This window comes from Dromiciops gliroides, chromosome 1 (assembly GCF_019393635.1).
Source record: "Dromiciops gliroides isolate mDroGli1 chromosome 1, mDroGli1.pri, whole genome shotgun sequence".
Classification (NCBI taxonomy): Eukaryota; Metazoa; Chordata; class Mammalia; order Microbiotheria; family Microbiotheriidae; genus Dromiciops; species Dromiciops gliroides.
The window spans coordinates 453,507,640-453,579,728 of NC_057861.1; the positions used below are offsets into that span (position 1 = coordinate 453,507,640).

Here is a 72,089-nt window from a genome sequence, read left to right on the forward strand (position 1 = left end):
AGGGAATGAACACTGTACTCTTTGGACTTCATCTGAAAACTGAATTCAGGTTCCAGCTATGCTACTTACTAATTGTGTATGCTCAGGCAATTCCCTTATCTTCTCTAAACCTCAATTTCCTCATTTATAAAATAGAAATAATAATATCTGAACTACCTTTCCATCTTGTCTGCTAGAATCCCTGTTCTGTTACTAACAAACTCTCCTTTAAACTGTGTTCTTCCTTGGATAGTTTTATACACACATATGCTTATATGCATATGTATATACATGTTTGCATATATGTGTATGTGTACACAGACATACATATATGCACACACACATATTTGTTGTATTCTATTTTTCTTTGTACATGTTCTTCTCAATAAAATGTAAGCTCTTTAAGGATAGGGACTGTTTTTGTTAAATCCACAATCATTTATTAAGAACCTACTATGAGGGGGGCAGCTAGGTAGCACAGTGGCTAAAGCATCAGCCCTGGATTCAGGAGGACCTGAGTTCAAATCCAGCCTCAGACACTTGACACTTACTAGCTGTGTGACCCTGGGCAAGTCACTTAACCCTCATTGCCCCACCAAAACAACAACAACAACAAAAGAACCTGCTATGTACTAGGCAATGTGCAAAGCCTTGTTCACAATCTAATGAAGGAGATAATATTCAAGCTACTATGTATGAATGAGATATACATGGGATAAATAGGGGGAAATATTACAAGAATGCCACTAGCATTGAGAAGGAATAAGAAAGACTTTTTGCATAAGAGGAGATTTTAGCTGGAATTTGAAGGAAGTCAGGGAGGTGAGGAGGTAGAGATCAAAAAGCAAAGCATTCCAGGTAGTAGAATCCAAAGCCATTGAAAATACATGTAGCCTAGAGGTGGAAGGAACAGTGAGGAGGCCCATATGGCTAGATCTTTGAGTAGATTGAGAGAAGTAAAGTCTAAGAAGACTAGGAAGATAGGAAGGAATCAAGTTTTTGTCTTTGTATGTATAATATCTCCCACAGTGCCTTCCCTATAGTAGAACTTAATATATATATATATTAATTGAATTGAATTGAATTGAATATTGATCTTACAGAATTGTTTTGAGAAAAGTGTTGGTAAAATACAAAAACATCATATGAATCTAAGATAGTATTATTTTAAGCTGGACTAGAGTTGAACATTTGTAAGTACTGTGATCATCTTGACAAATTAGAGTTCTAAATGTCTCGAAAATAAGTACATTGGCAGTTAGGTGGCACAGTGGGTAGTGAGCTGAGCTTGCAGCCAGGAACAGCTGAGTTAAAATGTATCCTCACATACTTCCTAGCTGTGTGGCCCTGGGTAAATCACTTAACCACCCTGTGTCTCAATTTCCTCAACTATAAAATGGAGAAAATAATAGCACCTACCTTGCAGAGTTGTTGTGAGGATAAAATTTGCATAGTACCTGACACATAATAAGTACTAAATAAATGCTAGCAGTTATTGTTATTAGTAGTAGTGGTAGTAATGGTGGAGGTGGTAGTAGTAGTAGTAATAATAGCATCAGCAGCAGCAATAGCAAATTTTTGAGATTTACAAATCTGGAGATTCTACCCCAACTGTTCACATGAACTCTTTGTACCTGCCTTGTGGCAGAGCATACCAAGCTCATATTGGTCTGATCAGTCACAGTTAGGCACATTATAACATGACTCTAACGTAGTGATGCCATTTTGGTCCTTTTTGAGAATGAAGGACAACAATCAGGAGCAGCAGCAGCAGCAGCAGCAGGTGGTCTTTGAAGAAAACAAAATGAAATCAGAGAGTTTGGGTAGCTTCGGTCCATTTGAAATTGAAGCTGTCAAGACATGTGACCAGCAAGATATTAAATTAGTCACACTACAAAATTCCCCAACTCTCCAAAGTCCAAACAGAGGAATTATGCAACTGATGAAAGTATTTGAGGCGAAATTCTTTAGATGGTAAGAGAAAGCAGGTAGAAATCTTATTAATTGCCACTGGAGAAATGTAAAATTCTTAAAGAACTCACTCAGTAGCCCCACCCTTTCCCTCAGGAGAGATTTTGTGGAGCCTAGAGAGGAATTCCCCCACTTATTTCAATGACCCTGCCCCCAAATTCCCATCCTTCCCCAAACCCAAGTGCCAGAAAGAAGGGGACCTGGGAGAGGAATAGCTAAAAATACTAGTACTTGTGGCTGCTCGGCCTGAGGGAAAGGCAACTGGAACCAGTCCACCAGCCTGGAGGTTATTATGACTTGTCTTCAGTGACTTTGCCTAAACATTCTTCTCTCTCCCCCCACCTTTCAAGAAGCAGCAGATGTTGACTCTGGCCAGCCACAAGTAGAACAAAAGGGAAAATCCAGTGTCTTAAAGACAGGCCTGGAAGACCATTTGGAACCAGTCCTGAAACTCAGTCCTGCATCAGGTCAGAGCACCTAAATTCTCTATCTAAAGAGGCTGAAGTAGCACCACATCCTTTCCAGCTTTGGAGGCCAGATGAACTAATTAAGACAGAAGGGGCAGAAAGTGAACATGTAGGGCTGGGTAGGGGACAAGATGTTGGGGAGAGAAGACTGAGACACCAAAGACACCAAGAAAAAAGTCCCAATTAGATCCCAGATAAACCAACAAAGAAATGAACAAAACTTCCCCAAAACCTGAAATACAATCATTACAACTTGAAGGGAAATGAAACAATAATGCTTGACAAAATACAGAATCCCATTGACCCTAAACAGAATCCTTTTAACCCTAAAAATTATGGAACAGCAAAAACCAAACAAAACATCAGAATAACTTAAAAGATAAATAAAACTAAAAAAAATAAATTAGAGATAAATTTAGGTAAGAAATTATATTTCTCAATACAGAAAATAGAGTATATAATTTTTGGAAAAACTGAATAAGGAAAAAATTCATGATGGAAAATCTAAAGGAGTGAGAGTCTTGAACAGATTTGGAACTCATACTGAAATGGAGGAAAATTTGTTAGAAGAGAAACAAAAGGCAACAATGTTAAAATGATACATCAATTCTACACACATCAAAGGTACTTTGATGACAGGCTACATAAAAGTAATTTCAGTATGATGGCACTCCCAAGAACATGACAAATAAAATACTATAACATAGGAAATAATTTCTAAAGACAGCCAACAAATCAATGATAGAGAAAATCCACAAATTGCCACCCAAAATGATGCTTTTGGTACTTTTAGGAGACAATAGATTTTTTTTCTTTTCCCTTTTCTGAAGTCAGCAAATTCCAGATGCTAATAATTTGGTTACTTTCTCTAAAAGTTTCTCATAGAAGAAAAAACTTATTTTTTGTTTTTGTTCTCTCTCTCTCTCTCTCTCTCACATACACACACACACACACACACACACACACACACACACACGCACGCACGCACACATACTCCTCTAGACATTTGAATGCAAAATACACAATGGATCGTTTGGTGACCTTATCTTAGATGATACTGAATAATATTCCTTTACTAGACAATTAGCTAAATGAATTCAGGTTCCTGATTTCATTTAGCTAATTGTCTAGTAAAGGAATATTATATCTATACAAAATAATACATGATAAATTCATATATAATACAAAACAGCAATTTCTGAGGCCTCAAGAGAAGTCCTTGTAATCATCATCATCATCATAGGTGGTATTTATATAGCACTTTAAGGTTCACAAAGTGCTTTACAAATAATACCCCATTTTATCTTCCCCAAATCCTGGTAGCTAGGTGTTATTATGACTCCTGTTTTACAGATGAAGAAACTGAGGCAGATAGAGGATTGTGACTTGTCCAGGATCACAAAGCTACTGTCTGAGGTACAATCTGAACTCACATCTTCCTGACTATAAGAGTAGGGCCAGCATTCTATCCCTTTTACCACCTAACTACCCCTGTCATTACTGACAGAAGGTAAGATGGCATTTGAGTTAGAACATGTGGCAGTAATTGACAGGTAGGAAGACAATAAGTGAAGGGGGAAGGAGGAAGACATCCCAGGAATTGAAAATAATTTGAGAAAGGGCTCAAAGCTAGGAAGTAAAGGGTATATTAGAGGGTTTATTAGTAGTTCAGTTTGGCTGTAGTACAGACTTTGTGAAGGAAAGCAACATGAAAGAAATGTGAAAACACAGGGTAGCTTCAAACTGTTTGGCCTTAAACCACAAGAAAAGGAATTTGAACTATATAGACAATAGGGAGCTACTCAAGATTTTTTTTTCTAAAGGAAGAGTACAGTGATTTTAAGTTGTCTAACATTTCTAAATACCCTTTCCCCTCTCTACTGTTTTCTGACTCTGCATATCAGTTGCTGTGTTCAGTTCCTAGGAAAGTGAGTCTCTCTAAAAAGAAGGGTTAGGTTCCTTTACTCATACTCAGGCCCCACACACATAACCCTTAACATTCCCAGGGGCAAAAATTGCTTAAAGCAAAGCTTAGATTTTTCTCATATCTAAGGCCTCCACAAAGGGAGAAATAGAAAGATATTAAATGTATAATGGGCATCAAGTATGGGACAGCTATTTATTTCCTACAAACACACACACACACACACACACACACACACACACACACACACACACACTGCTTACCACACACAAAACCTACCAGCAGACATTGACAGAAAGGTTTAAAACAAGTATCAGTAAAAAATACTATGCTACTCTCCTGAGAGGTTGAGGCTTAAAGATCAAATCTGGGGGACTGCTAGATAGGTATTTTACATTTCTCCTGATTCTGAATTGTTCCCCTCAAGGTGCACATCTTCTGGCTAGGCAAGTTAAGAATTAAACATGCCCTCTTGTCATCTCTGATACAGCAACTCCCCCTGCCACCAGTCAGTTGCAGTCAAGAGAACCAGGTTCTAGAACCTCTTTAACTCACAAGTTTGTCTCCAAGACTAGCTGCATCCATCTCAGAATGCCATTTAGTCATCTATATTCAGGAAAGGAAACACAAAGTAGACAAAACAACCAGGGCAAGGCCATAAGGCAATTGTGTGCTTGCTTAAGCTGCTCCTTAGACAGCAGTAAAATATTTCTATTGGAGTTGGGTGAGGGAGAAGGGCTGCTCTTTCTCCCATTCCTGGTAGGATAGATTCAAATAGAACAGACACAATCTGCATCCTGGAAGAGAAAAGACAGACTTAAGCGAGAGTGGGGTGGGGAGGGAGAGGGGAATTATTCCCTTTTTAAAAAAAAAATCATGGGACAGCTAGGTGATGCAGTGGATAGAGCACCGGCCCTGGAGTCAGGAGTACCTGAGTTCAAATTCTGCCTCAGACACTTAACACTTACTAGCTGTGTGACCCTGGGCAAGTCACTTAACCCCAATTGCCTCACTTAAAAAAAATCATTAAGTGTATATGATTATGATAGAATACTATTTTGCTGTAAGAAATGGCAAAAGGGATAGTTTCATAAAAACCTAGGAAGACATATATGAACTGATACAAAGTGAAATGAGAAGAACAAGGAGAGTACTGTATACCAACAACAGCAATATTGTTATTTTTTTTCTTTTAAAAAAAATTTGGGGTGAGGCCTCACCCAAGGTAAAAAAAAGGAGTAAAGTAAAAAAAAAAATTTTTTTGCAGGGCAATGAGGGTTAAGTGACTTGCCCAGGGTCACACAGCTAGTAAGTGTCAAGTGTCTGAGGCCGGATTTGAGCTCAGGTCCTCCTGAATCCAGGGCCGGTGCTTTATCCACTGTGCCACCTAGCTGTCCCTGCAACAGCAATATTGTAATGACGATCAACTGGGAAATACTTAGCTATTCTGATCAATATAGTGATCTTCAGCAACTCCAAAGGACTAATCATGAAAAATACTATTCACCTCCAGAGAGAGAATTGATGAACTTTGAATGAAGATTAAAGCATACTTTTTACACTTGATTTAAAAAAAAATTGGGTGGTAACTAATAGGGAAATATGTTTTGCATGACCTCATATGTATAATGGGTATTACATTGCTTATCTTTGTAATGAGTGTAGGTGGGGCTGGGGGAAAGGATTTGGAACTCAAAATTTAAAAAAAAATTAATGTTAAGAATTAGTAAATTAACATTAAAAAAAACCCACTAAGTCTCATTGGCCAAGTCCTCAAAGTACAAGCACATGTATCCCCATAGTCCCCACCAATTTCCAGAAGAGTCTTGTTGCATGCCCTTGGAATGTCCCCAAATGCCCATTCAAATCTACATACACATCCTTTCTGAGGTGTAACTTCCAATTCAATCTGAACTATAGCTGCATATGCACAATTATTTTGGGTGGGTGTGGAAAGAGTTAAGGTGAGGGTAATCTATTCCCATTTTTTGGAAATTGTTCCAGCAGGAAGTGTGTTGTATCCATGAGGATAGAAAGATAGGCAAGGATTCCTCTTGTATTGTGGTAGTAGAATTGGTTAAGTTGTCAAGCCAAATTTTTTCAAATGCAAAGAATGTGGGAGATTCTAATCACCAATTTATCTTCCGCTCATCTTTGCCCTATTTCTCATTTAGAAAGTTACAGCCAAAAGAGCATTAGAAAGCATTGAGTCCAAGGCATCTTTTCCCTCTCCTAATTTTAAAGAAGAGGAATTTGAAGTTCAGAAAAGTAAATTGCTGAATATCACAGAGCAAGTTAGCTGTAGATAGGTTACTCTTTGGGACATGCTGTAAAACTGAGTGGAACATTTTGTACTTGTGTGTTTTGCATGTTAGCCTAGTGAAAAGCACATGACTTTCTCCAGGGGTTAATTTACTCTAATTGAATCAACTAGCTACAAAATGATATAACACATGTGTTCAAAGTGTTTCCATTAAAATATGCTATTTGTCTTACCATGCTATCCTTCTTTAAAATCTCTACAATCAATTTCCTTTCTACTATCTACATATTAGTGGAAAAGAAATTGTATCCACTTCCAGATTACAAGTATTCCATTATAGAAAAACGATGTATCATTTTCCACACATACCAAATACAGGCACAAAGCACGTGGCTCAGAGGTACCAATCTCCTTGAGCACGAGAATGGCAGGTACTTTTATAGAGAACTGATGGGGGTGTACCATCTGCCTGTGGAAGGTTCCTTTAGTGAGGGAGGACCATCCCCCACTGGCAGTGACTGGAGGAATTGGGTAAGGGGTGGCTATGAATCACTCTTCAGGACACAAAGGCCGTAGCCACACCCAAAAATCGCCCCAGGTGTGAAGGGAGACCAGAATGAAGGATGGAGGTTGAAGCTAGCTCAGTCTGATTTGGTTCCACTTATCTCTCTAGGCATTTCTGTCCTCTGGTTTAGTCTCTCAAGGACAGAGAAATTCTGGGGTGCTCTGTACTCCATGACAGATGATTTGCAATAAAACATTCTTTCCATAAATTTAGGGCACACTTTCCCATGAATACATGCACCTTCAACGGGGAGAGTGAGCATGCTTAGGACTCATGCATGAAGGGTATATATATGAAGAACACATGTGTCCAGGGCACATAAATGAAAGGGCATCATTCATTTGATAGTACAGGATAACTAATGTTTCCACTGCTCTCACTGGGTCTGCTCGATTCTGGTCTTGCCAATGGTCTTATCTGGTAGCTGCTGAGTCGCCGATTGGCACTGTTTCCTCCTACTAACTTCTGGGTTCTCTCTTCAGGGTCACCTAAGCCATTGTTGTTGTTCAGTTGTGTGTCCAACTCTTGTTATTATTATTATTATTATTATTATTATTATTATTATTATTGTAAGGCAATTGGGGTTAAGTGACTTGCCCAGGGTCACACAAGTAGTAAGTGTCGAGTGTCTGAGGCTAGATTTGAACTCAGGTCCTCCTGAATCCAGGGCCAGTGTTTTATCCACTGTGTCCAACTCTTAGTGACCCCATTTGGGGTTTGCTTGGCAAAGATGCTGGAGTGGTTTGTCATTTCCTTCTCCAGCTCACTTTACAGATGAGGACACTGAGGCAAGCAGAGTTAAGTGACTTGCCATGAGTCACACAACTAGTAAGCATCCGAAGTCAGAGATGAAGTTAGGAAGATGAGTCTTCCTGACTGAAGGCCCAGGCAGACACTCTATGCATTGTACTATAAGACTGCATTGCACATAGATCTTTAGTCATAGTTGCCTATCACTCAGGTAACAAAAGCCAGGGAGAGTGCCCCTCAGGCTAAGATTAAATATCTTCAACACTCAATTCTGCAGTCTTCATCAAATCCTTCTACTTAGAGAAAACTATCTAATTCTCGGTTTGATATTATCAAATACTCTCTAGTTTAGCATGTAAATAAGTTTTAGCTAGAAGGAAGGATAATATCCAGGAGGCCAGGTCAATGTTCTCCATCTTCCAATCACAAATTCTTATTTTTATTGTCCATGTCTATCAGCAGCAAAGTCTGATTACTTGGGTGCTATGTTTTTGTACTTAGAAAAATTTCAGTTTCCTCCATTAGTTTATTCAGTGACTTTGAGGGGCTGCTGAAATCAGTTGTTTATTGTGCCTTCAATGTGTCACATTGATGTCTTCAAGAACTATTGTGATTAATTTTAAAAGTAACTATTTCAGGGGGCAGCTAGGTGGTGCAGTGGATAAAGCACCAGCCCTGGATTCAAGAGGACCTGAGTTTGAATCCAGCCTCAGACACTTGACACTAGCTGTGTGATTCTGGGCAAGTTACTTAACCCTCATTGCCCCCCACCCCCCCAAAAGTAACCATTTCTTCTTTTCCCTAATTCTCATCACTCATTGAAGAGATCCTTCAAGGACTTTGGGGAAACTAACCAGTAGAGCTAAGTAACCAGTAGAGAAAAGATGTTTGGAGTTAGAAGACCTGCATTCATGTCCTAGTTTTAGCAATTATAAGCTAATGTCTTTGGGCAAGTCACTCTACTTCAAAACCTCTTTTTCTTATCTTTAAAATGAGGAGATAGGAGTAAATGCCTCTTCTAACCCTGATACTACTTCCTGTCAAAGCTAAAAGCAACCTTAGAGATCATCTAGTCCAAACTCTTCATTTTTTTGCAAACTCTTCATTTTACAGATGGAGAAACTAAGACTTATAGATGAAGTCACTTAGGTCACCCAGGTAGTTGTTTTCTGTCCTTCATTTAGAAGAAGACCAATGGTATCATGGTCATGGGATAATGTCTTGACTTATGTGTGAATTGAATTTAAGTGAGACCACATTGCACAAGGTCATCAGCCTCACTCTCTCTTCCTGAGTCATCAAAGTCCAGTGGCAAGACAAAAGTCAAGATGACTGCTGATGGCCCAGGATGCATTGGATGGATGATCTTGGTGTCTTCCATGTCCAACCAGGCTCTATGTGCTTAAGCACCTACTTCAGTCACCTTCATGGCCATTGGAATAAATTGTTCTCATCCAACCATTCCTCCAGGGGAATTCTTCACAAGCTTGGGGTAGACATCCTCCTAACTCACCTACTGGTTTAGCCCTTCTGCTGGGGATGTGGTCACTGCATATACTAGAGCTTCTTGAAGCCACAGGTTAGTGTTGGGTTGGAAAGTAGACACCAAAGGTAGATAAGCAGCCCAAAAAAGGACTCAGCATGGCTTCAAACCAGAGGCACTAGTCCTCCCTCAACATACCATATACCTCAGGTAGTTTGTAGCAAAGACAAAATTCAGGCCCTAAACTCTAAGCCCTCAGCTTCCAAATCCAGGCCTCACTTGTTTTAATCTATCCCCTGTCTCTCATGATACCTATGCTGCTTTTTTATCCTAGTTGAATTGCATCTTCTTCACCCAGATCTAGAATTTGGGCAAAGCAGTGTTCCAGCTATAAGTATAATACTATTAATATCATGGCCCCTGTAGTATACTAGATTCCTGGTGTAACGATTGGAATGACTCCACCTGCTGGAGACTTACTGTAGAAGAGTTCCGCCCATGAAGTGAAGGTCTTTGAGGGCAAGACCAGGAGTCTTTTCTTTGGCGTCAGGAAGTGACGTTGGCTAGTGGGAGGAAGAAGGAAGAGACTGGCGCTCTGTCTCGTTCTTTTCCTGGGGACGCTGGTGGAGAAGAGAGCTAGAAATGCGCTCTCCCTTTAATAGATAGGAATCTAGGCCTTTTCTTCTCTCTTTACCAAATTCTTATTCTCCTTAATAAATGCTTAAAAATCTAACTCTAGCTAAATCTTATAATTTATTGGCGACCACTCATTAGGTATTTTAGACAGTTTAGCTAGAATTTTAGTCCTTAACACTGGTCATGCATCCCAGGACAATAATAATACTTCACAGATCTGTGATTTCATTATGTGGGTATTCCCTCCACTGCTCCAGGTCAAACCCCCCTCTATGATTTTAGTTGTCTGGTCTCGTGAACAAAAAACTTAGTACTCCGTGATGATCCTGGTGCTGAGACATTGTAAACTAAGACTGTCTGGTCTTGACAATGAGACTGAACAGAAAGACTTTTCAGCCACATGGATGTGACCAAATATGTCTTCACTGACTTGACCTTAAAGGTTTAGGAGTAAGACTTTTCTAAAGGATAACAACACTAATTAGCCTTCAAATCCCTTCACCATGTACCTTCAGCTGACTCTCCCAGGCTCCTTGCACTTTACTTGCCTTCATGGACATTGCGTTACAGCCGAATTGGTCCAATAGGTAGTTGTCCCAGAACTTGGGCATTCTGTCTCCTGCATCTTTGCAGAAGTTGATTCCCATGGTTCTCTCTCCTCACCTCATTTCTTTGGATTCCAACAAAGTTTAGTTCATGGGGTCACCTCCTACAGAAAGCCCTTCCTGATCCTCTTAGTTGCTAATGCTGCTCTCTTTCTCTTTAAATGATTATGTAAATATGCTTTTCTTTTTACATGTTCTATCATTCTCTTAGTAGAATGTAAGCTTCTTGAAGGAAGGGACTGGGTTGTTTTTTGGTTTTGTTTTTGTATCTACAATGCTTAATGAAGTATCTCATTCATAGTAGTTGCTTAATAAATGGTCATTGGACTGGACTCAAATCTGTCTCTATTTCTCCACTCTGCTCACTTTCAGCTCCTCTTCACTGTTAGGTATTTTATTAACTAGGGAAATACCAACATGTACTCAAATGAGTAAATAAAAAGTATGCACAAAGTTATTTGTAAGAGTAGGGGTTTCAATAACCCCTATCCCTCTTAAGATTGATATATTTTTTTTCTTTCTTTTTTTAGTGAGGCAATTGGGGTTAAGTGACTTGCCCAGGGTCACACGGCTAGTAAGTGTTAAGTGTCTGAGGCTGGATTTGAACTCAGGTCCTCCTGACTCCAGGGCCAGTGCTCTATCCACTGCGCCACTTAGCTGTCCCAATATATTTTTCTTAATCAGGTAAAAACATATCTCATTTAATTAAGCAGAGATTGGTGTGAACCAGGCAAGTGTGAATCAGACCTAGGCAAGTCCCAGAGAAAAAAATCACTTGGTAGAGAGGAGTAGGATTCCCCCCCCTTCCCCCATGCCCCCAGCCTTGCCCTTGGTCTAAGCCTCCTCTCTCTCACTCCCAACCCTTGGCCAGAGAAAGACCTCATGCACTTTAGAGGACTGGAAGATTCTTACTTTTTCCATTTGTATCCTAGCAGCACCTCTGGGATAGCAATGACCAGTGGTATTGTCTGCAGATGAGGTCAATGACAAACCGTACACAATGAAGAAGGGCAGATTTAATGTTCTACAAGGAACTCAGCAGAAAGATTGTATCACAGGGGGCAGCTAGGTGGCACAGTGGATAAAGCACTGGCCCTAGATTCAGGAGTACCTGAGTTCAAATCCGGCCTCAGACACTTGACACTTACTAGCTGTGTGACCCTGGGCAAGTCACTTAACCCCCATAACCACACCAAAAAAAAAAAAAAAAGATTGTATCATAGGTAAGGGGAGAATATTGAAGACTCCAGCAAAAGGGCTTCCAAGAGCTGAGACTTACCCCTTTGTCAAATGTGTTTTCTTAGCATGAGCCTACTTTTCCCTTGACTCTTGTCACAGATTTGGGGGGGGATGTTTTGTCCTAAATGTTCCTATTATATCACCTTAGCAAATACCCATTTGTAAAAGCTAATTAAAGCTTTCTGACTAATTGATATCAACTGACAATTATGGGGAGAAGCACACAAGTTGAGATTCATGAACATTAGAAACCCGCCCCCACCCTCCACACACATTTCTAACCCTTTAAGGCTACCCTTAGAGAGCTGACAGGACATCTTTCCTCTGGGTCTCTTGTCTAACCACTCGCCATTTTCCTTTGCTAACTCTTTATGTAAGTCTCATCCATTAACAGTAGGTATTGCCCCCAAGGTTTATTCCTGGCCTTCCTTCTTCTCTTTATTCTCTCACTTCTAGATCTCCTCAGCTGATGTAAATGGAATTATCATCACTATTCAGATGATCCACGAAGCAATTATCCAGCTCTGATCTCCCACCTCAACTCTATCTAGTCTGGTCTCCAATATTTTTTAGCTATGTGACCTAGGCAGGTCACTTACCTTATCAAAGTCTGCTTTGATTTCCTCAGATGTAAAATGGGGATAGTAATAGCACCCAACTCCTAGGGTTGTTGTGAAGATCAAATGACATACTTGTAAATGTGCTTAGTCCCGTGCTTGGCAGATATTTGGTGTTATGCAAATGTTCATTTCCTTCACTTGTCAATGGGGATGGGGATGGGGATAGGGATGGGAGTAAACTGCAGAACTTTTGCTACATATACAAAATAATTGAAAGAAAACAGCACTTAGAACTGGTAAGATTCAGAAAGTCTTCATCTTGGAGATATCATCAAAATTGTAATTGCAAACAGCTAAGAGGCAAATTTGGGTGGGTGGGTGAGACAGAGAGACACACACACACACAGATACACAGAGACAAAGACAGAGACACACACAAAGATACAGAGAGAAAGAGACAGAGGGGTAGAGAAAGACACAGAAAGAGTCAGAGAGATGGGAAGAGAGACAGAGACAGAGAGAAAGTGACAGAGAGATAGACACATACAAAGAGACAGAGAGGCAGAGAGATGGGGAGACAGAGACAGAGACACATAGAGAAACAGTGACAGAGAGGGAGAGAGGAAGAGAGAGAGAGGGGGGAGAGAAAGGAAGAGGGGGGAGAGAGGAAGAGAGAGAGAAAGAGAGAGAGAGAGAGAGAGAGAGAGAGAGAGAGAGAGAGAGAGAGAGAGAGAGAGAGAGAGAGAGAGAGAGAACTGGAAAGACCTTCTGTAGAAAGTTGTATTTGAGTTGAGTCTGGAAGGAGGCCAGGGAGGCCAGAGGCAGAGATGAGGAGAGGGAGCATCCCAACCATGAAGGACAGCCTGTGAAGAGGCACAGTGACTGGAGAAAGGGTGTCATATAAGAGGGATAGCAAGAAGGACAGTGTCATTCAATCTTTTTTGTTTTTTTGTTTTTTGGGGTGAGGCAATTGGGGTTAAGTGACTTGCCCAGGGTCACACAGCTAGTAAGTGTTAAATATCTGAGGTTGGATTTGAACTCAGGTCCTCCTGACTCCAGGACCAGTGCTCTATCCACTGTGCCACCTAGCTGCCCTGCAGTGTCATTGAATCTTAACAGTACCTGAAGGGAAGGAAAGTGTAAGACTAGACCTGAAGAAAGGAGCTAATCTTTGAGGGGCTTTAAGTGCCAAATGGAGGGTTTTATATTTGATTCTGGGAGTAATAGGCAGTCTCTATAAATAATTGATTTACTAACTTTTTATACAGAACTTAACAAAAGTTAAATTAAATGGGCATTTCCATACACATAGCAGAACAGAAAATGAGGATTGCACATGAAACAATATACCTTTATCATGTACAGCTTGCTTTCCTTTTAAAGCATATAACAAATTCATCATGTAGTTTTCAAAACTGTCTGGTTTCTCCTGACATGACTCATCATGCTGCTCTTTTGCTTTCACCTGATTTCTATCTTCTGTTTTGTATGCCTTCCCCTACTTCCCTTTATTTCCTTGTGTTTTTTCCTTAAATAAAAAAAAAAAAGGAAAAATCTTATTGATGTCTTTGGGTTTTTTTTGCCATGGTCATTTCTAGGGAAAAATATCCTCATTCTACTCTTCCAAAATGACCCTTCCTTGTCACAAAGAAAGACGATTAGGCAAAACCACCCAATCTGATGGCTGAATGTGACAATGTAGACAAAAGCTTGCCCTAGCAGTCCCCTATCTCTCTGCTGTAAGGAGGGGCTATGTTTCACTTTCTGTTCTTTGGGACCACCAATCATTTTTTCACTTACTTAGAATTTCAACTTCTTTTTAGTGACCTTTTAATTTATATAATTATAGTCATTGTGTATACAATTCTTTTGGAGCTACATATTTCACCCTCTATCAGTTCACAGGGGCAGGTAGGTGGTGCAGTGCTGGGCCTAGAATCAGGAAGACTCATCTCCATGAGTTCAAATCTGACCTCAGACACTTAACTAGCTATGTGACCCTGGCCAAGTCACTTAACCCTGTTTGCCTCAGTTTCCTCATCTATAAAATGGGCTGGAGAAGGAAATGGCAAACCATTCCAGTGTCTTTGCCTAGAAAATCCCAAATGGGGTAATGAAGAGTTGGACATGACTGAAAATGACTGAACAACAAAATCAGATCACACATATCTTGCCACATTTATTTGACTTCTTTACATGACAAGAGCTACATGGGCTAGGTGGGTAGTGGTGTTGATACCAGAGCCATACACGTCTACATCCAGGCTTGGTCCCCTGCTTTCTGCCATCTGCAGAGAGAGCAGGCTGTCACATAATTAATTAATTAACCAGCAAGGGGGGTGTGGTATGTATTTTGACCATTAGAGGGTGTGCTTACTACACATGAGTAGACTGTTCCCCTCCTCCTACTGTCTCAAATTCTCTTGTGTACATAGGCAGTTAGCCCAGGGTTCAGGATAGATCTAGAGGTACGACCTAGAATATGCTCGAAATTACAAAAATAGAAAGTTCTCTCATCTCTGCTCTAAGCCACTATGTCCCACTTTGGGAATCTCCCCATCTCATTCCAAACAGACTTCATTCCTAGGCCTGAGACAATTTGCTTTTTAATAGTCATGTGACTTAATGAAACATGTCAAATTTGCAAAGCAAAACAAAACTGCAAAGAAGCTTTCAACTAGCCAGCTTCAATGAAACCACTGTATAGGCTCAGTGTTCTCCCTTCTTCCCTCCCTCCCAGTCAGTAGATGGGGAAGGTAGGGAGGGAAGAATAGGCAAAAGGATTACATGTTTTTTGAATTTGCTGACTTTGCCTTACCAAGCAATCTGAGGGAGTAAGAGGAGAAACTCTGGAGTTGGTATTACCCCCTGGTCAATCTCACCACAGTGACTGGGTAGGGAATTCATGGCATGGTTACTCCCTTTAGTCTCATTCCAACCTGGTTCAGTCCATACCACCTGTTCCTATCTGCCCTGGGTCTCATTCCAACCTGGTTTAGTCCATACCACCTGTTCCCATCTGCCCTGGGCCTCAAGACACACTGGCTCCTAATCAGCCTTCCCTGGGCTCTAAGGTCAGTCCCAAGTCTTGCACAGACTACAGCAGGTAGAAGCTCAGGTCATGTCTTGTGGTGACTATGCTCTAGAATGTCAGTCTGAGCACAGTACCTGACTGTTCTCTGTGGCTGGCATGGCCAATAGGGCATGTAGTATTATTTTTTCCCTTAATTTTCCTGAATCCCAAAACTTGTGGCAAGAGATCTCAAGAGAAAAGGAAAAAAATTAAGGATTTGGGGAAAGGTATGCCCATACACAATTCCTACCTTTCTTTTGTTTCACTGATCTATTAGCCCTAGTCACTTTTTTTTTAATTTTTTTAATTTTTTTTTTTTAGTGAGGCAATTGGAGTTAAGTGACTTGCCCAGGGTCACACAGCTAGTGTCAAGTTTCTGAGGCTGGATTTGAACTCAGGTACTCCTGACTCCAGGGCCAGTGCTTTATCCACTGTACCACCTAGCTGCCCCCCTAGTCACTTTTAAGAAGCATTACAGGGGCAGCTAGGTGGCACAATAGATAGAGCACCGGCCCTGGAGTCAGGAGTACCTGAGTTCAAATCTGGCCTTAGACACCTAACACTTACTAGCTGTGTGACCCTGGGCAAGTCACTTGACCCCAATTGCCTCACTAAAAAAAAAAAAAAAGAAGCATTACAGAGGTCTGTTAAACTAATATTTCTCATCTTTTACTGCACAGTCATATTCATTCATACACCATAGCTATCTTTTTAAAAAAGCTACTCATCAATTGAAATACACACTTTGTTTCCAGCTCTGTGCTAACACAAAGAGTGCTGCTATGAATATTGTGGCATGCATTGTGCCTTGGACTTGCCTGGGGTATATGCCTAGTATTGGGATTTGCTGAGTCAACAGGTATGAATATTTCAGTCACTTTTCTCACATATTTCTAAATTATTTTCTTGAACTGTTAGACCTCCATAATTCTGCCAAAGATGGTTGCCATGGAGGGAGCAGACAGAGGATGCCTCAGTTAGTACCTGAACACAAATCAGTGAAGTTGTTTCTCCCAGTTGCTTTGGGTGCATATGGTAGGTTGTGGGTGGGAGGAAAAATGGAAATTTCAACTAATTAAGTTCTCCAAGGTTATTTCATGAGGCTTTAACCTTGTGTAGTATTTCTATCCTCTTATCTTATGTATTCGTCCTTAATATAGATTTGGCTTCTTTTGTGTTTGTTAGGGAGTTTTGTGGAAATCATTACACTGACATATTGCCAATTAAATGACATTTTTTACATTCATTAGTCCATTGATAGCTCTGTTCTTTTGCATGTTGCTCAGATAATGTGTGGTTCTTTTAAAAGAAAATCAATCAATAAAATAAAAAGGCTCCCAATCCCATACTCATGGTTTGTTCTAGCCCCAGCCATATGAATACAAATCTTTCATTTCTTAGTCTTCCCTTTCTTTGTAAAAGTATTTAACTTTGGTTTGGTCGATTTGAATTCTTTTGAAGGCATCCTTCATTTTTACTGAGAATCCAATTATTTTCTTTGATGACTGGACTTAGCTTTGCAACTTTATTTATCATAATTTTTCCTTTGATTTCTTTGAAACAAAGACTAATCCTGTCCTATTTTAATTTATTGCCCTTAGAATGGGAAAGATTTTTCCCCCTGATTGGGGAATTTGTTGTTTGATGTGGCCATTATAAAATTCAGCTACATTGTTTCTTTTTTTAAATTTTTTTAGTGAGGCAATTTTGGGGTTAAGTGACTTGCCCAGGGTCACACAGCTAGTAAGTGTTAAGTGTCTGAGGCTGGTTTTGAACTCAGGTACTCCTGACTCCAGGGCTGATGCTCTATCCACTGCACCACCTAGCTGCCCCTACATTGTTTCTTAAAAAATTAAATTATTGGCTTCTCTTTGTTGATGTACACAGCAGATACTTAATAAGTATTTATAGAATTGAATTATTCTGTGAACTTTTGTCATCTGTACTTTGCCATTTGCTTCTAATATTTCTTTTTATGATTTCTTTTCTTTTTTTTTTTGGCAAATTTTTTTTTGGCGGGGCAATGAGGGTTAAGTGACTTGCCCAAGGTCATACAACTAGTAAGTGTCAAGTGTCTGAGGCTGGATTTGAACTCAGGTCCTCCTGAATCCATGGCCAGTGCTTTATCCACTGTGCCACCTAACTGCCCTCTCTTTTTATTATTTCTTAACAAATGTATTCAGAGTTTCTTTTTCATGCTATTTTTCCAGAAGACTTAGTATCTTTGAATCGCCATTCAAATCTCCTTCTTGAGCCTTAGACCTTATGGCTCTTCTCTGGAGTGATCCATAGCTACTACCAAGCCTTAGAAGAGAATGAAATAACTGAACACTGCTTCAACCTGTTGTTGTTGTTGCTTTGCCATCGATGAGATTGTTGCCCTCGGTTACCTAGAGAATGGTAACTTAGCACAGATCTGAACAGAAGCAGGAGGCCCAGACCAAAATGAGGTGAAAAGCAAAGGAATTAAAACAATTCCAAAGAGCTGCAAAGAGACAAGTCAAAAGACCCCTGGCCCTGGGAAGATTTAGAAGCTCATTTGTCTCCGGTAGTGCCACAGTTGCCATAATCATAGGCACTATCATGAAAACAAAAAACAAAAGTGGCACCTGTACCATTCAGGCTTCCAGGCCTAAGTGAAGCTTTAAAGCTAAGAGCTAAAGGGAGAAAAACAGACAATTTTATGGACATTCCGGCACTGTTCTTATTGTCCAATTGTGTCCGACTCTTTGTGACCCCATTTGGGGTTTTCTTGTCAAAGATACTGGAGCAGTTTGCTCCAGCTCATTGTCCAGACTAGGAAACTAAAGCAAAAAGGGTTAAATAACCTGCCCAGGGTCACACAGCTAGTAAGTGTCTTAGGCTAGATTTGAACTCAAAAAGATAATTCTTCCTGATTTTAAGCACAGTGCTCTCTCCACTGCATCAGCTAGCTGTCTCAGTCAGGGATAGCAGATAGAAATTGGCCTCGGAACTATAAAGATATGAGTTCATGGTCTTGCCTCTGAAATATATAAAATATTAAAATATAAAATAGTAGGACCTTGGGAAAATCATTGAACCTCTCAATGTCTTAGGCAACTCTGTGAGACAATACATTTTTTGTTTTGTTTTGTTTTGTTTTTTTGTGCTGCAATGAGGGTTAAGTGACTTTCCCAGGGTCACACAGCTAGTAATTGTTAAGTGTCTGAGGGTGGATTTGAACTCAGGTCTTCCTGAATCCGTGGCCAGTGCTTTATCCCTTGCGCCACCTAGCTGTCCCTGAGACAATACATTTTTTAAAAAATTATTTCTGGGGGGCAGCTAGATGGCACAGTGGATAAAGCACCAGCTCTGGATTCAGGAGGGCTTGAGTTCAAATTCGACCTCAGACCTCAACACTTACTAGCTGTGTGACCCTGGGCAAATCACTTACTCCTCATTGCCCTGCCCCCCCCCATATATATATATATATATATATATATATATATATATATATATATATATATATATTCCCAATTAAGAAAAATCTAATTTTTGTCCTTTCTCTATCCCAACATTGAAAAAAAAATTATATGTATATGCATACATGTACATATACATATACATATGTGTATGTGTATTTTATATATGTGCTCTTAAAAATTATTGAGGAGCAGGGGCAGCTAGGTGGCATAGTGGGTAAAGCACCATCCCTGGATTCGGGAGGACCTGAGTTCAAATCTGGACTCAGACACTTGACACTTACTAGCTGTATAACCTTGGGCAAGTCACTTAACCCTCATTGCCCCACCAAAAAAAAATTATTGAGGACCCCAAAGAGCTTTCATTTATGTGCCTTATAGTTGTTAATAGTTACTACCTTAGAAATTAAAATGTGTTATTATTTTGAAATTAGTTTTGATCTCAGAGACCTTCATGGGTCCTCAGATCATACTTTGAGAACTGTTACAGAACATTATTCTGCCCTTTCTCTAACACAATGTGTGCAAATGTATTACTCCATAAAAAGGGGAACATAGTAAACCATAGTCAATCTGCTAAAGGTAAAGTTCGTTAAATCCTCTCATGTGAAGAAAAAGATTTGTACTGTTGGAGCTGGACTGATCTTTTCCCATCTCTACTGGTTATTGAGTTCTGGTATAACTCTGCCTCTGTTTACTGAACTAGTCACCTCAATAGCTGATCAGTCTTATATAAAGAAGAAATATTTTGATAGGATGGTTCTTTTCCCTCTAGTTTCCAAGAATTTCACAGTTAATGATGTCCTTCTTGAAAACAATGTTTTCTTCAGCAAAATTCTATATCCTGACTTCTGGAATAATTGTTCCTATTAAGTGACAGAGTCAGTAGTAATCACAGAAGTCCCGCCACACTTTACAGAAAGATTTTTTTTCCTGTGTAATTCACACACACACCTCTTCCCCCGAGATCCCGAGACCACAGATTTAGAGTTAGAAGGGACTTAGAAGTAATCTAGATGACCACTTGCATTTTACAAACCGGGAACCCTTAGTACAGGAGATGCAAATGCCTTTTCCTGAAGGTCACATGGGTAAGAAGGCACAAGGCTGGGATTTGAACCCAGCTCTTTCCTTTATTCATGCTTATACTCATATACCTTCCTAATAAGAGCCCCAGAAAGCAGCTAGAATGAAACAAGCTATTAAACACTTTGTTTCATCGCCACAACAGATATTTTGCAAGTCAGCTGAGACTATCATATGAATATAGTGCCAGTCTTCTAGGAATTCCAGATTTAAAATAGGAGTTTATAATCTACAATTCACAGTTCTTAAAGCAGGGTCATTTGGAAAGCCAGGTCACTATTTTTGTCCCCATGGGACACTATTTAATATAGTGTTTTGAGCACTCTATATTTATTAGCTATGTATCAAAGTAATGATTGATTAAATGATAAATAGTTCCCTAGTGGTATGGAGGAGTGACAACTGTGTAACTTAAAGAGAAACACATTTTACCTTCTGGAAAGAAAAACAAGTTTGGCTAGAGCAATCCTGGTGACCATACACCAAGGGAAAGGGGTAAAGGAAAAAGGACTTTAAGGAACTTTAACTTTTTTTCCACCAGGAAGACCTAAGTCTGAAATCTACTTCTGCTGCTGACATTAGTTTAGTAAATGGGTATCCTTGGGCAAGCTGTTCCTTTATCCTTGCTAAACCCACTATTTTTTTGGTTTGTTTTTATGGGGTTTTTTTTGCGGGGCAATGGAGGTTAAGTGACTTGCCCAGGGTCACACAGCTAGTAAGTGTCAAGTGTCTAAGGCTGGATTTGAACTCAGGTACTCCTGAATCCAGGGCTGGTGCTTTATCCACTGCACCACCTAACTGCCCCTAAACCCACTATTTTGGGGCCTTCCTTCACTCTAGGCCTGTGCTAGCTCTTTTAGTGCAGACCTCTATGGGATATTGTGAAGAGGAGGTAAAGAATTTGTCTTCCAAGATCTCTTCCTATCCTCCTTTGGGGGCCCAGGCCTGTCCACTGTCTTACTTCACAAAAGTCAGCCATCCCCAGTACCATCTGCTCTAAGCATTTCCTGGTAATTCTTCTTTCCTTCCTTCACTAGGAATGAAATGAAAAAATTATATCATGAAGATGAAGCTTTTTCAAACCATAAAGCACTATATGCATGTCAGTTATCATTGTTGTCCTTGGTATTATTGTTATACTATTATTATTTTGCCTCCTATATCTTGAGTAAAATTATTTAACATATTTATAATCTTAATAGTGATCTTTTAAAAACATTTACTTATTTTATTTTAAATTTATGGAATCATTCAAGCATTTTTATAACATAGTATAATAATAATATACAAAGATTGCACATAAAACTGCAAATCTCTTATGTACAACTTGCTATTGATCTTCAAGAGACAATACCTTAATATCAAAGGAAGAAAGAAACCACTTCCATTAGGTCAACTAAAGAATTATGTTAGTTTTTCCCCCACCTTCTCCATCTCTCAAAAAAAAGGTATGGGAGGGGCAGCTAGGTGGTACAGTGGATAAAGCACCGGCCCTGGATTCAGGAGAACCTGAATTTAAATCTGGCCTCAGACACCTGAAACTTACTAGCTGTATGTGACCCTGGGCAAGTCACTTAACCCTCATTGCCCCCCCCCAAAGGGCATGGGAACCAACAAGATAAAAAAGAATGTGGATGCAAGGATATATTTCAGCTTTGGACTCAGAAATACATTTTCTGGACTCCTACAGTAGTAGATTTCAGGTTTCTATGGTATTGGGTGTAAGCTATTGTTTTAATATAGTATTTTGTAATCTACCAAGGGTTATACCAAGAGCATCTAAGAACCATGTATAACTATGTATAATCCAGGGATGTAGAGAACACTGTATTTGAAAGGTTTCTAAAACTGGCAGCAAAGAACATTTTAAGTCTCTGGCTGGTTTCTTCTACTCTCTAACCATAAGTTCTAGTTATAAATTATAGTCTCCAAAATGGAAGTGGGATCAAATATTCCCACCACCTCTCCCTAGATTCCTATCCTCTACTCCTTTTCCCTTCCCTTTTAGAAGTCCTGGCTGGCACCTGTAATCGGTAGGTTGTGGTGATGCAGATGGAATTGGGCAAGTAAAGAGAGGTTTGACCCTTTCTGGGGACTTGGTATTAGCCACCCTCAACCCCCATAGTATTTAGGCAAAAGTCACCAGCAACATCACCTTTAGCATAAATCACAAGAGCAGGCAGGTGGCTTACTTTACAGCTCCTGAGTGTCAGCCAGCTCTGTATGCCATAGATGAAACTCTGGTGGAAGTTATCCATTTTCATTCTGATTCAAGTTAAGTATTGAATCTTCTTTTTTCTGAATTATGATGTTCTCTACAGTCGGTATAATTGATGATGATTCCCTTCTTAATAGTGATGTTCCTGAAGAGATGTACATAATACTTTATGTTGGTTCTGGGGAGGCTTAAACATCCTGAAGTGTGTCTAGGACCCTCCATGGGCAACTAAACTGCTCCTCTACAGTCCCTGATTTATTGTATGGAAATCAAAGGGATGAGCTTTACTTGGATTTATTTTGCTAGTTCAGATCTATTATCTTGAAATCGAATAGAGGCTTACGATGTAAGTAATCATTCATGTTTCATTTTGTACACAAGAATTTGTATTTTGGGGGAGGAAAATACGAGTTACAATTTCAGTGGTTGAAGAAATTCCCTCTGCCAAGGCTGATTAACACCTCCTCTGCAATGTATATATACATTTAGAGAATTAACTGGAGCTCAGAGAGGGTAAGTGATTTACTTAGGGTTGCACAGCTATTATGCGTCAGAGTCAGGACTTGAACTCAGGTCCTCCTGACTCCAAGGCCAACTCTCTAACTACTAGATGATGCTGCCTCTTTGAAAATAGAAGAACTTTAATATAAAATGTAGTGGTGTTACATAGAAGAAAGATTTGGAGTCAGACAACTTGATTAGAAGCATGAAAGAGTTAATAAAGTTCCAACAACAAGTCTTCTTATACAAAATGAAAACTAATTTTCTGAGGAGCAGGGCTTAACTTTACAGATCTCAATTATTTTTTTTTCTATGAAATGTTATGCCAAGAGCATCCACAAACCAACCCTAATTTACTGTATAATACAGGGATGTGGGGAACACTATGTTTGAAATGCCTAGGTTTGAATATTGACTCTGTCACTTGCTACCTTTTTCACCTTTGGCAAACCACTGCACTGGATCTCTGGGTGTTAGATTCCTCATGTGTAAAATGAAGGGTTTGGGACTTGGTGCCTTCAGTGGTGCTTCTATGGTTCGATTAGAATTTTAAGACAGCACAAGGAGTGAGGTTGCAGCCCAGCTCTAGTTTTTAAACATTTTTATTTAAAGTTTTGAATTCCAAATTCTCTCTGTCTCTCTCTCCCTCCCTTCCCGCCCCCCCCCCAAGGCAGTAAGCAATTAGATATAGGTTATACATGTGCAATTATGTAAAACATTTCCATAGCAGTCATTTTGTATAAGAAGACTGTAATAAAAGAAAAAAAAAGAAGTATGGTTTTTTTTCTCTGGAGGTGGATAGTATGCTTCATCATTAGTCCTTTAGGATTGTCTTGGATCATTGTGTTGCTGACAATAGCTACTCATTCACACTTCTTAATCGAACAATATTGCTGTTACTGTGTACAACGTTCTCCTGGTTCTGTTCACTTCACTATATGTCAGTTCGTGTAAGTCTCTCCAGGTTTTTCTGAAATCATTCTGCTTGCATAGTAGTATTCCATTACAGTCATATGCCATAGCTTGTTTAGCCATTCCCCAATTGATAGGAATCTCTTTGATTTCCAATTCTTAGCCACCACAGAAAGAACTACTATAAATAATTTTGTACAAATAGGTCCTTTCCCCCTTTTTTTGGATCTTTGGGCAGCCCAGCTTTATTAACATTATCACTATCTAGGCGAAAGGAAAATCAGGGAACCAGATTCTAGGAGCTATATTTGGAGTTAGGACATTCCCTGGGTATGGAAAGAATTCCTGTGGTCTTGAGTAGGGAAAGAAGAAAGAGAGATCCTAGAATAAGGAATGGATTTCACAGGAAAAGTGAATTATTATTAATTGGAGACTACAACTCCCAGAATGCCACACATTTACATCCATGTAAATCTCTTCCTTGCTAAAACATTCTAATTTAATCTGGGAAGATTTTGTCTTTATTCTTTCATTTTACAAAAGAAAATCAATTGAAAAATTATATTCTTTTTACAAGGCTTTGCTTTATATTTAAATTATCTGGAACACGTCAATTCTAAAAAATGAAGAATACTAGTTGTCTTTATTTTATCTGGGTTGGAACTTTTCTTTATAGATGATTTATTCTTCCTCCTCCCTTTTCTTCACCTTCTCTTTCTTCTTGTCCTCCTTTTGGGGGAGTTAAGGGACTACACTTTCCTTCTCCTTTTGTAATTATCAGTCTACTTTGTCTCTCCAAGATGTGCTTATGAATGTTTATGACTCTTGAGGCATTTGTGTTCACATGTATTGATCCCCCTGGGCATCCCTGGGAGACCAACTCTCCCTTCTTCCAGAAAAGAGGAGCAGAAGGGAGCCACAATCTTTTCTCTGTTCCTGTCTGTTAAAAGTGACAACCCTGTTGTATCTGACAACTGGACAGGGTAGGGTGAGTTTGTTAATTTCAAGCCTGCCACCACAGACAAGGAGCTTGTCTGTAGTAAAAGGTTTGAAATAAATTGGCAGGAGCCATCAATTTCAACTGGGTGGAAAAAGACTGGCATCTTAGGGGTCTTGAAATATATCCTTTTTGGCTATGGGCCAGTATACTACTTTGCTTGTTTATTTGACTTTTGATTTGGCTTTCCTCCCCCCAACACATTAGTAACCATCAGAATGTGGCTTTGTGGGACTATGCTTACATTAAAAAGTCTAGATTTTAACATTATCATTTGAGTAGTTTGCCAAATATTTGTTGATTTTATCTGAATTTTTTTTGACAGTTACAACTTGAATTTTAAAATTCATTAATTCATTTATCTGATTAATATTGCGTGTTTACTGTGCATAACAAATAAATAAATACACATCCAGTTGTTTTTGTCTTTTGGTGAAAAAAATTTATATTATTTGGAACAAATTCTATAATAATGCCTTGAATCAATGATGTCTCCAAAGTTGAAAATATCTATGAGTTAGTGAAATCAACCATCTTATAAGGCTAAAGTTATATTACATTTGTCTTTGGCATCTTTCCTTGAACTGGCAAAAACTGTTTATCTAACTAGTAAATAGGCTATTAAATTAAATACATTGATGCTCTAATCCCAAGTCTACAGTAACTTCCATGTTATTTCTCAGAGATCCACACATGAGAGATAATTAATCATTCCCTTCAGATACAATTAGCATGCTAGTGATGAGTTTAAAAGTAGCGAAGTCAGTTCTGTTTTAACTTATTTTTCCAGTACAAACTATTAATATTTATTTTTTCACATTAAATTCTGCTACTATTTTTCAAATATACAAAAATAATAGGTGGTTTCACCAGTGTGTGGCATGGTTTTTAGGATAACTCACTACCAGTTCAGGTCACAACCTGCCTATATAATTCAATAGATAAAGTTTAGTGAGTTTCTTTAGAGATTAAGAGACTTATCCAAGGTCAAACAGCTAGTAATTATGAGGGGGTAGATTTGAACCCAGGTGTTCCTGATTTTCATTTTAGGACTGCACTCTTTGCAGTCCATATTGCTTCTAATTTTAAAATATGAATTTGAAAAAATACATCTTAAAAAAACTTTCAATGCTTTGTGACATGCATGTTTCTACATCTTTTTGGGGGGGGGAGCAATGGGGGTTAAGTGACTTGCCCAGGATCACACAGCTAGTCAAGTGTCTGAGGCTGAATTTGAACTCCAGTCCTCCTGAATCCAGGGCTGTTGCCTTATCCACTGCACCACCTAGCTGCCCCCTATCTTTTGAAGAATAGTTATACCCGAATCTAGGCTCAAAATAGCAACTACCTTGATCCCCAAATGTTTCACATGAGAAATATTGTCAGTTATTAGTCCACTGTATATAGGGTCATTTGGTAGTAGAGTGGAGAAAACATTAAACTTGGAGTAAGGAAGATGTGGGTTCAAATCCTACCTTGTGTACTTTATTAGTTATTTGACTCTGAGCAAGTGACTTGATCTTTCAGTGTCTCAGTTTCCTTGTCTGTAAAATGAAAGAGTCGGACTCATTGGCCTCCAAGATTCCCTTTTAGCTCTAAATATATGATCTTATGACCAATCCTTCCACACCCACTCTTTTGATTTAATAGCATGTGAGGTGACTAGGCAAGATAAAACATGATGGGTGAGTTAAATTCATTCATAACCAAATCATTTTTCAAACCGGTTGTATTGCTTAATAACACATGGGATGGGAGGGGGGCAGGGGATGTTACCAGTTTCATAGATTTGGGACCTGGTAACCAGTTTTTATTCTTTTTCTTTCTTTTATGCCTAACCCCCAATTTTAATACTTAAAAAAAAGAAGTGAAATCACTTTTGGGGGGGGCAGGGCAATGAGAGTTAAGTGACTTGTCCAGGGTCACACAGCTAGTGTTGTGTCCCAGGCTGGATTTGAACTCAGGTCCTCCTGAATCCAGTGCTGGTGCTTTATCCACGGTGCCACCTAGTTGCCCCAATCACTCTTTACTAGTGGCATTCTACCCTGTTTTCCATTTTAAAAAATAAATGGTTATCATATGTGGCACAAATGTCAAAAGGAGCAGAGATTTGGTTTGGCTCTTGTGAACTTTCCCCCCTTTCTGTTATGAAACTGACTAATTGGTTACAATTTAAGAAGCAATGATTTTCTTTCATCGTATTTCTGTTTTCCTCTTGCTTCACTGGGTGTTAATTATATAGTCCATCCATTTCATTTTCTGAGCTCACTTATTCTCATTTCTATTTCCTTGTCATTTTTAAAAAATTAAGATCTATGACCTATTAAAGTATTTTTTTAAATGTTACTTGATGTTGTCCTACATATTGAAAGTTTTGGCTCTAGTCTGGTTTCTTCTCAATTATGAAATTAATAACCCTAAGGAAAACAGTTCAATCAGAAGTTTATGTGAAACATGAGCAGTTGATGTACAAATTCAAGCTTTGCATTAATTGTCCACTATTTAAGGAGTTACAAGGATCTAGCTCTCAAAATAGTAAGCTATAAATTTTCTTTTGAGTCTCAAAATGGCATGATCACTTTCCACTCAGTGAATACCATATAGCTATCAGATACACATTTGTTTATATAGCACAAGACTCATGAGGTGGTACTTTTAGGTTCAGCACTCACATGTGGGTCAGTTCATATCCTCTTCTGTGACCTGCAGACTGCTATACTGACCACCCTGGTCTGTTGGAGTTGGAAAGAATGTTGGATTTGAAGTCAGAGGGCCAGATTTAGAATCTAAATCTGGACTCTGTTAACTACCTGTGAGACTCTGCACAAATAATTTAATCTTGGTGGTCCTCTATTTCCTTAACTCCTAAATGAGCTGGGTCAAGAAGATAATTTTTAAAGTCTACCTAAATGAAATCCTATGACCATGGTTTGATCAACAAGCATATTGAAAAGTGCCATTTTTGCAAATGAAAAGTAGGAAGAGTCTGAAGTCGATAGCTATAAAAATAGGTGTGTAAATAGAAATTCTTCTATTTTTAACACCACAAGAGATCCCAAAGAACTTAGTAAAGCTTTTGAGTTATTCGAGATGCATTTTTTTGCCGCCATCTTTCAGGCCATTCAGAGTATGTTGTAAAACATATTAACTCTGGAGTTCTATTTCTATTAGGGAGGAAAAAAATGTATATTTTAGTGATTTTCCTATGTCAAACATCTTTCATGACTAAAGATTTATCTTTGAAATAAATTTCACCTCTCATTAAATGAACCATTAGATAACCCTAAAATCTGGATTGGGTTTTGCTTTCATCATAGAAGGAATCTATTGTTTGGTCTAAACTCTTCATTTTACAGATAGACGAGGAAGGTGAAACTCAGAAAAGTGATGACTTCTGTGAATTTATGCAGTTTTTGTCAGAGAGATCAGAGATTATCTCCTGATTCTTTCTATTTCCCTATGCCATCTCTCTTGGCCTCTTATGGTTATCTATTTTTGTATTGTTTTTAGCTGCTATGAATAAAAACAACAAAGGGTTTTGGTTACAAATTTGTTGGAGTGTGCTATAACTTTTCACTATCAAAGGAACTAAGAATATTCAAGTTATCCATATGATGTGATAGTCCCATTGATCAGCACCAACAGTAAAAAATAAACCCTGAAATATGAGAATTGAAAAAAAAACTATTAGCCATAAGCTACTGAAACCTATGAAAAAAAGAAAAGTGAAGGGGGTGAAATCTATTCCCTCTCTATATTTAAATACAAATGTTCATTGGACTATATACTTAGTAGCCCTTAATTAGGGATTCCTAGGCCATGGATGGATTTACATTATCACTAAATAATATGTATTCTAAGTTTAAAAAAGGTTAATTTTTCCACTTGTATAAAAATATTTTTTTTTGCCAATCATCGTAAAAATGACAAATTCTCTAAAAATGGGTCTGAGTTTCTTCCTTAAAATGGCATTTTAATAAAATCACAAAAAACACCAATGAAAGCATTCATACCCTCTTATGATACTAGAAATGTAGACCCAGAAAGTAAAAACTAACTAGTTAAATTCATGCAAGGTACTGAGATATAAATAGAATTAAAAGCAAGGGTTGATTTGCAAGGCTAAATCCCAATTTCGAGAATCTAGCAGTTGAACTTAAAATTTTAGTTTTCATTCAAATGGGCCACTGTGAAGTAACTCTAGATTATTCTTTTTAGTTGGAATATAGGTGGGTTTTTTTTGTTTTTTGCAGGGCAATGAGGGTTAAGTGACTTGCCCAGGGTCACACAGCTAGTGTCAAGTGTCTGAGGCTGGATTTTCAACTCAGGTCCTCCTGAATGCAGGGTCAGTGCTTTATCCACTGTGCCACCTAGCTGCGCCCTGGAATATAGTTTTAATCAGAATGATTAATTTGGCTAATGTGAACCTAGCAAATGGGCAGGTGAGAGAGAAGAGAATTCACAGGGTATAGCTTTCTTTTGCAAGTACTAGTGAATAACAAGATGGTTACAAAGAAGAACTCTAAACACAGTTTTACAAAAAAAACCCAAAACAAAAACTTTATTTTCCACAAGGAAGAGCAATAGGAAAAATTATCATTCCCCATGTATTCTTAAAACAGAGCCTACAAGGACATGTTCAGCACCAAAATAAAAAAAAAGGGAAAAGGAAAAAAGTACAAATGACCATAGAATATATTCTATAAAGCAAACATTTAATATTGCACTTTGTTTCTTTAACATTTTGGATTTAACTTGTCTTTCCTAATTGGAAAATCAGGAATCTCAAACACTGGAATACATTTATGAATATAATGCTTTATGTCAGGAACTGACCAATATCTAGGAAATAATATAGTAAAGTAATGCCTCTAAACAACAGAGTATAGAAATACTTTCATGGAAAAACAAAAACAAAAAAAAACCCTTTATTTGATACAGCTTTCAAAATTTAAAGTGATCACATTTCTTCATGTGGTCTGGTGCCAATTCCTATTGGTCATCCCTGTTTTCCGTGTAACTTAAGGATTACATCATGTTAAGTATTCCAATGCTATGCATATCAGTAATTGTTCCCTAGTTTGTGAGACAGAAAAGGAAGAAAATAATAAAGGGGGTCATCTGACAACCCCTCCCCCCAACAAAAAACAAACCAAAACAAAACCACCAAATGCCCTTTATGCCAAATAATCCATCAGCTTTTTTTTTTGGGGGGGGGGGACATTCACAAAATTATTTAGCAAGAATAAAAAAATATTTCACCCCCCATTTCCTTATTATCTAGTATTAGTTTTCTTACTGGAAAACCCTTTAACTGAATCACTTAAAACGCGATTCATTTTTATGCTGGGCTTTCTTCACCCTGTCAGCATTTTTCAAACATGAATTGTCTTCCATGTTTTCTTAAAGGCCACTTATGGAAAAGCCTATTTTGTTTTGTGTATGAAATTTTAAGACAGTATTTAACCAGGTCAAGCACCATACCAGAGTCTCTAAGGTTTATAGCCACTTCACTAAATCATGGTTAGAAGGCAGGATAGCTATAACACACCCTTCACTCATCAAAAAATGCTGCATTTTGGTAGAAAAAAAATTTACTATTAAATTCTTTCTGAAATGGGGTTTATATATACTCTGAAAATGTAGTGTTATCAATGGTTTTACAAATGCTGGTATATGAATTAAGAGAGCTAACCATAATTGTCTTCAATAAATTATGCTACTGATTTGATCACTGTTCCTTGTTTGTAGATGATGGAAGCTCCCTTTCTATAGGTCCTTTGAAGTTTTATCTTTTTTTTGGTCTCGACATAAAGCTGACTTCTTTTAAAAAAAAATGTATTGCTGGTATGGGTTCCTCAGTTTATGGAAACATACCTTCAAAAAGAGATAATTCTGCCAGCAATTACTCTTCTGGTGCTGGTCATTTTCGTGGGTTTTGTTTGCTCATTTGCTCAATTTGTATTTGTTTATTAAAAAAACAAAACCAAACACAAATAAAAACCCCTCACACCCTGTCAAACTTCAACAGACCAAAATGCAAATAGTATATATAAACTGAGCCCTTTTAGTGTAACAGTATTTTCTTGCACTTTTTAAAATATACTTTCTACCAGAGCAAAGATTTAAAACATCTATGCATTTTTTGGTGATTCGGTTACTTATGTATAAAAATAAATTTACTTTCCCTTCCTATCCCTAGTGGCTGAGATACTTCCATACTGTTTGGGATGGTAAAAGACATGATTTCTTAAGAGCGACAAGCCCTTATTTAACCCTTAGCTGGTGCCTGCTGATACTGCCTTTATTATTCCATTTTCAGCTCTTGCTAATTTCTTCTTCCATGTATAATGATAAAAAGGGAATGTGGGTGGGTTTTAAACTTTTGTGTATGTCCCTTTTCCAAATCTCCCTCCCCCCCAAACCAACCAAATAAACAAAACAAAACAAAAAAAGAAACAAACAACAACAACAACAAAAAATTCAACAGTGCAATAAAACACAAATAGCATTCCAACAGTTTGGCAAGTGATGCGTTCACCTGAGATTAAGTGATTTTAGGCAGTCTGTAACAAAATGCTGCTTTGCTGTAATAGTAGAAAGGCAACACATTCTTAAAATAAATCAAGAAGGTTATACAATCTTGACAGTCTCATCTTCTCGTCTTTTTCCCCCCACATTGGTGTTTGCTTATCTACTACAGTAGGCTGCAAAACATACAGCAAAAAGGATTGGCTTGAAGGCATTTGATGTTTGTAAATAAATCCACAATTGGATCCAAGCTGAAGAGGTGATACATGGTCAGCCTAGGAGGACAATTCTGAGCATGTGCTACACAGGTAAAGTCCAGGCTACATTAAATTAAAAAAAAATGTCAGTGCATTTGTCATAATAAAGTTTTTTCAAAGCTTTCTTTTTGCTCCTTGTTGTGCTGACCACAAGCAAGTTTTAAAAGAGCATCAAGAGTCCGGCATAAATGGGAAAAAAAAAAAAGCTGTAGTGACACTGAACCGCACAATGTAAGCATTGAGCATGTGCAAATTTTCAAATCAAAAGAAGGAAATTTTCCCTCTTTTACAACGTGGTGTCTTGACACGTATGATCATAGGCTAGAATAAGGCTGCTCCATGTATGTGCCAGTTTAAGGAAAAAAAAGCTCACATCTTCAAGCATGTGGGAGCAGTCCTGTGATGTTGCTATAAGGCTTCAAAAGCATGATCACTGGTGGTTTCATGTATTTGCCATTTTCTGGGCAAGAGTAATACCACTTCCTCTGAAAACGTGTCTCCAAGATACTTCCTCTATCCACAGCAGGGCAGAGAGATACAGTTCCAGACCAAGGTCAACTTATTTCAATCGAACTTTCCTTCAACGAGAGGGGCAAGATGGTCTGTCTTCTGTTTGTTGATCTGGATTGGGATCAATCTAGAAACAAAGAAAATAAATATTAAGCTATTTTGAAAATACTTTAAAAGTGGTTAAGAGGTTCTTAATTTCACTGATGATTGTAATTAATAGAAAATTTAAAAGCCTGAAAAATCAGAGACAAGGGCATGCGGTTAAACATCTGTACAAAAATATTTCTAGAAACAAAAAATGAATTGTGGGATATTAAAATTGTGAAAAGGAGGGGAAGAAATTGCTGCTGTGTGTAACAAATTCCCAGTAGTATCAAGCATGACAATAGTGTATTTGGGAAAAAGCTCCACACCTTAAGTTTCTAGTATAGCGCACTGTCTTTAAAAAAAAAAAGAAAGAAATTCCCTCCCAACATTCAGCTTTATTCTATCACACAAAAATTAAGAATACATAAAACTGAAAATATTTTTGTAGACATTATCTCCTTTGCTAAAAAGGGGCCTGTATTTTGCTTTAAAAATTGGCACAACTCTCCTCAAGACCTGAGGAAGACTGTGCTTGTGTAAGCAATGTCTTGGGAGAATTGTAGGGGGGTATAATAACAATCTCCAAAAGGAATGGGAATCCCCAAAAGGGGCACAGTACACTCCCCCTCTGGTTTTCCTCTGCTTCTGTGAGACCTTTAGTTATAAACATATAAGAGTGTTTTACTAGCTGACCTGATATACACAAGAATGTAGCTTAAGTGTTTTATATTTTCTTTTTTTGGTTCTGAATGTAGGATTTTATTGACCTAGGGAACTCCAGGTCAAGAAACTTCCTACACATAGATATGTATCAACAATTCATAGGTTTAGGGGAACATCTGAGCTCTAATTCAGGATACCCTCCCAGTCAAGAAAACTAAGCAAATCTATGTATGCACATGGTTGGGGGGAACACAACCAATCACTTCTTTTACTAAAGGTCTTCATAGTCCAATCTTGTCCAATTTCATTTCAACTTGGGACAATCACAAAAGCTTGGGAAAGAATCAAAATACTGAAGATAAAATGAACCAGGCTATTTCCCCCTTTCAATGACCATGTTTAATTAAAGAATAAAATAAGCAGCAACTTAAGAGATCATCTAACTTAAGAGAGATCATATTCTTTTGTATTCATGATCTTAATATTTCATGCATTTAAAACATGCTATGCCAAGAAAAAAAGAGGAAAACAAAAACTCTCTCTAAAACCCATGTCATAAGCCCATTCCTAAGTCATGTAAAAGTATCACTACAAGGGGCAGCTAGGTGGCGCAGTGGATAAAGCACCGGCCCTGGAGTCAGGAGTACCTGAGTTCAAATCTGGCCTCAGACACTTAACACTTACTAGCTGTGTGACCCTGGGCAAGTCACTTAACCCCAATTGCCTCACTTAAAAAAAAAAAAAGTATCACTACAACTCTGGAATTCAATGAAAACAAGAACTGTTAAGATCCTATAAAAAATAAGCTGAAAAATGATTTTACATAGATTGTGGTACTTGTAAAAAGCTCCAAGTATTCTTGCTAGACAGGAGTAAAATCCAACAGCCAGTTATGAAAAGACAGACATAGAGCTAACAAAGATATAGCTAAAATCTGACCCAATTAGAAAGGGTTTGAAGGAATATGCTCAGAATGTACCAGAAACAATGGGGTAGACCTCATGTTAACTCTTTTTGTTTGTTTTTGCGTGGCAATGAGGGTTAAGTGACTTGCCCAGGGTCATACAGCTAATAAGTGTCAAGTGTCTGAGGCCGGATTTGAACTCAGGTCCTCCTGAATCCAGGGCCAGTGCTTTATCCACTGCGCCACCTAGCTGCCCCTCATGTTAACTTTTAATAATAGAAGGTAAGGAAATCAACTTAGTTCACTTAAGAACCATAGGGAACCATAGTCATTTGATGAATGAAAGTCATAAATCAAGGTACAAAAGGGCTCTAAATATTAGTGGTTATTAAGAGTTTAGACAAAAATCGATCCAACTCCTCAGGATGAGCTCTTATTCTAATAAGACAAAATACTGGCATTTCAACATAGAATAGACATGTAAAGAGAAGTATTTTAAATGTCAACATTTTTTGAACATGAGACTGGCAATGCCAAGTAATATCCTTTTAAAAACAAAAGGAGCAAAAGCTATTAAAGAAAGTTGATATGCCAATGTCATTCAAAAAATTCATTGTCATTAGAATAGCTAGATTTTATCTCCTTAGAAAAAACTGCCTGTTCATTTCCTTTGACCACCTGTCAATTGAGGAATGGCATGTGTGGGTATATAATTTTATTATACTACTTAAAATACATATTAAATACCTATTTCATTTAAATTTTGACTCGATGCAAAAACTTTTTCAAAATTCCTTGTTTCCTTTTTAATTTCATATGGATTTTATGTATGAAAAAGTTTTTTGAATTTTATGTAAAAATCAAAACTGCCCATTTTTGTCTTCTGTGGTCCTTCTCTTATCCTTTGCTCAGTCAGGAACTGTTCCCCCCATCCATAGATCTTGAAGATCATTTCTTCCTTGCCCCTCTAATCTGTTTATGATGTCACCCTTTGTATCTCCGTCATTTGGAGCTTAAATGGTATGACAGAATGAGATGTTGGGTCTATAAAGGCTGTGCTGATCCCAGCTTGTATGTGGGTTCAGGAAAATGAATTACATTATTATTCTAATAGTAATGTCATTAGGAAGGCTGCATTTCTTATAGAGAAATTATTATTCTATTCTAAAGCCCCAAAGAAAATACTTTTGTATTATCTGCTGCTTTTGGAGTTATTTGTGCCTCCCATCTCATAGAGAAAAGTTAAAGGTTGGGGCAGCTAGGTGGCGCAGTGGATAAAGCACAGGCCCTGGATTCAGGGGGACCTGAGTTCAAATCTAACGTCAGACACTTGACACTTACTAGCTGTGTGACCCTGGGCAAATCACTTAACCCTCATTGCCCGCCCCCCCCCCAAAGGTGAAATATGATGGGAGAAAAGTTAAAGGCACTTTAACCAAGAGAAAAGAATCAGGGTGTTGACAGTTACCTCTGAATAAAGAGGTGGTGGTAGAAACCGGAACTCCTGAATATATGCAAATAGTGGTCCCTGGAGGGCCCGCTCAAAATCGTCATAGGCACTCATAGGCGCAAGATGGCTCTGCCTCTGCTCCTCCGTGACAACTTCAGCATAGCTGGGTGGTGCTAAAGGATAAAGATACACGCAATTCGAACAGCAAGTTCTTATGCATGTCAAAATACAAAGCATTATAGATAGTATAGATGTTAAAAGGAAAATTTGGGGGTAAACTAGATAGGTAAAAGAGTTGGTGGCTAAAACAAGACTAATTGCTAACCAAAAAAGTTTCATTACAAAAAAAAGGCCTCACTTTAAATTTAAATGCTTGACATAGATCTGCACTTTGTAAAGAATAATAAGCAATTAACTCAGGTTTACATAAGCACTTTCCTCCCAACTACCTTGTGAATTAATGTTGTGTAAATATTATTTTTACACACTAGGAAACTGAGGCTCCAGGCAGTTGTGATATAATGATGATGATAGATAGCATTTATACAGTGTTGTAGACACTGTGCTAAATATTATCTCATTGGATCCTCACAACAACCCTGGAATGTAGGTGCCCCATTTACAGTTGAGGAGCGTGAGGCAAACAGAGGTTGTGACTTGCCCAAGGTCATAGCTGGTAACTATCTGAGGCTGATTTTGAACTCTGGTCTTCCTGACTCCAGACCCAGGGCTTTGTCCACCATGCTACATAGCTACCTTGTAGATAATCACACAGATCTACCAAATCCTAGTCTGGTCTCCTCTTTTCTACTATACCACCAAACAGATAATTCTGTCCTAGAGAAATTAGGTTGCTGAATCAAGAGCTTAGAAATGTATTATCAAATTACCTTCAGGTCTTTCAGGCAGGGATAGACCAAGCCAGTTCATATTTATGCTACACTGGCTGCTGACACTGGATGTCCTGCTACCAAATGGATGTAGAGGAATAGTACCGATGACGAGTGGCAAATTAAGAAATAAGTCCATGGCTCCAGGAATATCCACATAGACCTAAGAGGTAAAAAAAAAAATGCAGGTGCATTTAGTTGAAATACTGTTTTACATTTTTGGAGGAATGCTGCAATTCAAGTGTTACATGCTTGCTTAAAACTAACACCTATTTTCTTTTTATTATAACAGAGATAAAATTTTCTCTGTAATCATGGATAGTAATGTCAGATTGAGGCCACACCTACCCCCTCCCCCCTTGCTAAATGAGATAACAATGTAATTGGGAAATGTTTAACAAAATAAATAAAAATATAATGCAACATAATTTAATCTGTGGATTTCTACATCAACATGGGACCTGCATAGATACTTATCTATGCTTTAGTGGCTTCCCTTTCTATGTGAGTCATTATAATATATAACAAGGTATTTAAAAGGTGAGGTTTGCAGGCCTCACATAACAAAACTTAAAAGCCAAACTGTGGTCTCTCTTTAAAAAAAAAAAAGGCTACGAGCAGGCTTATATAATAGAAGTCGGCAATCTGTTCGTACCATTAGTGAATATTCCACCCGGATTATACTACAGTCCAAAATAGAAGGGGAAACTGGTGGAATTTTCAGTAGCCTCCCATTCCAGGTCTCCGTCTTCCCAGATGACAAGGATTCCCCTCGTAAATTGGCCACAAGTTGTTTTACTTCCTTCATTTTCCCTTTGGCATAGAAGGCCTGTGTTTGGTAAATGGCTGCCTTTGGCACCACCATTCGGGAAGAGCAGTTCTCAATTTCAGCAAATATCTGAATTGATTCACCTAGAGTAAAAAGCAAACAAATAAAAAAAGAAAAAACCCAAGGACGATTAGTGATAAGACAGCTGAGAGGGAAAAAAAATACATTTACTAATTTCTTTGACAAATTTTAAAAGTGTAAGAGACATTTCATGAAATGAGAAATTTGTCCCCAGAGTGGCAGATTTTATAGCTAAAAAATTTATAGCAATAATAGCTAGCATGTAGGTAGCCTTCTTAAGTTTTGCAAAAGTTTTACATTTTATTTCACTTGATCTCCACAATAACTCTAGGAAGGAGGTGCCATTATTGTTCCCATCTTATAGATGCGGACAATTGAGGCCAAAGAGGTTAAAAGTGCCTTGGTCAAGGTCACACAGCTAATAAATGTCTTGTCGGTAAGATTATCTGAATAGAGATTATTTTTTTATGGAAAATTTGATAAGCACAATGCATGCTATTTTTAATTGAACAGAATTAGGTTTTTAACTGGGTTACAATCATTGCAATTATATAATCACAAAAACAGCATAAGGAAAATGTTCTTTCATGGGTGAACTCCTGATAACATACCTGGGGTGTAGCCCTTCCTTTCAATTTTGGCACTTAAGGATATTGGGCCTGAGGTACAGAACCAGCAACACAGAGTCTTTTCTTTTGTGCCTGCTTGGGGTGACTGTAAGAAATAATAATAATAATAATAAAAAAACACATTTAGGGGTTAGTTTCACACAATACTCTTTAGAATATGACAAAGATTAGGCTTTTTAAAAAATGCCACAAAAAGTGGTATTTTTCATTACCTAGAAACATATTTTTTCTACTATTCAAACTCTTCTGCATTGGGATGGTTCATTCCCATTGAGACAATAACAATTAATTAAAAATTAAGTTAGATGATTTATTAAGATCATGTAATCCATACATGATTTTGGTATATCTATGTATAATTAGAAATTTAAAAAAAAAACCCTTTCCACAGTCCATTTAAAGTTTCTTTTTAAAGAAAATAATTGGGTTATATTTTCCAACAAGAGAGTCATCTCTGAGAATTTCCTTTTTCATTTCAATTGACATATTAAACCAGAAAATCCAACTTTCTAAGTCTTAATTGCTTTAAAGATGTTATTATTTTGGTAAGTCAAATTGGAATTCGGGACTCACAGAAAACATCATTAAGACGATTACTTTTTATAAGGAGTTAAAAATTGCTTTATGAGATTAAAGATCTCACCATTAATAACAACTACCCCTATATGGTAGTAATAATTCAATGCAGTACAAATTCTTAAGTTTGGTTCTTTTAAGTCAGCAGTCTCTTTATAAGAAACCCTGTTCCTCTTTCAATAAAATAACTGGTCAGGGAACAGTTCAAAGGTTTGTTTTTTGTTTGTTTTTCCCTCTGGAATGACATATTTCATACAAAGTGCTGGTTGTCCATTTCTTTTTAAAATGAGTTTAAAAAATACAACCAAGAGCACACGCAGAATATGTTTATCATTTCTGAATTTTGGTGCTCTAATAATATGTCATTAATATTTACAGCATTGGTTTTCTAAATATATTGATTAGATAAAAGATTTTGTCCTTTAGGCGATTATGCTTTAGTATTTGTATGCCAAAAACCAGGAATGAAGAATTCAGTCCATTCTTACCAGTAATGAAGGAGTGTTGATATCTATATGTTCAAAGACTGTAAATTCCTTCTTTAATTTTACTGGTAGAAGCCAAGGCCTGTGCAATTCGGCTTTCACCCAATAGCGCACACTGCCATGTCGGCCTTCGAATGAGGTAGCAAGTGGTCTGTGCAGAACACAAAGGTCAAAATATATTATGTTTTATTTCTCTTTCGAATAATTATACATTTGGTCAGAGCACAAGTATAAATATATTGTACTGTATTGTTTATGCATCATGATTATATGAAACAATATTTTCTGGCAAGAGTACCAGAGGGAACAGTCTTTTTTTTTTGGGGGGGGGGGGTTAAAAAAATTTCTTTTTTTCTAAGAGTAGATATGAATGTTTTACTGTAATTAAAGGGATTTTTCTAAAACATGCCATAAGAATACAGTTTTTTTAAACATGTAAGAGGCTACTTTAATTATGAGCAAAGTTATGAAACTGGAGAATAAGTAATTCCAAATAAATACAATTTCCTTGAAGATACCTTTTAATAGATAGCTCAATTATTCTTTTATTGTGGTTTATTCAGTATGCCAAATAATATAAAGACACTTAGTCCAAATGTTTTCAGTGCCAGACTTCATTAGCCAAGGTTATGACCCCTTGTGGTTATTAATTAAGGGATAATAGGTTACATATTCAGTGTTGCAAACCTGTTTTGGGGGAATTTTTTCTTCAATGAAATCTCAATTTCATGTCTTTCTGATCATTATATAATCTAGTTAGATTCTCCACCCCTCAAAATTGAAACAACCTCCAATGACTACTTAAAATTTCAACTACTGATTTATTATCTTAATTTCTGTATCTAAGAACCATGCGAAAATATGTATGTGTATGCCTGTATATATCTCTTGCTATTTTGAATACCTTTAAATGTCTTTGAATTTTCTATTTTGTTTCTATCACACTATTTGGACTGCCAAAAGTTCACAGAATTATCTGTTACTTCCTCACCCAGTTCCCATCCTATCTGCACTTTATTTTATCTTTTACATTAATGTTGTATTAGAGTTTCCCCCTAATTTTTATCCTTTCAAAACATTTTATCATTTAAATTGTTTTATGTTAATTTTATATATAAGGTACAAAACAATGTTTCTAAACCCTAATTTTTGCAATGATATTCCAAAGTAATTTTAGCTTATTACATATAGTTTATATGACCATTGGTTTTAATTAATTTCACTAACTGAAGTTATTCAGCCTATATCGTCTTTATTTTAATTATACTTAAGTTTATTTTTCTCTCTAAAGAGATGTGCTTTACTCAATGTGAGGTTCAAAAAACATTCTCAATTAACTTTTTGTATGAATTCTCTTTACATGTAACAATTCAAATACTAAATTTCAGTATGCAGAGATGGAGCATATTATATATATATTATGGGCACCTGATTAACTTTTATATAATATAAGTTTATTCTAGGATGATCAGTACAGGTGCATTTTGTAATATCTGTGAAAAGCATTACTCCTTTTTCATTAAGCAGAAAAATTATAAAATTCCTTCACATTCCTCAATAGCCTTTTTTCTTTTAAGAAAACAAGATTAAAATTCATATACCAATATGAATTTTCTTTTCTAGATATATTTTTATTACAAATTGTTTTTTACCTTCTTACTGACTGGGATGTGAATGTCCTCTACTTCCACTTCACCTTTAGTCCCTCTGCTTAACTGTTTCATCTTGATTTTTGCAAGTTCCCATATGTATAGCCACTATTTTCCTTACATATCCACCCTGTCTCATTTTTCCCCAAGGCTTTCCTTCTATTATGATAGGGTTTTAAATTGATTTATATGCCTTTACAGAGCCATACAAGACTTCAAAGAAGTCTAAATATCTAATGCTCACTGTTCAGGCAATAAGTACTTATCAAACTTGTATTACATTAGCACCAAGCTAGGTCCTACTCAACCCTACTCTTATTCTCCTGAAATAAACGAAATATTGTGTTTCATACTCAAGCATTGTAACCTCTTGGCAGGTACTAGGAATTCGGTTTTTATTTCCATAATTTTATTATTGTAAAGAAAAAATAGCCTCTTAAGTTTAATGGGCTGTTTTCCTATATCAGGTTTTAGTATACTTCCTCAGTAATGAAAAGGGTTTTTTTTTTTGTTTGTTTGTGTGTTGTGTTTTTTTGAAACTATAAATGTAAAAATGTAAACTACTGCGAAGCTGTTTGACTATTTGGTGAAATATGGGAATTATATGTAATACTCACGTCTGTGGAAGCTCAAAGCTGAATGCATATTCATGCCGTCCTGAATGAATAGTATTGAGGCCTTCTTCTGAATTGTCATCATCTACAGAAAAAAAATGCCATTCTGTCTTTAAGTATTATATATATTGTTACAAATTATAAAGAAGTATCTATTTAATAGGCAAATTTTAAATTTAATTCTCCCCTCCCCCCAAATCTTTTAATTTACCATATTAAGGACCTATTTTGAGGAAATATGAAGTCCTTTGCAGAATGGTAAAATGTATGTAAATATAAATTTCCCTGTTTCAAAATAATTTAAAAGCTTATACACATAGAATAGTCTTTTATAGTAGATGGTGGATTTTTATGTGCTTCCCCCATCTTTAAAACGTGACTTCTTCTAGACTAAAAATTAGACTAAATATTATTCAGCCTGAGTAGTTGTTTTTCCTTTATTTCTATCAACAGCAGCAAATAATTTCCATGCAAGTTACCTTTTAATGCTATCTAACAGTATCAAATTATGGAGTTTGGGGAGGAGGCAACTTATTACAAAGCAATTACCATTGTTTAAAGGCAAGGGTCTAGTATATGGAGTCCCACCCTTTGGAAAGATGAAATCCAGGGAGATGTTTGTAACTTTCAGACAACAAGCTAAACAGACCTTCCATTTCATCCAATCCATATTATTTTATTACTAATACGTTGTAGGAAAGCCTTTAAACCAAAATGGAGGGGATTCAGTCTTTGGTCAAAGTGTTCTCTCTACTCTAGTGGGTGATTGCTATAGAGGCCACTTTCCTTTCCATAGCCTGTAATTCTAGTGCTCTGCTCCTTGTTATTACTGCATTCCCCTAAACAAACTTATTTTCTCCCTTCAACTATTTTAGCAACATACATACACAAATGATTGGTTTTTATTTTTCCATTATATGAAAAGGTAAGGTTAAAAAAAATCCCCCCTCCAGATTTATACATTTCACATAAAATGCAAGAATCATTGCGGTTTACACATTTCATCCCAATGATGATTTCATTATAGCTCTCTGGCTAGCTAAAATGGCCATTTCTACATTTCTGGCCCTCCAGCAGCCCAAAGTTTCTCTCTCCCCACCCCCCTCCTTCTTCCTCCCTTTCCTTTCTTTCCATCTCTCGCTGCTCTCTTTTTGTGCCAGCTCAGCAGTCTTAGGGAGGCTCAGCACAGCGGCAGCGGCGGAGGTAGCGGCAGCGGCAGCAGAAGCCTGAGACCGAGCCCAGTGGTAAACAAGTGCTGAGCTGTCAATCAAAGACTCGACTCAAGCAGGAGAGGACCGGCCTAAACCGGCGCGAGCAGAGTCTCAGCCAGCCAGCCTCCCATATACATACAGTATACATTACACTCTAGCGCATTCGCTCACGCGCAACCTAGACTGCTAGATAGACCAGAGCAGGGGAGGGGTGGGGAAGCTAGGGTGGGGGGAAGGGAGGAGGCTGGTGTGTGCAAAGACACCTCTCTGAAGCTTCCGGTTTTGCACACCCAAGCCAGTGTGCCCAGGGGATTTTTAACTACGTTTGGCCCAGACACCTTTAGGTGCCGGTGGTTACCGGCTTTGGAAATTGGGACAAAGAAAAAAAAAAGTAGAGGGTGGGGGTCATCAATACAAAAAAAATAATGCAACGCAAAACGAAATGCAAAGGGTCCCCTTATATAGCAAAGGTGTGTATGCACGCACACACACGCAGCCCTGGTGTAATGAAAATGTAATACTTACAATTTGTCTCCCCCCTCCCCCCCAAGTGATTTGCTATCTTGGGTCCCGACTATCCCGTCTCTTGGGTCATCGCAAGGTAACTCGCTTTGTTATCGAAAGGCAAGGTGGGTGGGGAACACCCTTTTCAACAAAATTGACACTCTTTCAGACCTTCCTCCACGCCCCTGCAGAGGGGAGGATTTCCCCCCAAACCTGCTTAGTCCGGTTATTTCCAGTTAAAAACGGGAGGGTCCAAGACAATCCCGGTATCCTCAAGGCCATGGGGGAAGGGGTGGAGGGAGAAATTAGCATTTTCATTCTGAGAAAGCCCAATTAGTTTCTTGCGGGGGCCCCCAACAAGGGGTTGGGGGCGGGAGGTTAATGGAGAGGGAAGAAGGGCAACGCAGCATAGAGGGGTCTGGAGAGGCCGGCGTGGAACCGCAGGGACAAGGATGGGGACCGTAGACCAACTGAATGACGGACTGCCCAGGAGGAACCTTTACCGGCGCGCGCCGGAATCCAGGAACTGGAATCCTCAAGCCTCGCCCCCACCCTGCCCAAATTCCCTCTCCCCACCGGGACGGTCACCCAATCCAATCAGCAGCTGGCATCGCCTTAGCAACAGGCTAACAAACCAAACTCCGCCTATCGCTGCCGGCACGGGGCGTGGCCTCGGTTACCAGGCTAGTTTGAGAGCTCCCTGGTCTAAGTCATTGAAACTATTCCAGGTTAATGTCTGTCCGTGTTTGGCAGTAATAGGGGTGGTGCGTGGGTTGGGGTGGGTGATAATAAGTTCTTGTTAATGAAATCTGGCAGACACAAAATAAAGCGTATTCTGCTCTCTATTTATTTTTTCATTCTCTCCCCCCCACCCCCAACCATTTCCAGGCTCCCTTAACTACATCATATCTTTTCCGTCTACTTAATTTATTATTCCCCCCTCCCAATTATAATTAAAAAAAAGACTCGATAGCTTAGGTGGCAGATTAGTTGCCAACTCTTATGGCTGCTTTTGAATAAGCACCAGGAACGTGATTAAGCATTTGTTTTTTATAGTGTGATTTGATGTTCGAGGGACTTAACAGTTAATGGAAGCAAATTTTGGGAAAATAGTTTTAAAATGTTTTATTCTTCTATGGAAACGTTAGTTTCCCCCTAACATCCTGACATGCTGTATCATGGATAGAAGTTATATCATCCTTCATTTATTCCTACACTTGACTGAGATTCGAGATAGCATAATTTAGCTAGGAAGAGATATTTTTTAAAAAGGCGGGGGAGGGGGAGCAAAATATCTCAGATTCTTATTCTATCTGCAAAATCGTCAATGTCTGAACTAAATACTGCATTAAAAAGGAGAAGGACCAAGAATTACATAACCAGTTTTAACATTATAGTCTTCTGGTGCTAGGAATTAAGTCATCGCCACCACCTGACGCGTGTAACCAATCTGCTGAGAGCAGAACAGGCGCCCCTCCTCACCCCCCCGTACTGGTCCGAAACAGGATTGAACCGCTTCTAACAAAGGGTGGAAACTTAGAAAAACAAGCTTAGAGTCTGCTATATTTCCACAATGTATCCATTCAAACAATAGATTAGCAATCTCAGGACCCCTTCCCCCCTTTGACAATTCTTCATCTTCCTTTTTTAACCAAAATCAGACCTAGAGTGAGAAGTCCTTTACATTTCCTTTTGACTGGCACAGGTTTCATTCAATGTATGTTCCAAAGTTAGGAATGATGCTCTCAAAAGAAAAGAATTGACCCTAAATGGCCTCTTGGTCAAATTTTAAACCTACCAGGATGATAGTCTTTATTTTTTATTTTTGTAAGAAAGGAGGAAAGGTAGCTTGATGTACATTTTGAACTGAATTGGAAAGAAGAGAAAAAAATAACACGTGGGGTGTTTGATAGCATATGTCAAAATAAGCCATGGGAAACCCTTTATCAAGGAACAATGATTAATTCTGAAATCGTTGGATGTCGATGTTAAAATTTAAAATGCACCTCAAAGGGTTCATTAAAAGATGCTACTCCCTGCTTTTATTGCAACTCATTATTGTAGAGCCAAGGTTGCAAAGGAAAAAATGAAACATTTGAGATTCGACTCCAGTTTCTAACAATGCGTTTGGAAACCATATTATCAAAATGATTATATCTGATGGAAGGAGCTATTAGAAATAGGGTGGACATGAATTGCAAGTGCGTATTGCAAGGGGCTTATAGAGGTGTTAGAGGTAGTTCAGCAAAGTGCTCTATACAGTCACTTTGCAGATGGCTTGAATGCATTGCTACTTAACATTCGATAAATGTCAAAAAAAAAATCCAAATTTTCAAGTTTGCAAAAAGATTCTCAACAACAAACGTTCGGATTTTAAACTGCAAAATTGAAGAATTAAAATTGCATTAATTCATCAAAAATAAGAGGCAAGTTAAACAAAATCATATTCCTTTATGATTTCTGAATAATACAAAAAACTTACCTCTTTCATGCCCAATTAAGATGTCTTTATGGTTGAAATATTCTACTTCTTCAGTGTAATTCTGTGTATAGGCAGTGTTGGATCCAGCATTTCTAGATTCAGTCCAGCGTACTTTCGCATGTCCTCTTGCATGAATTTTGAGAGATTTTACTCTGATTTCCCCAGTAACTTCTAAATTCACTCTTCCTGAGACTGTATCCCCACTAGAATATACAGGGACATTGCTGTCATTAAGACAGTCAAAGCTTATTGTCAAACTCTTAACCTTCCCCAGCACCATGTTTATAACAAAATCTATAAAAAATATAATGTAAGACAAAAAAAGTCAAGATCACATATAAAATGCGACCTTCACTAAACACTGATCGATGTCTTTGCCGTGCAAAAGGCTTGCAGGCAGGATCAGTGCATTCGTTACAAATAGTTCATTGAGATTTCTTAAAAAGTCACAGCAGTGGATGCTGCTCGCTGCTACTTCTCAGATCAGTGGTCTCTGTACAAAGACGGGTGGCTACAGCTTGCCAGCTCACTTTAAAACCAGCTTTGTGAAAAACAACCCCACAGAGCATGCGCACGGCTCTGCTGCTTTTTCTTCCCCCTCCCTCGCGTCCCTCTTCCTTTCTGGTACAGTAGGTGTAGAACAGAGGGAAGAAGACTGCTGTAGACAGAGAGCTGAACCTGACTTCTCTTCATTGAGTGTTCCTATTGGTGGGCAGGCTACCGTAAAACTCCAGAAGTGGGATAGGAGGCTTTACTACCGAGCAGATTCTAATAGCCGTGATAGAACGAGGATGGCAGAGCAGGGGACACGAGGGGACGCAGGCGGAGAGAGGCTGGCGTGTCTGCTGCTGAGCCGCTTGTCCAGGGCGTGCATTGAGGGGAAGGGCTGAAATGTGCCCACCGGGAACTACTGGAAAAAGAAGAGTAAAGGGGGGGGGGGGGGAGGAGAAAGGGAGAAACCGGTTGGACGAGCCAAAATAACGTGATATAATGCATTTCAAGAGAAATTGTAATAAAAAAAACCAATACAACAAACCCAGTTTTAAGAAATATGGTTAATAGACAAATTTGGGGAGGAGGGGTTGGGAACTTTTGTGAGTATTTGATGTTGGGTAGGGTAGGTCGAAAATCGACTCAGTGGAGGTCAAAGGAATCCTGTCTTTCCATTGAGACTATTGCCATGGACAAGAAAGAGAGAGACCAGCATAATTTAAGCAGTGCTGTGTGCAGCAGCAGCTGTCCTCTCCATCTCTAACTCCATTGCAAGGAAAAACAACCAACCACCAAGTTATTTCTATGGTGACAGTAGGAAAAAAGGGCTGACCACTTCTTTAAAACAAAGAGTCCTGTTTAAAGGAACCACCTACAAGCCCAATTTTAAGGGTTTGGCATGATGTCCTGAGGAGGGCCCCAAGAATTGTCTGGTTTAAAAAAAAAGAAGCCTTGGATAAGACAGTGTGACCTAGTGTTTATTTAGACATACTGTTTACACCAAGAACAAAACACCGTAGGAAGAAATGGTGTGGCTAATGGTTTGGTTTTTTTTAAATCCTAATTCTGGATTAGATGACATTCAACATAGTCTTTTTAAAAGCACCTATGTAGCTTTGAAGGTCTTGAATTTCCAGCAAGTGTATTAATTCTCAATGGACATCTTTAAGGTACATATTAGGGTTCCCATTTTTTGTCCAGAAGTTTAGATATACAGTTGAGCTACCAAGATTTTCCTTCATAACCTAGAATTCCTGATTCCTCGATCCCTCAGATTGAAACAACATTGCTACTAAAAAAAAAAAGTCTTCAAAACTAAAGCTTGGCTCTAATGAAGTCCAAGAAAGGAATAAGCTACTGAGGATATTTGCTAAATTTGCAGGTAAGTTTAATGGCAAAATAGTATGTCTAACTCATACTGCTAATCTTCCCTCCCTTTTTCTTATTTTTTTTGCATCTAACTAAAGAAAGTGTGACTAAAATGACAATATACTTTGGTCATCATTTCTACACCTACATTTCTACATTTTAGATTTTTTAGTGTATCTGGATAAATTGAAGTTAGATAAGTCCCAATGAAGTCAATGTGTTAGTTCTGCTGACCGGTTCTTTCTGAAATACAGAAATAACCTATACTTGGGGGTGGCTTACCTATTTCTTTTCACTGGATCTAGGCTATGCATAAATTAATTTATTTCTGAATTTTAAACCATTTAAGGGGCAGGGACTAGGACTAACTACCATGGTGTGTAGAGAGCAAAGGAGCAGGGTTCAAATTCTAGCTTTTCACTTTGTGACTTTGGGCCTATCTTTTAAGTACTCTGGGCCTCAGATATCTGGTCTGCAAGATGAGGCAATCAGACTAGATGACCTTTAAATTTCCCATCCAGCTCTAGATCTTTATGAATTTATGGTTCCTGTGACTAAATATCTCTTCTGACCTGGGACAGGACACAGTGCATTGATGGGGAAAATTACAGGGTATAGTGGAACCAGTGTACTAGACAAAGTCAAGATGTCTAGATCAGACTCCTGGGTTCTTTCCTTATTAACTATGTGACCATATATGTCACTTACCCTTTGTGGATCAGCAAAGTGGGACCAAAATATCTGTATTCCCTGCTTCACTTTTGTGTGTGTGTGAAGAAAGTGGTTCATAAATTTCAAAGTGCCATGTAAATGGAGTTTTCATTAGGTTCTTAATAAATATTTGTTGAACTGTTGTTAATTTAGACAGCTACATTCAGAATGATAGGTCTGTTTTTCATGGGGGAAAAATATATCGTCTCTTGGTTGACACCTGGTGGAAATTCTACCATCTTAAAAAATACTTTGAGGGCTAGCCTAGTCTTGGACTACAAATAATACTTGTGTTTCTCCGCCACCTAGTGGTAAAGCTATTGAACTGGCCAAAATGCCTACTTCAGCTTCCTTAATATTAAATGCTGTTTATTTCAATAATAATAATAATAATAAAACACTGTACACTATGAGAAAGACTCTAATGATAGTTGGCATTTTACATGATTAAATACCATTTATCAGTGGCTGGATGTTTCGGAGCCTGTAGAGAAAGTTCACTGTGAAAATACAAATATTTCTGAAAACCAAACTTTATAAGGCCATGGCAGTCAGTCAGTTAAAAGAGAGCCAAAAACATCCATAGGTGGTTCAGTAAAGTCTTTAGCATCTATATACAGTTCATAATTTATTCTTGATCTTATACAGACCTTAACATTTTATGCTTTTAGATTCAATAAAGCCAATATTTCTTTTTAAACCAGGTTGGCTTATCGATTTTGTTTCAAAGAACAATCTTTTAATTTTGTTTATTAGTTCTATAGTATTTTTGGTTCCTAATTTATTTCTCCTCTATTTTTAATATTTTTTATTCTGTAATTATTTAGGATTTTGTTTATTTGTTGGGTTTGCTAATCTGGTTGTTTCTCTTTTGTTTTGAGTTTTTATTTTTTGTTTACAAAAATACTTTTAGTAATGCTAAAGAAATACTAAATTACTGTTTATTGCTTCAACACTAACACTTTATTTTAACCCCTGAAAGATTTTATGCACTTACCTATTGCTTGTTACCTTCTCTTTCTTCAGAGGACTTTTCTCTTGCATGTTTTTCAGGTAAGAGACTTTAACTGAATATGAGGTTCACTTTTGCTTCTTTTTCTACTTGTTCCAGGTTTAAAACTACAAAATCCTGCTGTTTCATTCACAACCTCTATAAAATCCATGTCTACTTTTCCATTTCTTGTGAAAAAATATTTGTCCAAGGTTTGGATGTCTTCTCTCGTGATTATGGCAGTTGTTTTCTTTCAGAACTTTTGCCCAAATTATCCACCATTTAGGCAGTGTAAAATGCCACAAACTGAATACTCTTCCTTTTCTGTATTATAATCATGCTAACCTTCTCAAATAGCTTCACTTGGTCCTTTTTGGTTTTTTTGCATAACTTTAAGCTATTCATACTCACCACCGAGGCTTTTCCTCTACTACACTCCAACCTACAACTCATGTGTCATCTCCTCCTACTCATTTGCTAACTCTCTATACTCCTGTCAAGCACATCTTTCTGCCCCCTTTGTTAACTTGTCCCACTGTTGCCTCTGTGCTTAGTTACATGCGGCTTCCTGTCCTCAGAACAACCTCCCACTGCTGCCAGTTACCTCCTTTCTTTTCTGAAAACCCCTCCTCTAGACTAACTTCTGGCCAGCAAGCTGAAAAAAAAGTAGGGGTTCCAGTGAGATATTTGTAAAGCACTTAACACAGTCCCTGGCACATAGTAGCCACAGTCAAGATGCCTACTGCCTTCCCTTCCCCCAAGTCTAGTTTGTAAACCTGCAACAGGTTCAATTAGACAAAATTATTATTTTTAAACTTTTTTCTGCTTATTCAGAAGTCTGAATGATGAACAATGCTTATGAACTATCTTGATGGAAGTGGCTTTTATAATTAAAGATGAAATATTTATGAAATTATTAAGAAAGGAACAATATGGGGCAGCTAGGTGGTGCAGTGGATAGAGCACTGGCCCTGGAGTCAGGAGTACCTGAGTTCCGGCCTCAGACACTTAACACTTACTAGCTGTGTGACCCTGGGCAAGTCACTTAACCCCAATTGCCTCACTAAAAAAAAACAACAAAAAAAAAACAAAGAAAGGAACAATATGAGTTGAAGGGCTCTTAATTTCTGTACCTCTAAAGTTTTCCTCTGGTAGATGGCATAGTAGATAGAGCACTAGTCCTGGAATCAGGAGGATCTGAGTTGAAATCTGACCTCAGATACTTACTCAATGTGTGTTCCTGGGCAAGTCACTTAACCCTGTTTACTTCAGTTCCTCATCTGTAAAATGATCTGGAGAAGGAAATGGCAACCCACTCCAATATCTTTGTCAGCAAAACCCCAAATTACAGAGAGTCAGCCACAATTAAAATGACTCAACAACAATACTAGTTAACTTTAATATAGCACTTTACAATTATCTTGTTGATCCTTACAACAACCCTGAAGTTGAGTGATATTATTATGATCCTCATTTTATTGTTGAGGAAACTGAGGCAAAAAGAGATTAAGTGACTTGCCCAAGGTCACACGGCTAGTAAGTATCTGAGGGCAGATTTCAACTCAGGTCCTCCCGATTCCAGGACCAGTGATCTATCTACTGCATCACATAGATGCTCCAGATAATGCAATACTTAGCTAATGACAGCATAAACATTTTTTTTGAGTAGACCTATGATTTTGTTAGTAGAGAAAACTTCCAGTGAGGAACTTCCTTTGCTAATGCAAATTGGCATCTTTTCTGCAATTTGTAGTCACTAGAGAGTTGCCCAAGTCAGGAGGAATTAAATGCATTACCCAGAGTCCCATTACCAATATGTCAGAAATGTGACTTGAATCTAGGTTTTCTTTTGTAAAACTTGTTGGAGATTGTAAGTACCATATACAAAAATATATATATATATATATACACATATATATATACATATATACATATATATATATATATATATATATATATATTAAGTAGAAGCTTTGGTAGAACTACTGCCAGTTATGATTTTCAATTCTTTTAAGATTATGTTAGTGTTAGATATTATTATGGGAAAAGACAACACTGACTTATTTCATACAAAACCTACACAAAATGGAGAAATCATATTAGTAGCTGAGATGTAAAGAACCATTTAAACTCTTCATTCCTCCTTGCTAGGAGTTCAAAGGTAGAATTTTGTTTTGTAAAATTAAAGGTGGTATTGCACATTTACATATTTCATGATAGAATTGTTCAAGAGTTTTTGTGGCTCCAACTTTTGATATCCTCTACAAATCCAACAGGTGTTCATGCCGGTTAGATAGCTGAGGGTGATGTTGGCTTTATGACTTGAAAATACACTAGTTAAAAAAAAAAGAAAGAAAATATACTAGTTAAAATTTTAACTGAAGAGTTAGTTTTGTTTTTAATTCTTCCTCATTAAAAAAACTTAAAATTGGAATAATCAACTCTTCAATAACTTGAATAACAGGTTGTGAACAAGATACTGCTTTAGGGAGTCTAGGAGATCTTGGAAAGAGGCTTAGACACCATCTTCCCTTCCTTTCTGTAAATTACCATGAATAGTATTAATCCCTATATATATGCCAGGCACTGTTTTCGGTACTTGGGATCCAGAGACAAAAAAGAAACAGTCTTTGCCTTCAAGGAGCTTATTATATTCCATCAGGGGAAATCACACACACACATACCTCACACGCATTTACATACACATACACATATATATACACATATACACATACATATATCGGTATATATGAAATACACAAAAGGTGATATTTGTGGTGATGCACTAGAAACTGGGGGAATTAAGAAAGGCTTCATATAGAAGGTGGCACTTCAGAGGTAGAAGTGAGGAGGAAGTGCGTTCCAGACATTGGGGACAGCTGGTACTTACTAAGAATGGGGAATAGGAGATGCAGCTAGGTGGCGCCAGAGTGCGCAGAGGGCCAAGTCTGGAGTGAGGAACACCAGAGTTCAACTCTGACCTCAGACATTTACTAGCTCAGTAACTCTGGCCAAGTCATTTAATCTCCGTGTGCTTCAGTTTTTTCAATCTGTAAAATGGAGATAATACGACCTACCTCCCAGGGTTATTGTAAAGGTGAAGTAATAATTGTAATGAGCTAGCACAGTGCCTTGCCCATAGTAACTCCTATATAAATAGCTATAGGCTGCTATAAAAAGAGATAGTCTAAGACATTATTTCTTCCCTACTCCCTTCACATTTCACCCTCCCTCCTTAGTAAACACTATATAAATGTTAGGTATTTTCATTATTTATTACAAGGAACAATAAGGCCAGGATGAATGGGTATAATGTGTAATAAGTCTGGAAAGATAGCTTGTGAACCAGGATGAAGAGATTTAAATACCAAACAGAATAGTTTGTATTTGATCCTAAAGACCCAGAGAAGGGACTTATTCCCTCCCTGTTATATAGATCCTAAAGCAGAAGAGCTGAGATTTGGCCCCATAAACTCTTACTTTTCAATCTCCTTCAACCCACATGTTCGGTTACCGAATCCTGCTGATTCTTTCTCCACATAATTTAATTGAATCTGTCTCCTCCTCTCCATTCATTTTGCCATCACCCTAGTTCACGTTTTCATCCTCTATCTCTTATATCACTGAGTAAAGAATAGAATATGAATTACCCATGAAGTATACCTTATTCTAAACTTAAATTTTGTTTTTTAAAAAAATTAGATTTAATTAAATTTTTTTAATCATAAAAGTATTTTATTATTTTCCAGTTACATGTAAAGATAGTTTTCAACATTTGTTTTTATAAGACTTCTATTTCCAAATTTTTCACCCTTCCCTTCCCTCCCCCTTTCCCAAGATGGCAAGCAATCTGATATAGGTTATATATGTACAGTCACATTAAACGTATTTCTGCATTAGTCATGTTGTGAAAGAAGAATCAGAACAAAAGGGAAAAACCTCAAAAAAGATAAAACAAAAACAAAAAAAGTAGAAACAGTATGGTTCGATCTGCATTCAGATTCCACAGGTCTTTTTTCTTGATATAGAGAACATTTTCCATGAGTCCTTTGGAATTATCTTGGGTAATTGTATTGCTGGGAAGAGTAAAGTCTATCACAGATGATTAACACACAATGTTGTTGATACTGTGTACAATGTTCTTCTGGTTCTGCTCATTTCACCCAGCATCAATTCATGTAAGTCTTTCCAGGTTTTTCTAAAACCTGCCTGCTTATCGTTTCTTACAGTACAATAGCATTCCATTATATTCATATACCACAACTTGTTCAGCCATTCCGCAATTGATGGGCATCCTATCAATTTCCAATTCTTTGTCACCACAAAAAGAGCAGCTATATATATTATTGTACATGTAGGTCCTATTCCCTTTTTTATGATCTCTTTGGGATAAAGACCTAATAGTGGTATTCCTGGGTCAAAGGGTATGCACATAAACTTAAATTTTCTTGACCAAGAATTTGGGTATATTTTTAAATAATTGCAGACATTCAAAAGGGCTTAGGTTGCTGTGAGTTATGTTTGGTTAGTGTCTGTCAAATATCCTACACATGCTCATAGAATAAGGAGAAAAAATATTTATTTCAAAGGAACATACAACAATATGGCAAAAATTAGATGTAGACCAACATCTCACACTGTATACTAAAATGAGGTCAAAAAGGGTACATGATTTACACATAAAGGGTGAAACCATAAGCAAATTAAGAGAGCATGAAATAGTTTATAAGATTTATGGAAAGAGGAAGAATTTAGGACCAAAGATGATTTAGAGAGCATTACAAAATGTAAACTAGATGATTTTGGGTATATGAAATTCAAAAATTTTTGCATAAACAAAGCTAATGTTATAAGATTATAAGGGAAGCAGAAAATTGGGGAAGGATTTGTGAAACAAGTATCTCTGTTCAAGGCCTCATTTCTCAAATATATAGAGAACTGAGTCAAATTTATAAAAATACAAATTGTTCACAAATTGATAAATAGTTAAAGGATCTGAACAGGCTTTAGACAAAGAAATCAAAGCTATTTATAATCATGAAAAAATGCTCTAGATCACTATTGATTAGAGAAATGCAAATTAAAAACAATTTTGAGGTATTACCTCACACATATCAGAGGGGCAAATATAACAGAAAAGGAAAATATTGGATATTGGAGGGGATGTGGGAAAACTGAGACACTAATCCACTATTGGTGGAGTTATGAAAAGATCCAACTATTCATTCTAGAGAGCAATTTAAAACTCTGCCCAAAGGGCTATAGAACTGTGCATATCCTTTGATCCAGGAATACCACTGTTAGTTTTATATCTCAAAGACATTCCCCAAAATAGTAAAAGACCTATTTGTACAAAAATATTTATAGCAGCTCTTTTTGTAGTGACTAAGAATTGGAAATCAAAGGAATGCCTATCAATTGGAGAATGGCTAAACAAGTTGTGGTATATGATGGTGATGGAATATTATTGTGCTATAAGAAATGACAAGCAGGATGATTTCATAAAGGCCTGGAAAGACTTGTATGAACTGATATATAGTGAAGTGAGCAGAACCAGGAGAACATTGTGCAGTGACAGCAATATTATTTGATGAAGAACTATGAATGACAACTATTCTCAGCAATACAGTAATCCAAAGGACAAAGCATACTATCCACCTCCAAAGAAAAAACTGGTATTGATTGAACACAGACTGAAACATGCTATTTTTCATTTTCATTTTTTCTTTTATTCAAGTTTTCTTGCACAAAATAGCTAATATGGAAATGTTTTACATAATTGTACATATATAACCTATATTTGATTGCTTACCACCTCAGGGAGGGGAGGGGGAGGGAAGGAAGGACAGATTAAATTTGGAACTCAAAACTTTAAATACTGGCCTCAGGCACTTGACACTTACTAGCTGTGTGACCCTGGGCAAGTCATTTAACCCTCATTACCCTGCAAAAAAAAAAAACCTTTAAAAAAAGGAATATTTACTGAGGGAAAAAAAAAAGAACATACAGGCAAATCAACAAAAAAGTAGTAAATCCCCAAAGACTTGTTCATATATGCTTACTTCATTTCATCCTTTTGGCTGTGCTGGTATGATGGGAAGAACAGTAGACTTGCAGTCCATTGGAACTGACTTTGAACCTCAGCTCTGCTGCTTGCTAGCCATGAACAGGCGACCTTTCTGAGCCTCAGTTTCCTCCTTTCTAAAATGGGGTTGATAATACTTGTACTGCCTTCTTCACTGAGTTCTTGTGGAGGAAATGCTTTGCCAACCTTGTAGTTGTTCCTCCTTCAGTTTTGAAGAACACCAAAGACATCACAATATGGAAGTCAGGGTACAGTGTGTTTGTGTTGGGCTGTGACTGATCAGTCCAATATGAGTTTGGAAGGCACTTTTGCAGATACAGCAGATCAGTCTGTTAGAACATTTAGAGTAGAAGTGGCCTTGGACTTGCATAGCTCACGTTCCCTTTGTGCCTCTATAACTGTTTGATCATGGAGTCCAGTGCCCTCTTTGATGTAGGCATGCCATGCTGGGTGTGGAGTGGGCCTGTGCCAGTGTTTTCCATGTCTTACAATCCATAAGTTCTTCAGAGACAGCTTGAGAGTACCCTCATACCTCTTCTTCTGATCACCATGTGTGTGCTTAGCTTGTGGGAGTTCTCCATAAAATATTCTTTTGGGTAAGTGTGCCTTTGTCGTTCAAACAACATACCCATATAGCCCATGGGAATTCAGCTCTACGCTGTAGAGTTTCAATGCTTGGCAGTTAAGCTCTGGAGAGTACCTCAGTGTTTGGTACCTTATCTAGCCAGGGAATATTCAGGATCTTCCTGAGACAGTTCAAGTGGAAGCAATTCAGTCTTCTGGCATGGTGTTGATAGACTGCAGATTTCACAGGCATATACAGTGTAATCAGCACCATGGCTCTATAAGAGCTTCAGTTTGGTAGGCAGCCTGATACCTCTATCCCACACTTTTTTTTTTTTTGGTGAGGCAATTGGGATTAAGTGACTTGCCCAGGGTCACACAGCTAGTAATTAAGTGTCCGAGGTCGGATTTGAACTCAGGTCCTCCTGAATCCAGGGTCGGTGCTCTATCCACTGCGCCACCTAGCCGCCCCTTCCACACTTTCTTTTGAATCCTCCTAAACACTAAGCTAGCTCTGGCAATACGTACATCAACCACATCATCTATGTGGACACCCCTGGAGATTGTATTTCCAAGGTAAGTGAACTTATCCACAACATTCAAAATTTATCCATTTGCTGTAACTGATGGCTTCACACATGGATGGTGCAGTGCTGGCTGGTAGATAATCTCTGTTTTCTTGGTGTTAATTTTCTGACTGCTCTGTTGCATCTTGACCTCAGAGGATGCATCAAGTACAAAATTGTTCATGGACAAAAAGTCAAGCACAAACTGTCCTTCCACTTTAGTCTTGGCTTGTAGCCTTTCCAAGTTAAATAGTTTACCATCAGCATGGAAGCTGACTGTGATGCGGTTTTCATCCTCAGTGAATGTGTCTGACAGCATTGAGGAAAAGATCAAAGTTCATCAGTATTGTATTCCAGTTTCACAATGGCATGCTTGTACAGGTTTTGGATGAAGGACAATACTCTCATGCTTTCCCAGTCACCAACAGAGTAAAGCAGGGTTGTGTGTTTGCTCCCATGCTCTTCAGCATGATGCTAACCTTAAAGTGCTAAAGAAATGTAAAACTAACCACTATTATCTACTCCAAACCCCATGTTTATTTTAGTTTCATCCTAATTATATTAAGTTGTTCCTAGTCCTATGAACAGATTTTTCATAACTCCATCTACCCACATTTATCCACCAACCCAAGTTAACTGGTGTAGACTTAAAAGATAAAGAAAGATAAGTGACAGGAAGAGATTGAAGACTAGAGAATCATAAAAACAATCGACTGAAGGAGTTCCATTTGCTTCCTATGTTCTTTCTTCTTGTGATCCAATCCACATCCAAGAGGACATCTGTGAGTACAAAAACTACATAAGTAAAGGAACTTCAATGCAAACATGATGTTTCATCTATTTTTTTCATTTCCTCATATTTCAGACATTATTCTCACTAACTTAGAGAGAAAATAGCAACAGACCCCATGATGGCTAACTCAGGAGGTGGGTAGTGTGATTCTGGCACTGACTTTGTTTCTAGGACTTAAAAGAAACAGGACTTTATTTAGTGAATTAAAGAATTATGATGTCCCATTTCTTTGGTCTTCCTGTGTTTTTTTTTAAAATGCAGATATATATTTTTGTCTCTGAGAATATCTACTATGTGTCGCATCTTGTAAACATTTTAACCTTCATCAAACTGTAGAGAGAGGTCCAAGTAGAAAGTAGGGGCCATAAGGGGTACTTGTAACATAAAGCTTTTTTGTATTCCATATTTAAACACCAGAAAAGAGAGTGCATTTTCAAACAAACAGCAGAACAAAAGAGAATATTTTGTGAAACCAATGAATCACTATTTCATGCCACTTGCTTCTCTTGTAAAAAGTATATAACAGATTCTACCTATTAATTTCAAAAGTATCCAGCTGAGAGAAAGAGGGAAAAACACACTTTTGTAACATTAGCACATACAAGCTAAATAAATTCTTACAGTGGCCACATCCAAAAATGTATATTTCTTCACTTTATGTCCATCACCTCCCTTTCAGGGTGTGAGATTATTATCCTTCATCTTAACACCAACAGTTCCCTCAGTACATCATGTTTTCCTCAACAATTCAGGCCAACAAGCTTTCCTTTATTTATTGATTAATTGATCTTAAAAGTATTTTATTATTTTCCATTTACGTGTAAAGATAGTTTTCTTTTTTCTTCTTTTTGTTGCTATTGTTTTTAATGAGATTTTTCAAAGTTAAACAGATAGATGATGACTTGTGTTTTTTAGAGAGGTTTTTGTTTTGTTTTGTATTTTTTTTTGGTGAGGCAATTGGGGTTAAGTGACTTGCCCAGGGTCACACAGCTAGTAAGTGTTAAGTGTCTGAGGCTGGATTTGAATTTAGGTCCTCCTGAATCCAGGGCCAGTGCTCTATCCACTGTGCTACCTAGCTGCCCCTACAGATAGTTTTCAACATTTGTTTTTATAAGATTTTGAGTTCCAAATTTTTTTTCCTTCTTCGCTCCCTTCTCCCCTCTGCAAGACAGAAGGCAATCTGTTATAGATCATATATGTACAATCACATTAAACATATTTCTGCATTAATCATGTTGTGAAAGAAGAATCAGAACAAAAGGAACCCCCCCCCCAAAGAAAAAAAAACCCAAAGTAGAAACAGTATGGTTCAATCTGCATTCAGATTCCACAGTTCTTTTTTTTCTGGATGCAGAGAACATTTTCTGTCATGGGTCCTTTGGAATTGTCTTGGATCATTGTATTGCTGAGAAGAGCTAAGTCTATCAAGGTTGTTCATCACACCATGTTGCTGTTACTATGTATAATGTTCTCTTGGTTCTGCTCACTTCACTCAAAATCAGTCCACTTAAGTCTTTCCAGCTTTTTCTAAATTGCCTGCTCATCATTTCTTATAGTACAATAGTATTCCATTACATTCACATACCACAACTTGTTCAGCCATTCTCCAATTGATGGGCATTCTCTCAATTTCCAATTCTTTGCCAGCACAAACAGAGATGCTATAAATATTTTTGTACATGTGGGTCCTTTTCCCTTTTTTGTGATCTCTTTGGGATATAGACCTAATAGTGGTAATAATGGGTTAAAGGGTATACACAGCCCCATAGCCCTTTGGGCATAGTTCTGTAAGGGGCTAAAATTCTAGCTAGTCTGTCTAAAATATCTAATGAGTGGTCGCCAATAAATTATAAGCTTTAGCAAGAGTTAGACTTTTAAGCATTTATTAAGGAGAATAAGAATTTGATGAAGAGAGAGAAAAAGGCCTAGATTCATCTATCTATCAAAGGGAGAGCGCATTTTAGCTCCACTCTCCACGAGAGTCCTCATGAAAGAGCATGGACCACACCTCCCTCAATCTCAGAAACTTCCTGTGAAAACTGGAAATGTCCTATCCCCACACACACAGCTCCAAGCTAATTGGCTGATAGCTTTGATCGACAGTACCCATGAGCAAATGTCACTTCCTGATGCCAAGGACCTGACTGCATGGCTTGCCCTCAGACGCCTTCTCCTCATGGCAGAGCTTTCCTACAGTAGCTCTCCAGCAGGTGCTGTCATTCCAATCATTACAGTTGCAAATTCCATTGGATCAGTTCACAGTTCCACCAACAATGCATTAGTGTTTCAATTTTTCCACAGCTTCTCCAACATTATTATCCTTTTTTGTCATATTAGCCAATCTGATAGTTGTGAGTTGGTACCTCAGAGTTGTTCTAATTTTCATTTTCCTAATCAATAGTGATTTAGAGCATTTTTTTTTTCATATGAGAGTAGGTAGCTTTTATTTCTTCATCTGAAAACTGCCTGTTCATATCCTTTAACCACTTCTCAATTGGGGAATGATTTGCATTCTTATAAATTTGATTTAGTTCCCTATGTATTTTAGAAATGAGGCCTTAATCAGAAGCACTGGCTATAAAAATTGTTTCCCAGCTTTCTGCTTCTGTTCGTACAAAACCTTTTTAATTTATTGTAATCAAAATCATCCATTTTGTATTTCATAATATTCTCTATCTCTCTTTGGTCATAAATTCTTCTCTCCATAGATCTGAGAGGTAAACTATTTCTTCCTCTCCTAGTTTACCTATGGTATCACCCTTTATGTCAAAATCATGCACCCATTTTGACCTTATTTTGGTATATGGTGTAAGATGTTGGTCTATACCTAGTTTCTGCCATACTATCTTCCAATTTTCCCAGCAGATTTTGTCAGATAGTGAGTTTTTATCCCAGAATCTGGAGTCTTTGGGTTTATTAAACAGTAGATTACTATAGTAACTTGCTACTGTGTCTCCTGTGCCTAACCTATTCCATTGATCCACCATTCTACTTCTTAGCCAGTACGAAATAGTTTTGATGACTGTTGCTTTATAGTATAGCTTCAGATTTGGTGCAGCTAGCCCACCTCCCTGTGCATTGTTTTTCATTAGTTCCCTTTAATTAGCTTTTATTAAGCACATACTGTGTGCCAGGAACTATGCTAATTTCTGAGGATACCCAGAGAGGTAAAAACAAAAACTAAAATCCGACCAAGTTCCAGCTGTCAAGGAGCTCACCCTCTACCTGGCAAGATGGCAAGTAAATAACGGTACAAACAAGAAACATGCAGGGTAAATTGGAAATAATCTCAGAGGAAAGTCACTAAGATTAAGGAGGATTGGGAAAGACAACTTTTAGAAGGTGGGACTTTAGTTGAGACTTGAAGGAATCTAGTGAATCTATGTAGTAGAGATGAGAAAGAAGAGAGTTCCTGGAGATGAGGAGAGAAAGAGTTCCAGGCACGGGGCCATTGAAAATGCCAGAATTGGGGGGCGGCTAGGTGGCGCAGTAGATAAAGCACTGGCCTTGGATTCAGGAGGACATGAGTTCAAATCCAGCCTCAGACACTTGACACTAGCTGTATGACCTTGGGCAAGTCACTTAACCCTCATTGCCCTACAAAAAAAAAAAAAGAAAGAAAATGCCAGAATTGAAAGAGAGGGTAACATATTTGGAGAGTAGCAAGCAAGTATCACTTTGGCAGATGATCATAGAATATCACTTTGGCAGATGAGTGAAGGTTAGATTGGGATGAGTTGACACATGAGATAAGGGGACCAACTAGCAAGGTACAGTAATAGGCTAATGTAATAGTCCAAGCTGAGTTTGAGGTGTTTCAGTACTAAACTCTGTGTGTGTGTGTGTGTGTGTGTGCATGTGTGTGTTTGTGTTTTCAACCCTTTGTCCATTTCAGATAATAGTGAAGTTCATCTGATGTCTACACTCCTCATCCCTTCTTCTGTGTTATTTATTCTTCATGCATCCCAATTGTAGAAATAGCAAGTTCCACTTTCTCAATATATTCCTTTTACACTCCCTTCTCTTTTTCCTCTAATCTAATTGATTCAGTTCTGAGGATTTTAAGAGGGAAAAGAGAATCAAGAAAGGATTAGGAGAGTGGACATCAGATGAACTTCACTATTATTCTTCATTAATGATTTTTTTTTTTTGCCTTGTAGAGTTATACTCAGCTTTGTGGACTAAGTTATTCTTGGCTGGAAGCTTTTACCATTTGCCTTTTGGAATATTGTGTTCCAAGATCTCTTGTTTGTAGTGGAAGCCGACAGGTATTTGTGACCATGGCTATTATTCCTAAGTACTTGAATTGCTTCTTTTTTTTTTTTTTTAGTGAGGCAATTGGGGTTAAGTGACTTGCCCAGGGTCACACAGCCAGTAAGTGTTAAGTGTCTGAGGTTGGATTTGAACTCAGGTACTCCTGACTCCAGGGCCGGTGTTCTATTCACTGCGCCACCTAGCTGCCCCTGAATTGCTTCTTTATGTATACTTGTAGTATTTTTTTCTTTGAGTTTTGGATTTTGGTAATCACATTTATTGACATTTCTGAGACTCTTTATTTTAAGGTTCTTTTTAGATCATCAGTAGATTCTTTCTGTCTTTACTCTGTCCTTTGGTTCTACTAGATATGGGCAGTTTTATTTCTGGTTTCTTGAAAAATGATGTTCAGGCTTTTAAAAAAACGTAGTTTTTAGGGAGTTCACTGATTCTTAATCTTTCTTAATCTAACTCTTTTCTCATTCTCCACCTCAACTCCCCACCTTCCTTAATTTATTGCTTTTTGTTTCTTCCTTTTATTTATCTAATTCTTCCTCCCTTTCCTCCCTTTTCTTTCCCATTCAATATCTTAAAAATTCCCCATTCTTTCCTTCCCTTCAACTTAAAAAAAAAAATCTTTTTGCTCCTTTGTCTAGAATTTAACTTGTTCTTTCCATTAGTTTTCTGCCTGCCTGTTTTAAACTTTAATTCTTTGATTCATGATATTTATTCCAACTTTAGTTTGTGCTCCTAATGGAGTTAAAATTTCTGAAGTACCAAGTTTGATGTTCCTCTTCTACATGTTTTCTATGTACATTTTAATCTGTCCCCATCCACCCTCCCTGCCCTCCTCCCTTCTCCCCCTTTATGTCCTTCATTCAGCATCAAATCCTGTAGGAGGTAGTGAGGAAATGTGCATTACCCTATGGTAGAAACTTCCTCAAGCCTTGTCTTTCCTGTGACAATTTTCTTTCCTATTTGCCATGGAGTCTCCTCTCTTGATCTGTGTCTTTCCACCTTTTAGATGCCAGTTGCCAATAACTGTTCCACTTCTCTCCTCTTGAGATAGGAGATGTTATCCACAGATACACAAAACTCTCAGAGGAAGAGGGAATCCAGGGATTCTTAATATCACTCTTTGAAATATTTTTTCATGGAAATTATTGTTGATATTAGATCTCTTATTTTATTCTGTTTTTTCCCCCAATCTTTTCATTTTGTTCTAATATTTCTTGCCCTCTCCTGGAGTCTGATTTTTGTTTGTTTCAGAGAGCTCGTTTCATGGATACAGTTTACTCCTTTCAATTCTAAGCTACTTACTCTTTTAATTCTTTCAATTTTTTTTTCATTTTTCATCTCTTGCTTCATTTCTTCCAAGTATTCATGTAGTCCTTATAAAATGTCTATTTTTCTTTAAGTCTTTGTAGTTGCTTGCAGAAGAATCTTTGGTTTTGAAACAATTTTTTGTAGTATTTGGTGTTTTCTTTGATTTTCTTTTTTCCAGCCAGATCCAGGCTCTGCTTCATGCTGTGTTTTGGGGTGGTATGGTGAGACCTGCTTAGTTTCACCCATGGTCCTTGGGTTCTTCCACTGACCTCTACCTCTTGGAGTTAGGCCCTTCTCTACCTAAGGTTCAGAGTGCTGGATCTTCAAGGTCTTTTCTTCAGTTTCAGGACAGTGTTAGGGACCTCACAGTCTTTGGTCTGAGTGCTGCAACACTGCTGGTCAGCATTTTATGAATGGTTGCTCCTGCTCACTGAGACTTTTGACCATCCTAGGGTTTTTTCATGGGAGCTCTTCAAATCTTCTTGATTTTGAACACAGAGCCTTATAGTTTGCATATTCCCTACTGGGTAAGGGGACTATGCTCTACTGGCATTAATTTTGGTGGAGAAGCTCCCATTGGGCTTCTGGCTGACTTTTTGTGCAGTTCTATAATGGAATAAGTCACTAACTCTAGTTTCTTATTGGGTTTCTTTGGACTGATGTGAACTTTGAAGTTTTGTTGGAGTAGGTATGTAGGAGCTAGGAGTTCTGTCTCTCTGGCAGCCATCTTGTCAGGAAGTTATACTGATAACATTTCATTGTTCTTGATGATATAATATTACATTTCTTTTATAAGCCAAGATCTAGGGGCGGAGCCAAAATGGCGGAGAGGAAGCAGCAAGCTGCCTGAGCTCTCCTTCTGTTCCCTCAAAATGAACATTAAATCAAGCCTCTGGATGGATTCTGAAACTACAGAACCTGCAAAGAGACAGAGAGACACAGTCCTCCAACCAGAGATAATTTAGAAGACTTCAGGAAAAGGTCGGTCTGACTCGGACAAAAGGGAGGCCCAGCGCAGGGCAGCAGCCCAGCGCCAAGGGGGTCAGGGCAAATCAGCAAGAGCTGTGGGCCACAGCCGAACAACTGAGGCCCCTGGAACCTGGTTCAAAAATCTGGTGGCCAAGAAGGACAGTGGAAAAACCTACCTGCACCGGCCGAGAGGGCCACGAACGGGTCAGGTGGGATCAGGTCTGGCGCCTGGCTGGCCGAGCACAATCAGACAGGAAGTGCAGGGCGGGGGATCTCCACACACCATAAAGGCCTCAGAGTAAAAGCCCGGTCACACAGCACCTATACACCTGCACAAGAAGCCCAAAACTGGGACCCTGGTGCCCCCAGAGCAGACCTCAACTTAAAGAATAAATAAATAAGCTGCAATAATGAGTAAGAAGCAAAAAAGAGCCCTCTCCATTGAGAGCTTCTGTATCAATAGGGAAGAAGCCAACACAAACTCAGATGAGGACAATAGCCTCAAATTGTCTACATCTGAAGCCTCACAAGGGAAGGTGAATTGGTCACAAGAACAAAAAGCCTTCCTGGAAGAGCTCAAAAAGGATTTTAAAAATCAATTGCAAGAGGTAGAAGAAAAAATGGGGAGAGAAATGAAAGCAAAACAAAAAAACTATGAAAAAAGAATCAGCAGCTTGGAAAAGGAAGCTGAAGAAAACAAAGCCTTAAAAAATTCATTTGGCCAAATGGAAAAAAAGCTGCATAAACTGCACAAAAAAAAAAAGTGCATAATCTCACTGAAGAAAACAATGCCTTAAAAATTAAAGTGGGACAGTTGGAAGATAAGGAATCCATGAGACACAACAGGAATCAGTTAAGCAGAATCAAAAAAATGAAAAAATAGAAGAAAATGTGAAATAACTCATTGGAAAGACAACTGATCTGGAAAACAGATTGAGGAGAGACAATTTGAGAATCACTGGACTGCCTGAAAGCCATGACCAGAAAAAGAATCTAGATGCCATATTCCAGGAAATTATTAAGGAGAACTGCCCTGATATCATAGAATCAGAGGATAAAATCATCATTGAAAGAATCCACCGATCACCTCCTGAAAGAGACCCCAAAAGAAAAACTCCAAGGAATATTGTAGCCAAATTCCAGAATTATCAGGTGAAGGAGAAAATATTCCAAGCAGCCAGAAAGAAGCAATTTAAATATCATGGAGCCACAGTCAGGATTGCTCAGGACCTGGCCGCTTCAACATTAAAGGACCACAAGGCTTGGAATATGATATTCTGGAAGGCAAAGGAGCTTGGATTGCAGCCAAGAATCTATTACCCAGCAAAAATGTGCATTTTCTTTCAGGGGAAAAGATGGACATTTAATGACATTGGGGACTTTCAATCTTTCCTGGTGAAAAGACCAGAACTGAATAGAAAATTCAATCTCAACATACAAGACTCAAGAGAAGTTTAAAAAGGTAAACAGAGGGGGAAAAAAAGTTTACCCTATTAGGTTAAACTGTTTATATCTCTACACAGGAAGATAATACTCATAACTCTTAAGAGCTGTGAATGTATTTGGGCAGAGAGAAGGACTTTACATAGAGGGTATAAATATAAATTGTCTTTGATGTGATGATACAAAAGAATTAAGGGGTTAAAAGGGGAGTCTATGGGGAGGAGAGGAAAGGGGAGGAGGAATGGGATGAATTATATCATATGAAGAGGTGGGGGAAAAAAACCCTATTACAATAGAGGGAAAGAAAGGAGGGCGGAACATTGTTTCAACCCTATTCTCATTAGATTTGACTCAAAGAGGGAATAACATATACGTTCATTGGGATAAAGAAACTTAACTCATTCTTTAGGGAAACAAAAGGGGGGGACTGATAGAAGGGAGGACAAAAGCAAGGGAGAAAAGGGTAAAGAAAAGAGAGGGGGGTGATAAAAAGGGAGGGCAGATCGGGGGAGGCAGGGGTAAGAAGTAAAACGTCGGTGAGGAGGAATAGGGTGAAAGAAGGGGGGAAAAGTACAAAGGGGGTAAATAGAATGGAGGGGAATAGACAGTCAGTAATAATAACTGTGAATGTGAATGGGATGAACTCTGCTATAAAACGGAAGTGAATTGCAGAGTGGATTAAAAACCAGAACCCTACAATATGCTGTTTACAAGAAACACATTTGAAGCAGAGAGATACACACAGAGTAAAGGTAAAAGGCTGGAGCAGAATATATTATGCCTGAGCTAAAGTAAAAAAGGCAGGGGTAGCAATCCTTATCTCAGACAAAGTGCAGGCAAAAATAGATCTCATTAAAAGAGATAAGGAAGGAAATTACATCTTACTTAAAGGTACTATAGATAATGAAGTAATATCAATATTAAATATGTATGTGCCAAGTGGTATAGCATCCAAGTTCTTAGAGGAGAAGTTAAATGAGTTACAAGAGGAATTAGACAGTAATACTATACTAGTGGGGGATCTGAATCTCCCCCTCTCAGAATTAGATAAATCTAGCCAAAAAATAAATAAGAAAGAAGTGAAAGAGGTGAATAGATTACTAGAAAAGTTAGGCATGATAGATGTCTGGAGAAAATTGAATGGGGATATGAATACAATGGAATACTATTGTGCTGTAAGAAATGATGAGCAGGAGGAGTTCAGAGAAACCTGAAGGGTCTTACATGAGCTGATGATGAGTGAGATGAGCAGAACCAGAAGAACATTGTACACAGTATCATCAACATTGAGTGTTGACCTACTGTGATGGACTATATTCTTCTCACCAATGCAATGGTACAGAAGAGTTCCAGGGAACTCATGATAGAAGAGGATCTCCAAATCCAAGAAAGAAAGAAAAAAAAAGAACTGTGGAGTATAGATGCTGATTGAACCATACTATTTCTTTTGTTTTGGGTGCTATTGTTTTTTTTTCTATTTTGAGGTTTTGCATTACTGCTCTGATTTTTTCTCTTATAACAGGATTAATGCAGAAATAGGATTAATGTTATTATGTGTATATATGTGTGTGTATAGATATATATCTATACGTATATTTATATAGATATATAGATATAACCTATATCAGATTACCTGCTGTCTAGGGGAGGGGGGAGGGAGGGGAGGGAGAAAAATCTGAAATTGTAAAGCTTGTATAAACAAAAGTTGAGAACTATCTTTACATGTAACGGAAAAAATAAAATACCTTATATGTAAAAACAAAAAAAATAAGCCAAGATCTGCTTTCTGACTCTCACATAGCAACTTTCTCCTTCACCCCAATTGAGAACACAAAAAAGTATAACCCATTACAAACATATCTGGTCAAACAAAATAGATTTCCACATTGGACCTGGCCAGTGGAATTATTTTTTGGAATAGCACATTCCAAATTTTCCACTCCTTTATAGTGGTGGCTGCTAAATCTTATGGGATCCTAATTTTGGCTTCTTGGTACTTTTTCTTTCTGGTTGCTTAAGAATTTTCTGGCTGAAAAGTATTTTTTTCTCTGACTTGGCATCTTTGGATTTTGTCTGTGACATTCCAGAGAATTTTCATTTTGGGGTTTCTTTTAAGAAGCGATGGGGGGAGCAAGCATTATCTGTAAAAAGCCTTCCCAGTACAATCAGGAGTGAAGCAATGATGCCCATTATCACCTCTATTATTTAATATTGCATTAGAAATGTTAGCTATATGTGGAAAAATTGGAAAACTAATTCATTGTTGGTGGAACTGTGAATGGATCCAGCCATTCTGGAGAGCACTTTGGAACTATGCCCAAAGGTCTATGGGACTGTTCTTACCCTTTGACCCAGTGGTACCACTACTAGGTCTGTATCCCAAAGAGATCATAGAAGAGGGAAAAGGATCCACATGTACAAAAATATTTATAGCAGCTCTCTTTGTGGTGGCAAAGAATTGAAAATCAAGGGAATGCCCATCAATTGGGGAATGGCTAAACAAGTTGTGATATTTGAATTTAATGGAATACTACTGTGCTGTAAGAAACAATGAGCAGGAGGAGTTCAGAGAAACCTGGAAGGACTTACATGAACTGATGCTGACAGAGGAGCAGAACCAGGAGAACATTGTACACAGTAATTGCAACATTGTGTGATGAACAATGGTGATAGACTTGGCTCTTCTCAACAGTGCAGTGATCCAAAACAACTTCAAAGATCATGATAGAAAATGTTTTCAACATCCAGAAAGAACTGTGGACTATGAATGCAGATTGAACCATACTGTTTCTACTTTGGGGATATTTTTTCCTTCTTTTTGAGGTTTTCCCCTTGTGCTCTGATTTTTCTTTCACAACATTACTAATGCAGAAATATGTTTAATGTGATTGTACATATATAAACTATATCAGATTGCTTTCTGCCTTGGGGAGGAGGGAGGGAAGGGAGGGTGGGAGAAAAAAATTGGAACTAAAAATCCTATGAGAGGGGCAGCTAGGTGGTGCAATAGATAAAGCACCAGCCCTGAATTCAGGAGGACCTGAGTTCAAATACACTTACTAGCTGTGTGACCCTAGGCAAGTCACTTAACCTTCATTGCCTCACCAAAAAAAAAAAAAAATCCTATGAAAACAAGTTTTGAAAACTATCCTTACATGTAACTGGATAATAATAAAATACTTTCATTTAAAAAAAAAGAAATGTTAGCTATAACAATAAGAGAAGAAAAAGAAATTAAAATAAAGAATAAGTAATGAGGAAACAAAAAAAAAACCCTATCATTCTTTGCAGATGATATGATGTTAAACTTAGAAAATCTTAGAGAATCAACTAAAAAAGCTACTTGAAATTATTAACAAATTTAGCAAAGTTGCAGGATACAAAATAAATCCACATAAATCATCAGTATTTCTATATATGACCAATAAAATCCAGCAAAAACAGAAAGAGAAATTCTATTTAAAATAACTGTGGTCAATATAAAATACTTTGGAGTCTACCTCTCAAGACCAACACAGCAACTATTTGACCAGAACTATAAAACACTTTTCAGAGAGATAAAGTCAGATCTAAACAATTGGAAAAATATTAATTGCTCATAGGTAGGCAGAGCCAATATAATAAAATGACAATTCCACCTAAGGTAATTTATTTGTTTAGTGCTATACCAATCAAACTATCAAAAATATTTTATAGAGCTAGAAAAAATAATAACAAAGTTCATCAGGAAAAATAAAAGTTGAAGGTTATCATGGGAATCAGTGAAAAAAATATGAAAGAAGGTACCAGATCTCAAACTGTATTATAAAGCAGTAATTATCAAAACAATCTGGTACTGGCTAAGAAATAGAGAGGTTGCTCAGTGGAATAGAATAGATAGAAATTACCCTACAGTAGCTGAACAAGTTGTGGTACATGAATGTAATGAAATACTACTGTGCTGTAAGAAACAGTGAGCAGGCAGATTTCAGAGAAACCTTGAAGGACTTACATGAACTGATGCTGAGTGAGATGAGCAGAACCAGGAGAACATTGTACACAGTATCGACAACACTGTGTGTTGATCAACTGTGATAGGCTTGACTCTTCTCAGCAATACAATGGTCCAAGATAATTCCAAAGGACTCATGATGGAAAATGCTCTCCAAATTCAGAAAAAAAGAACTGTGGCATGTATTTTTTGTTGTTGTTGTTTTTCATTTTTGAGTTTTTTCCCTTTTGCTCTAATTCTTCTTTTACAGCATGACTAATGCATAAATATGTTTAACGTGATTGTACATATATAACCTATTTCAGATTGCTTGCTCTCTTGGGGAGGGGGGAGGGAGGGGAGAGAGGGAGAAAAATTTGAAACTAGAAACCTTATAAAAACAAATGTTGAAAACTCTCTCTACATGTAACTAGAAAATAATAAAATACTTTTATAATTAAAAAAGAAATGACATTACAGTAAATGACTATAATAATCTAGTATATGATAAACCCAAAGATCCAAGCTTTTGCAACAGAAATTCATTATTTGACAAAAACTGCTGGGAAAATTGGAAAACAGTATGGCAGAAACTAGGAAACATCTCACACTGTATACTCAAAATAGGTACATAAAGGATGATACCACAGGCAAATTAAGGGAATATGGGCAAGGGAAGAATTTAGGACCAAAGAAGATATAAAGGATAAAATTAAATGTAAAATAATTTTGATGATAAAATATTAAAAAGCTTTTGCACAAACAAAACTAATGTAACCAAGATTACAATGAAAGTAGAAAACTGGGAAAGATTTTTTGAAACAAACATTTCTGATAAAGTCCTCATTTCTCAAATATATAGAGAACTGTGTCAAATTTATAAAAATACAAGTCATTCCCCAGTTGATAAATGGTCAAAGGATATGAACAGGCAGTTTTCAGACAAAGAAATCAAAGCTATCTATAATCATATGAAAAATGCTCTAGATCATTATTGGTCAGAGAAATGCATATTAAAACAACTCTGAGGTATCATCTCACACTTATTAGAATGGCAAATATAACAAAAATTGAAAATATTGGATGTTGGAGGGGATGCAGGAAAGCTGGGACACTAATCCACTGTTGGAGTTGTGAAAAGATTCAACCATTCTGGAGAGCAATTCGGAACTATACCCAAAGGGCTATAGAACTGTGCATACCCTTTGATCCAGGAATACCACTCCAAGGTTTATATCTCAAAGACATAACCCAAAAGAGAAAAAGACCTATTTGTACAGAAATATCTATAGCAGCTCTTTTTGTGGTGGCTAAGAACTGGAAATCAAAGGAATGCCCATCAATTGGGGAATGGCTAAACAAACTGTGTTATATGTTGGTAATGGAATATTATTGTGCTATCAGAAATGACAAGCAGGATAACTTCAGAAAGGCCTGGAAAGACATGTATGAAATGATGTATTGTGAAGTGAGCAGAATCAAGAGAACATATACACAGAAACAGCAATATTGTTTGATGAAGAACTGTGAATGACTTGACTATTTACAACAATACAATGATCCAAAACAATCCCAAAGGACTATTGATGAAACATACTATGCACCTTCAAAGAAAGAACTGATATTGATGGAACAGATTGAAGCCTGCTATTTTTCACTTTCATTTTTTCTTTTAATCAAATTTCCTTGTACAAAATGACAAATATGGTAATGTTTTGCATAATCATGCATGTATAACCCATATCTGATTATTTGCTGTCTCAGGGAGGAGGGAGGGGAGGGAGGGAGAGAGTAATAAAAATTGGAACCCCAAACAATAAATAAAATTGTTTATTTTTTAAAAAGTGATGGGGAGATTTTTTTTCCTGTTTCCACTTTGTCTTCTGCTTCCAAGAGATCTTGGAGGTTTTCTTATGAGACTTCTTGAAATAGGATATATAGGCTCTGTTTTTGTTGTTGTTGTTGTTGTTGTTTTTGTTTTTGTGGTTTTTTTTTGGTTATAGTGTTCAGATAGTCCAATGATTATTCAGAGTTTTCTCCTTGATCTATTTTCCAGATCAGTTTTCTTTTTTGCTTACATTGTCTTCTATTTTTTTCAGACTTGATTTTTTAAAAATAATTAACTTTTTGCCTCATGGTGTCATTGGCTTCTATTTGGGCCATTTTAATTTTCAGGGAGTTGGTTGCTTGTACAAGGTTTTGTACCTCTTGTGCCAAACTGTTAATTCCCTTTCCAGTTCTTTCTTCCATAGCTCTTAATATCATTCTAATTTTTTCCTCGTGTTCTCATTCAATTTATTTAAAAAAACAAAATAAAACATTTTTTTAACTCTTAAAAACAAACAGAAAAATCCTCTTGCTTCATCTGTCTTAGGAATTCTAGTTGAAACTGCCAAAACTGTTTTTCTCTGAGTCTTTGCTTGTAGATGTTTTGAAATCATACTCTTTTTTCTATGTCTGTGTCTTGAGCATCCCTGCCACCATGATAATTCATTATGGTAGAGTTCTTTTTTTCTTTGTCCATTCTTCCAGCCTACCTCCTGACTAGATTTCATGTAAGGGTTGGGCTTTTCCACATTCTAGAGGGAAAGTCTGGGATGGTCCTATTGCTACTTCCTTGGGGTATTAATTGTTATGTTATTCCAGGATCTCCGGGACGGGCTGGGGATCTGCAAGCTTACAGTGTTCCCAAATTATTCTGATGCAGGGCAAAGTTTTATTGCTACCCTCTTGATCTGAGCTCTGCAAGTTTCTGACTTAGGTTTGGATCCAAGCAGGAGTAGACTGTTGCTGGACTCAGCCCCTATCACTATCTGGAAAGTTGTGATGGGTGAGTGATAGATTTGTAGGTTCCCTTTTGGTCTCAGATTCCAACTTTGGTTATTCCTCTGTTAGTTAAGTTAAGCTTCATGCTTTAACTAAAACTCTGCTCTGTGCCTGGAGCCTGAGCCATATCCTGCTGTTGCTTCTGCTGACTTCTGACCTTCCTCTTTTCTCTAGGGCTTCTCAAACCAGAAAGCAGCTCTCTTATACAGGTACCCTTCTCACTCCCAAAAGATCACTTCTGGGGGTTTTTGGAAGAGTTTCTGGAGCAGATCTCGTAGCACTGCTTACTACCACATTTCTATTTTGGCCTCATCTCCTCTATACAAGTAACTTTTTTCTTTTTTTTGGTGAGGCAATTGGGGTTAAGTGACTTGCCCAGGATCACACAGCTAGTACTTGTTAAGTGTCTGAGGCCGAATTTGAACTCAGGTCCTCCTGAATCCAGGGCCAGTGCTCTATCCGCTGCACTGCCTAGCTGCCCCACAAGTAACATTTTAAAGGCCAGATTGAATTCTAGTGTTGGTAGTGATTTTTGAAAATAATTGTGGGATTCAAATCAGGCAGCTCTATTCTTTGATTCTTTGGAATACCACTGCAGTAGAGGACTTAGACTAAATTACTCCCAGCCCTATTTTTCTATTATTATTATAATTTTTTTTGCAGGGCAATGAGGGTTAAGTGACTTGCCCAGGGTCACACAACTAGTAAGTGTCAAGTGTCTGAGGCCGATTTGAACTCAGATCCTCCTGCATCCAGGGCCGGTGCTT

The 72,089-nt window shown here is 37.7% G+C and overlaps 1 protein-coding gene across 3 annotated transcripts; it reads right to left on the bottom strand.

Annotated features, from left to right (window-relative positions):
• Positions 1 to 29,224: 29,224 nt before the first annotated feature.
• Positions 29,225 to 45,563, bottom strand: ARRDC3 (arrestin domain containing 3). 3 transcript variants are annotated; one of them, XM_043977154.1, is made up of 8 exons: positions 44,965 to 45,563; positions 40,771 to 40,852; positions 38,508 to 38,655; positions 37,426 to 37,528; positions 36,620 to 36,876; positions 35,965 to 36,127; positions 35,093 to 35,247; positions 29,225 to 32,097 (listed from the first exon to the last, which is right to left on the bottom strand). In XM_043977154.1, exons 1-8 carry the CDS (start codon positions 45,242 to 45,244, stop codon positions 32,041 to 32,043), a joined length of 1,245 nt encoding a protein of 414 aa, XP_043833089.1. In that variant the 5' UTR covers positions 45,245 to 45,563; the 3' UTR covers positions 29,225 to 32,040. The 3 variants fall into 3 exon arrangements, with proteins under 3 accessions (XP_043833089.1, XP_043833091.1, XP_043833090.1); XM_043977156.1 differs by lacking the exon at positions 38,508 to 38,655 and having other exon boundaries at positions 44,965 to 45,005; XM_043977155.1 differs by lacking the exon at positions 29,225 to 32,097 and having other exon boundaries at positions 35,112 to 35,285.
• Between the last annotated feature and the right edge of the window lie 26,526 nt (positions 45,564 to 72,089).

Excerpts from the sequence above, each read along its gene's own strand:
- ARRDC3 (XM_043977154.1), bottom strand. The coding sequence starts at position 45,244 with ATGGTGCTGGGGAAGGTTAAGAGTTTGACAATAAGCTTTGACTGTCTT. Across the intron at positions 38,656-40,770 it reads AGCTTTGAGCTTCCACAGAC|ACCACTTGCTACCTCATTCG; the intron begins GTGAGTATTACA and ends TGTTCTGCACAG. Across the intron at positions 36,128-36,619 it reads GGGTGGAATATTCACTAATG|GTCTATGTGGATATTCCTGG; the intron begins GTACGAACAGAT and ends TTTACCTCTTAG.